At 36.8% G+C, this 72,089-nt stretch overlaps 1 protein-coding gene, 2 long non-coding RNA genes and 1 other non-coding gene across 4 annotated transcripts; all 4 read left to right on the forward strand.

The window, feature by feature from the left end:
- Positions 1 to 10,193: 10,193 nt before the first annotated feature.
- On the forward strand, positions 10,194 to 10,300 carry LOC129888138 (small nucleolar RNA R71). The gene has a single exon (XR_008766564.1). It is a non-coding gene; the product is annotated as a small nucleolar RNA R71 (small nucleolar RNA).
- A 1,666-nt stretch (positions 10,301 to 11,966) lies between these two features.
- Positions 11,967 to 14,302, forward strand: LOC129884196 (exopolygalacturonase-like). The gene is made up of 5 exons (XM_055958536.1): positions 11,967 to 12,131; positions 12,914 to 13,228; positions 13,352 to 13,641; positions 13,760 to 13,976; positions 14,066 to 14,302. The coding sequence occupies exons 1-5, from the start codon at positions 11,967 to 11,969 to the stop codon at positions 14,300 to 14,302; spliced, it is 1,224 nt and encodes a 407-aa protein (XP_055814511.1).
- Positions 14,303 to 26,078: 11,776 nt separating this feature from the next.
- On the forward strand, positions 26,079 to 27,072 carry LOC129884985 (uncharacterized). Its single transcript, XR_008766012.1, has 3 exons — positions 26,079 to 26,178; positions 26,276 to 26,393; positions 26,995 to 27,072. It is a non-coding gene; the product is annotated as an uncharacterized LOC129884985 (long non-coding RNA).
- Positions 27,073 to 33,515: 6,443 nt separating this feature from the next.
- Positions 33,516 to 34,509, forward strand: LOC129884986 (uncharacterized). Its single transcript, XR_008766013.1, has 3 exons — positions 33,516 to 33,615; positions 33,713 to 33,830; positions 34,432 to 34,509. It is a non-coding gene; the product is annotated as an uncharacterized LOC129884986 (long non-coding RNA).
- Positions 34,510 to 72,089: the final 37,580 nt, after the last annotated feature.

Here is a 72,089-nt window from a genome sequence, read left to right on the forward strand (position 1 = left end):
GCAACAACTCCCATTCACAAATATTGCAAGATACTAAATATAGCAAGGGCAAACTTCGTATCCTGAACAAATTCAAAATCACACATTCAATGAATTATTTTGATCCCATCCTAAAAATGATTCTCTAAGTGACTTTCTATCCTCCTGCTTAAGCTACCTCTGAAGCCACCAATGAACACCACTGCTCCAACTCTAAATGGAAAAAAATAATCCTTGAGAGCTACCAACACAATTTCAGAGACCCAACAATAGCCGTAACAAGGCACAATGAGAAATCACATTTTTGAAACTCCAAACTAGTCATAGCTAAGCACCCAATCCCTTAAAAGAGATGACTTCAAAAGACTGAACGAATGAACCACCACTTCGCATCCGAGAATAAGACTAAGGAAAAGGAAAGAGATAGTCAACTAGGATTGTCACAATACTACAAAAGTCTATACTACCTTTTTCACAAATCCATAGCCACAATTCTACTAACTACCACTAAACCAAAACACCAAGAATACCATAAAGAAACCAACTAGGGACGTAAAGGAGTGAACCTCAACTTAGCTTCCATTGTGCTGAAAATATTACTAAGGCATAGGAAAGAATCGACAAGCGAGATCTACCGCAACTTCTAAAAGGCTACACCTCTATTCACACACTTCCTCGACAACCAACATTTCAACTACAAATCAATTAATGCTAAGCAACGAAGATAGTCGTCTAAGCCATGAAACCCAGAATTGCAAAAGAGAAATATGAATCAAGGCAAAGATAACTATGCACAGCGGTAAGAAGAGCCATTCAACCACTAATATAATGAGATGGAATGCAACTAAGATGACCTTCTAATCCAACTAAATCAATAACTAACACAACTCCCAAAACTAACAAAGTTGGTCTAGCGACCTATCTAACAAGGATTGGCACAACAGATACAACAACTAGCAAGGCAGATAAAAAGGAACAACTAACTTGCCCGACCGCAAACTCATAACATGGAATCCAAGGCAAAGACATGGGGAGTTTCTCAACCATCACTTTTCCACATAGAAACTCGACCTAGTTGATCCACTACTAAAGGAAATAAATAATGACACTAAAAAATCAAATACATAAACCCAAATAAGGCTGGTACATAATCATAAGATGAATGGCAAGTCAAATAGGAACGGAAGGGTATGAAAACCCCAAACCATAAAATATAAATACTGAATGAAACATAGTGAATTCTCACAAATATAATTAGTACTTGGGTCCTCGTCCTCTGTCTGACTTATAAAAGCATGGAATGGATAATGACTGACCTCAAATTGAGTTCTACACTACCACTTGTTATACTTAGGGCATGGATGCTGGCTCGATGTGTTGTAGACCCATGAAACTGACCTGGCTGAACAAATTGCACCATGGTCCCATGCAGGGGACACAATCTAGATCGGTGCCCAAGTTATCGATAAATATGAAAAACTCCGACCACCCTACCCTGGGGAGTAATAGATATAGGCAATGTTTGAATGATCAACTCCTACTTGGGGTATTTCCTGGACCAGTACCCAAGCTCACCAAATTCAAATTTACCTTAATGGGAAAAAGCTCGATGATAAGAGCATAATGAACTGCTCTGGCTCCCCCAGACAACCCGTGATCCATCTCTAACACCCTATGGACACTCCTAGATGATTATATCGAGGTCTCAAGGTCCTAAACATGCCGGGCCTATCACCAAAGATGTATGATAATCAGATATTCTCTAACACAATAGCCATGCATGTCATGCCATACTCATAACATTTTTCATCAAAAGTGGATTGTTGAGAAGACCCTGCTACAATAGAAGGAGCCCCTTGACCTTAATGTCCAAAATGCAAAGACCGAGAACCCAAACCTGAACTCTTTCCACTACATGCACCATAACCTACCTTTGAACCTCCTAGAACGTAGGGTGTTACTTCCACAGACCTGATATATCGAGAAGGATGATGACCCTTAGTGAACTTACACCTATTTCAAAGAGGAACACTACCACCATTGCACTCTTAGTGAGTCCTCTTACCATTGTCTCTATAAGCATCAAGGCATACCTTCTCTACGACTCTGGCATAGCTAATAAACCTAGGGAAAGGTAGAACTAGCTGCTAACATATGCTCCAATGCTGAATGGAAAGGCAAAGACAGGCCTCTAAAAAAACTCTTGACCCATATCCTGATCTATTGGGGATGATGTAGGGTTATGACCGGCCTACTCAAAAAATCCCAAGGCATGCTCTGATACTGATGACGAACCCTATTAGGGAAACATCAACGCATTTCTATCCTAAGAACTATCTGCCGAAACTCTAGTTGAACATGTTAATACTCCAATTATGTCCATTGCAAACCTCATTCTATCCCTATAAAAGAGAATAGATTCTAAAGGATAAGATTTTAGATGTTATTCAAAGCAAAACACACGATAAGGAGACAATAAATAAAATAAGAATGCCCTATAGCCATCTCAAAGATAGGATACGGACATCTCCATATCGATCCTCGGTACTTTATTAGGCATTTCTCTTATACCAACGATGTCGTTCAACCTAAAGTTCTTATACCAACTTGTCATGACCCAATTTCTCAGGTCATGATAGTACCTACGCAAACCTACTAGTAGGTAACCCAAACCCATAGCCCAGAGCCAGAGGTAACGGGCTATCAATAAGAAGATAATAAAAAAAAGTAAGCAAATCAATAGTAAAAAGAAGAAGGAAAGGAACAACAGTAATACATCCACAAAGAACTATCCCCACGACCTGACATCAATCGATATTCGAGCATCTAATCAAAACTAAGAGTAGAAGGCTTATACAAATATAAAATAGATATAGACAGTCTTTGAAAGCAAGTAAAGACTAGTTCTACCCTATAATAGATGGAAGTTAGAAACTCTGAACGCCAGGAGCTCACCAAATCTCTGAATGCTAGCTTCTCCACACTAAGTCCAAATCACCAATAATAACTCGTACTATGATCTGTGAGGTGTTGAAGTGTAGTATAAGTACTAAACAAATGGTACTTAGTAAGCATAGGACGGCTGAGCTCCATAGATAAAGCAAGTATAGATAACATATAACAAGGTAGATACAAGACAAGTAACTAATCAGGAGCTAATAAAAGGTAGAACAGGAAATAAGAGCAAAGAGATAGGATACATATAGAAAAGAAAACATAGTTAAGAAACACACCTAAAGGCGCCAGCTAACAACCTATTTACAAATAGTAGGTACTATTGGAGTCAACTAATCCAAAAATGGAATACCGACTATCACCGCTAATCACATAATCACCTAAGGATCAATCCAAGTCAGCCTAGCAGGGAGTAACAACAAATTCAGACTAAGAACCCATGTTGAACAGCTACAATTACAATATAAGATAAGTATAATTACAATTAAACAATAACTGATCGGATGCCCATACCCCCATAAGGTACAACCCCTATAAAATTGGGGGACTAAACAACAAATAAGTATAGTGGTGATAGGTGATGTGAATAGATACAAGTTTGTAGTAATAACCAGTAACATCATCGATGGCTCTCAGAGATCATTATTAACCAAATATATAGACCCACTCCAACCCTCGTCTTGCTAGGTAGGACTTATATAGCTCTCTTATTCGGTACAATGGTACTCATGGTTAGAGGGGACCATAGGAGATGTATAAAGTCCATATACACTACACAGGCTCGAACCAAGTCTTACACATAACATACAATATCCCCATCGTGGTACCGTAGAGTGAGTAGCCAAGCCAATGTAGTAAAAGGGAGATATAATGTCGGATAGTCAAGTAAAGGCTAATGCATCCCAAATGCATCTGATGTAAAAAAAGTACGTCCTCGATGCTTCATATGTCTCTAAACTAGTCTGTAAGAGATCTTGGTGATACGACTCTTGTTAAAACCAGTTTAAAAGTAGTGAAACTGTGAGAATGCCTCCTAAAATATAGTAGAAAAATCCATGAGGGAACCATGATGGTACCATAAAACATATGAAAATGCTCAAGATATGCAAGCATGCCATCACCAGTATCCAACACAAGTCATATAATTCAAAATGTAACATCATGTCTTACCACACTATCAAGACAAAGGAAACTAATCTGGGATATAGTAGCTCCTCAAATACAACCTCGGTTCCAACAATATAATACAAGCCAACAAGGCATCACAAGTCTACCTCTAATAATAAAGTAAAGTAATAGAAAAATGGCTCTAAATCAAATAGGGGTAGAAATATCTCTAGAATTGATGCTTTTACCATAAATATGCCACTACAGATTACAATTGAGCATAACTAAGACAAATTTACGACTACAACGAGCAACTAAGGTCTCAGGCACTAGCATAAAGTACCCTATTTGAAACAAGCCCTACTGGAAGCTACGCATAGTTATAAGGGAAATAAAATACATGCTAAAGAATCTAAGGATCAAACCTAGCCTAAGGCCATCAATATCAATCCTAAAAAAAGATGATAGCGCTAAGCCAACACCCCAAAGAAGGAACATAGCCTAAAATAAGGATTTTATGAGACTGTTTAGTCTATGTCTCAACCGTGAACCAAGAAAATGGAACGAGAGGAGGCAAACCCTATTCTCGACAAGCACCAATATAAATCATGTGTAATAAATAATAAATAATATCTAATAAAACTTAGTCAAAATGGTAGATTGTAGTAGATCATGCGCGCTCCAAATATACAAATTGAAGGTTTCATCTCTAAATTATCTCCAATTGTCACCACGCTACCAAAATATTGATCACCTCGTCAATACGGATGCATTGGCACCAAAATTGCCTTAATCAGAGATGAATCCAAAATTGGATCTAAAATGGGATTATGGGACTCGCACTGGAAATCCCTAAATCAACTCCATAAAAAGGTTCATTTTTTCTTACTAAGCTTGTGCCCCAAAAATATGCACGATTCGATTCCCAAAAAGCAAAAAAATAGCCCATACAAATAAAACTCGATTAAAGCTAAAGAGGAGAGGGTTGGCAGCCCCTTTTAGAGATAAAATTACCTCAAATAACTAGTGTCCAACAACCCCTAAACCCTCTAATTCGTAGCTACAAACTTCCCAAACAGGTTGGACATTGAATCACCCAAACTAGAGTCTCTACCTCGAGATATCAAGGTTTGAATATTGGAGAGATAAGATGAATCATAACTTTTCCTATTTAAAAAGACTAGACAACTAGGCTGACCATTCTTCGCAAATGCTTGGACCAGGTTTGTGAATGTGAAAGCAACCTTGGCCATTCTTTGCGATTGCGAGAACCTATTTTGGGAATACAAAGGTCAGCTTGACCATTCATTATGATAGTGAGGACAAGGTTCGTGAATACAAAGAACCATCCATGATGCAACTTGTTGCATCAGCTGAACTTTAAGATTTTGGAAAAACTCTGATGAGGTGCTCAGGATTCATGCAGAACCCTGTGCGCATAAATGAACTATACTACCCCACTAAATTCATTGTTCTACACTCAATGTCAAATTCAAAAATTTCCATTTGAGTTCATCTTGATAAAAAGTGAGTCCCACACCTAAGCACCATTATAAGCTAAAATCCATAAGAGGGCTCGAAATGAGACTAGAAGCATCGAGACCCCAACGAAAGGTCATTCTAGACCAAACTTTGCATTTTGAGCTAATCATACTTACAAAATTTTTATCTGAACACATTTTTCAAAAATATTGACCAAAGTCAAACTTAGACCAAAGCTTAAATTCTAAAATGCTTAATGGTTCAAACTTGCACCGAATGCCTCGAGAAACAAAATAGCTATGCCACTAGTCTAAAATGACCGGAGTTGATAGAACCAGTAAAATTAAACTTTGAGGTCTTCTTAGAGTTTTATCCAAAGTCAACCGTTCAAACTTCAAGAGCTTCAAAACACGGAAACAGGCATAAAACCTAAATGAATGAGTAGGTGATCAAACTTTCAATCCCACCAAGTCATAAATAACTTGGGGTAGTTACAGGAAAGATTTAAAGGCTTAAAAGATTATAAAATGGAGGAAATGACCTGGAGATCATTATATTAAACTCTCAATAGAATATCATAAATAAACAAATCATAGTCTTTGAGAAGAAAGGTAAGAATCTAGTAATACCAAGTTCTTCATAAAATACATAAAACTATAAGAATCACTCCATAAAACATATCATGAACCTTATCCCAATTAAAGTCATAAGAGATACTTAATCAAAAACATCTAGATCATGATAAGCTTTTCATAGAAAATCACACTAAAATCAAAATAGCTAAATCATGGAAAACCTTCATGATGAGATTACTTTCCTTTTGAAGCAAATATTAATTTTCATAAAATTCATGTTAATACCTCCTCTAAAGCATCCTTAAAATTGTAGTTCATAAATTCATGATATATGCATAATTCTCAAACATAATTCATAATAATAAAATAGGCATAATGCATTAGTTCATATGAAATTCATCACAAATGTGTAATAAATATCAAATCATGCATAATAAGATCATTAAAATTAAATAAAAGCATAATTGATTGAACCCAATGCATGATCAAAACCTAGGGTTTAAGAAGAAATCATAAAGAGAAATTTGAAAATACTTTGGGACTCCATGGATGGAAAGTGTCCATGGATGAATTCTCACATACCTGATGGTTTAGCTATGATATTTAAAAGGATACTTGAGTCCTTGAACCCTATCTTGACTTGTAGAAGAAGACCTTTGGACAGTTCTTTGAGAGCATTTGGGATTTTTAGGTGAATGAGAAGGAATGGGAGAAATTTGGAGTGTTTGGGTGTTTATAGTTCGTGGAAAAAGACCAAAAATAACATGTCTTTGATATTAAAAGAGTATAAAATGTCCAAAATAACCCTAGAAATTAAATTTTGGAGGTGACCTATGGACCCCACCTGAGGGTCATCAATAGGATTCGTCGAAAATAATGCACAAAACTAAGTTTCTGAAGCTCCCTCTATGACCCACTCCTACAGACCATAGATGCCCCTACAGTTTATAGACCTCTCGTCCTTTATGGCCTTAAAACCCAACCCTCTAAACTTCACCCTACTAACCAGTAGGACCCATTTGTCCTGTACAACTTCAAAAATCCAACTTTCTGATTTTCTAACTATTCCTTCTACAGCCTGTAAGGACCCCTCATCCTGCCAAGTCTAAAAAACACTGTATTTGAACCCATCCTACCGCCTAGGGTCTATAGTTCCTTGTACGGACTGTAAGTGGGCTTCGTCCAAACTTTTGAACTTTTCAAAAAATTTCCAAATATTAGGCTCATTTACAGTTGTCTTCCTATAGTCTGTAGGTTGTCCTCATCTAATTTGGCGCCAGAACATTTCTGCAACTTTTCCCTTCAATATCACTTTCCAACTTCCGGGTATTACAGCGTGGTAGAATTTGGAGGCTCTTCAGAAAGGAAAAACTTTGAAATAGAGGTTTGGGTACCATTTCGTCCTTTAGGTAGGTTACGGTTTCTTATTTTAGACCTAACTTTGTTAGATTATATATATATATATATATATATATATTGAGTATTATTGATCGTTAGGGAGGTTTTAGGTATGAAATTTAGGTTGTATTAATCTTAGTAGCTCTTCTAGTCATTTTTGGGTAAATAGTTTAGTTTTTAGTCGTGAAACCTTAGTTTAGGTTGATCTTTAGCCTTGTTTGATGTTATAGGATCCTTAGAAGCTTCTAGGTGGTTTAAACGTAGAATTTCATGATTTGGACTGGTTTGGTATGATTATGTGTCTTTTTTAATTACTTTCTAATTTTTATCACTTTATTCTCGAGTTATGGGCTTGAGCCCTTGTACTTGGACTAGCTGGAATTCCAATTTAGTACTACTATTCTGCAATGGTGTTTACTCGATCATTTGTGTGATGGGTGATTGATTTGAGAATGGTTTGACAGTGTTTGGTATGATATCATGCGCATGACATTTGCAGTTTGCATGTTTGTATATTGAAATGAGAGAACAGATGTTTTTTAGACATTTAAATAGTTTTCCTATGATTTCTACTTATTTGAGCTCTGAGGGAGTGGGATTACTATTTCACTCAAGAGAACTTGCAATTTTTAAAAGGTAAAGGTACCATTTTTTGAGGTATTGTGTCTTGAAAAGATAACTACTTTAAACCTATTGGTTTCACATTTTAGGAGAATATTTGAATTTTTTGAAATTTTTGACTAAAGGAAAGCCTATTTTTACTGATAAGCTCGAGAAGATACTCTAGACCAGCCTGTAAATTGAATTTTAGGTTATATTTCTCGTACAGTCCATCTGTTGACAAGTCCAAGGCATTATTGCGGACCGATGGATGTTTTTTCTGGACTTCTAATTGTATGCATTGGCCACATTTGTATTACACCATCTTGTTTTATCTATGTGGCTCTGGTTGCCTTGTATTTGGGTGCTACCTGTTGTTAGCTTATTTTCACTATAGCTCTTTGAATTGTTAAATACCATAGTATTAACAATATTAAACTTCTATCTAGTTATCTATCAACCGTACTACTTCTTATTTATATATAGTATCTTTCTGAGCTCGGTTCACCTATGATGCCTACTGAGTACCCAGTGTTTTGGTATTCTTACTACACTTCGGCATCTTTTTCTAATACACCTCTTAGTAAAGTCACCCTGACTGAGTTTTAGATTTCTCATGGTCGTCGCAGTCTTGGATCACGGTGAGCTCTTGGCATTATGAATTTGTTGCCTTTCTTCTTTTGTATTCGTGTTAGTATTTTGTATTTTGTATATTGATTAGACATACTTGATGTATTAGCCTTTCTGTACTTAAACGCTCGTGTACTAGTGACATCAGGTCTAGGGTTGGATTGTTTTTATAGTTGTCTTACTTAGTCACTTTTGGGCCCTTTTTGTAATTTTGTATTATATTTACATATCCATGTTATGGGCTATATTCTATTTCTCTATTTCTGTTTCTGCATTTTCTCTTTCTAATTAATATTTGTCTTATGCTTTGGGTTTTGGCATACCTATGGGGGTTTTATAGTAGGTACCATCATTGTCCCATTTTGGATCATGGTACTAAGACATTTGGTGTTAATCGTGTGTTTGAGTCATTCAATTTATATTATAGTGTTGGTCCATTGCTAATTGTAATGTAATTTTGGAAACTAACATATGAGCAGCATTCTGATCTAATAGATAACATGGTTAATAATACTATTGAAAAGCTTTTGATGTCCTTATACTTATGACTACATCTGGCTTTCCAAATTTCCCAACAAATGAATAGAGGAAGGCAGTGTATTAGTACTAAGTGAACTTTATTATTTATTCTACTTACTTGCCAAACAATAAGAGTCTCTCTTATTATTTCTTGTCTATTTTTAATGCCATAAGGATTTGAGAAGAAAATTCAGACTACCTTTTTTATATCTTTTACATAATATTTGTGACTTGGAGTGATGGATGGGATGATTCTCAAGGTGATCAGATGATTGCAGGATGAGATTTTCAATTTTGAATGCTTGAAGTTTGATCAGAGTCTACTATCTAGGTTAACGAGTTTGAATTTTAGTTCTGACATTTTGTAAGGTTCGGAAGGTAATTTTGGTTTGATTGGATAGCTTGCTAGAATCCCGAGGGGTTCTGAAGTGATTTTGATCATTGGTTGGATTTTCAAAATTTTTATGGAAGTTAAGTGTTACCATGATTAATTTTCTATCAAGATGACTTTAGATTGGTGATTTGATAATTCAAATAAACTTGCAATGTGTTTTAGGGTCAATCTACATATTCAGTTTATTTTTATAGGTTCCTGAATGAATCCTTAGGCTTGATTCCGAGAGTTGGACCATTTTGGAGTTTGTTGGTCTCAGTTGTTAGAGTGCAACTGCCCTGATAAGTTATATCCACTTCTACAAAGTTGCTTTTAGGGTTAGGAGTTGTTTCTATCATAATTTGAGAAAGTTGAGAGATTTCACTTCTACAAGGACTTCTCTACATTCGTGTCAAAGCATTGGCAAGGGTGAGGTGTACTTGAGAAGTTGCAGGTGTGATGTGTTTCTGCTAATTCGGTGAAATTGGTTAGAATAAATAGCAGCAAAATCTAGCAATATCTTTATTTGTGATTCCGAACTCTCGTTGAATGTATGAATTAATACTTCATTTAACTAGTGATGATGAGGATTGTCTTTGAGGAGAGATTTGAATCTTTCTCATTCTTTGTATAGATTCTCCCCTTCTTGCTGCTTAAAACTCAATATTGTGTTTGTCAATCTTGCAGTCTTCCCAAATAGAAAGAAGTGAATTAGGAATTTTCTTGCAAGGTCGTCGTTCCAAAAAGTAATAGATTTAGATGGTTCAGCCTTCAACCACCTTTTTGCTTCCCTACGAAGGGAAAACAGAAATAGTGTGAGTTTAAAATCATCGGCTAAGACTCATGCTGTTATGTATGTGCATGCTACTGATTACCAGAAAGTTCTAAATATGTTGTTGTGGATCCTCATGCTGCAAACATGTGAACCATCTGCTTATGTGTAGTAGTTGCAATATATTCTGGTTATGCTCAAATCTACCTCTTGTTTTTAGTCTGTGGATGTTAGAAGCTAAGTGGCATTACTTATGAGTGGGACTGCCACATCGCATACTACTATAGGAGGTATTGTCATATTTATAGGATTAGTTCAATGTTGTTGCACATGATGGATTTGACTCATGTAAAACTATTAAAGAGTAGCTTTTTTCTTTCTCAGGATGTGAGTCGACTAATTCTTCATTCCATGCCAACATATTTGCAACTAGAACATATTCATGTATAAATAATGACTAAAATCAAGTTATTAACACCTGAAGAAAAAAAGTAAAATAACTAAACAAATTGCTAAGTTTTAAGTCCCATGCAACGGTGCTAAAAATTCATTTAGGATTTCAACAAACACGCAAGTGTACGTAGTCGTACAAGTAGCTCTAAAGAGACCATTATCGATTCCACATGGATTTGTGATTTACCATCAATTTAGCTATCCTAATATTGCATATTTATACAAGTATTTAGGTGATCAAAAAGAGTATGTTTGTTGATTATAACTATTTTAATTAAACTATTGAAAGCAAGTAATTTTTGTTGACATCACTGATTGAGAGAAGTTTTAGGGTTACAACTTTACTAAGCATTCATATATAGTATATGATTTTATTGACTTAGTTTATTTATCTAGTTATTGATTTATGGGGATAATAATATGATCATGGTCTTACGAGCCTCTAATCATGACCTCACAAATATATCATTGAGATCTTTTTGGGTGCTTTTTTTTCATTTTTTAGTCGAATGCATTAAATCACATTATTATCTAATTATCAAGAATATTATGAATATATATAAAAAGCAAGGTTATTAAACGGTTATTGTCCTCATAATAAAGTAAAATATGGGTATAAAATGACAAAATAGAAGTAAATATTAGCCCAAATCAACATGCATGCTTGTCATTGAGCGAGAAATTAATAAACATTAAAAATAATGAAGCTAAAAAGGTTGCACCTCACAAAAAGAGAAAATAAATTAGAGTTAGTATTAGTAGTATATTTAGGCACAAAGAGAAAAAAGAACAAGCAGTCGCGAATCAGGGGCATGCAATTTATTAAATTAAGAAAATATGTGAAAATGACAACACGTAAATATGAAAACTAAATTAAAGGAGCCAAGCAAAGAAGCAACAATGTCCTCAAAGTTTGACAAAACATTGATTTGTTAGAGCATTTATCGGAGGAATTTTTTTAATTTGTCAATAAAATGGCAAGGAAGAAGAATTCATGCAGAGAGAGGGAGAGCTCTTATACCTTCAAAAACATCCTGGGTAAGAGCTATAAAGTGCTTTAAATTGTTGATATATCTCAAGCTCTCTTTGGTTTTTAAAAAAAAGGGTTGAGGGGTTGCAAAAAATGGCCATGGCAATTAGTGGATCATCTTTGGCCCTCATTCTTGTGTTGTCAGCTGTGGTTACCTGCAAATGCAATGCACCTGCTCTTGTTCCTCTAGCTGATCAAACTATTTTTAATGTCTTCGATTTTGGTGCAAAACCTAACTCAGAAGTTATAAGCACACAGGTAATTAATTAACCCACCCACCTACCCCCCTTAATTTATTCAAATATTAAGTACAAATTAAAGGGAAATCTAAATGAAATTTTTGGGCATACAAAATATTTATAAATTCTATAAAAGGTTAATGCACAATATATATATATATATATATATATATATATATATATACATATATATATATATTGGTTAGGGACCTTATATTCAATAATCTTTGACCTATTTATATAGTTCTCAGTTCAATGTTCTTGTATTGATATCCTTGAATGAAATAATTAGGTCATCCATGTTAGACAATCCTGAAAAAGAAATAAAGTTAAAAGGAGAAAAAAAAGAACATCTATAGAAAATGTGTGTCATTTAAATATGAAGAATTGTCTTATTTATATAGTACTTCTCTTTTTCTCAATCGTAATTTTTATTGTGCAAAATGAAAAAAATAAAACAATTGTCTTCTTCCTAATTCTTTGGGAAGATTATTGAGACAATCGGCTGTCTTCTGCCAAATATTAGATATAAATGGCTTTAAAGGACGAATTCTTATAGTGTAGTTCGTGTTTATAACATGTTATAATTACGTCGTTGTCAGGTGGATTCTTCATTTGTGTGATGCACTCATGCATGTCAAATGGGAATTACAACATGTGTATGAACATAAATTAAGCAAGAATTTTTAAGTTAATGAATTATGATCATAATTCATTTTTTGCTTATTGGATTCTGAATAGATTATTTGCTTATATTGTTTTTCAGTATTGTGGTTATATTGATTGATTGTATGAAATCAGGCATTTATGAAGGCATGGCGTGCTGCTTGTGATTTCAATGGTAGAGCAAGAGTATTTGTTCCTCCAGGAGTATATACACTAGGAGAAATCATATTTGCAGGACCATGCAAAGGCACACATCCTATAATACTTCAAATTGCAGGAACCTTAAAGGCAGTGCCTGATGTTTCTGAATACTCAAACTTCGCTTGGATCTCATTCGAGTCTATTAATGGTGTTATTATTACTGGTGGAGGCACTCTAGATGCTCAAGGACAAGATGTTTGGCAGTTTAATGACTGTAAAACTAATCCTAATTGTGTCCACCTACCTGCCGTAAGTTAATCGTCTTAATCAATTACTCTTCTAATTTGGGATTTCATTTTGTCAGTTTCTTTTTTTATTTTATGGAGATTATAGATCAGTAATACTTTGTGATTCTATTTTTTTGTTTTCTAGACCTTGCACTTCAATGATATAAAGAACGGAAAAGTGATGAGGTTGAATTTGATAAATAGCATGGGATTTCATTTACATATTACCAATAGCTATTTGGTAAGGTTCCATGGACTTACAATCGATGCCCCTGGAGACAGCCCAAATACTGATGGAATACACATAAGCAAGTCCAACTCCATAAAACTTTCTAGGAGTGTCATTAGGACTGGCGATGATTGTGTTTCATTCGGACAAGGAACAAACAATGTCACAGTTAACAAAGTCACTTGTGGCCCTGGCCATGGTATTAGGTACATAATCTGACACTCCCTTTGGCACTAGAGAAAGTTTCACTCATTAAATTTACTGAACGTTCACTCGTATAATAATCTCACACTGTTATGTTGTTTGTGGTTATTGAAAATACAGTGTAGGTAGTCTTGGTAAGTTGGTTGGCGAATTAGAAGTTAGAGGACTCATTGTGAAGAATTGCACCATGAGAGGCACCACAAATGGTATCCGAATTAAAACTTATGCAAGAGAAAATCCCAATAGAGCATTCGGAATGATGTTCAGTGACATTGTTATGGAAAATGTTAAAAATCCAATCATCATAGACCAGAGTTATGGTGACAAATCAACTGAGGTTTGTACAATTAACTTCCCGTATGTTTTTCCTTTATATTAGCAACATTTGATGAGTAGTGATGATTCATCATGGATTGAATTTTGCAGTCATCATCGCAAGTCAAAATAAGTGATGTAATTTATCAGAACATAAGAGGAACAACAAGCAGTGAGATAGCAGTTCAACTGTTGTGCAGTTCACGATTTCCTTGTCAAAATGTTCGACTCACCAACATAAATTTGAAGCATATTTCCAATACACCAACTACTTCTCAATGTCAAAATGCAAATGTTGGCTATACAGGTATCCAAATTCCATCACCTTGCCATGGATTCTCTTCATAGTACCCTATGATCAATTTGCAATCAAAATGAAAATGTTGGCTATACAATGGAGAAAATGCACATGTCTAATCTGATCAATGTCACCGTCCAAAAGTAGCAAGAACTGAGAAAATACGATGTTGTAGATAAAAATAATAATGCCTCCCACAGTGCCAACACCTACAATTTTGTGATATCGATGGAAATCTTCTTCACAATAGGTGTGAATGTAATTTTCATTATTATAATTCCCTCTTCCTTTTCCCTGATCATCAAATGTAATAGAATTTGAAAAAGAAAAAATAAAAAGAGTTTCCCTCACATGTTATATATATTTGCGAGTCCACCCCAAATTCCCTAAAAATATTTATATTTGGTTTTTTATACCTTCTTTAAGTTTGAAGTATTTAGTTATAGTAGTTATGAGTTACAACATAGCTATCCCTTGGGGATATGTATAAGGGAAGATTTAATTTAGTTTGTACTTTCGTTTATTTTATTTGTCTTTTTATGATAGTTTGAGCACTCACATGAAATATAAGAGAGGAACAATTGGGTTATTAAAGATTTTCGAGATTTTTCAAATTTTAACTTAAATTTTTTAAAATGTTGAAACAATTTTGAAGAATCTTTTTCAACTTAGTTATTGTCAAACAATAATAAAGAGAGACATGGCACACATGATTTTTAGGTGTAAAAACATCCTGACTCGAAAGGGTATAATCTATAAAAGCCCACTCACCCACGGGGGATTTCAACCCAAATTTACTAAAACCAACAAACTAATTGACCGGATTATAAATATAACCCTTATTTCACCTACTTAGACTTTTACTAAGCACTCTATGCAGCACTTGACAAATTGTTTACGAATATTTTACAATTTTGCAAGCTCAAGTAAGCTCTTTTGACTCAATATCGCTACGGGAATGCTAGATTAAAGAAAGACATAAGAGAATTGCTTAAGAAGGCTTTTTGTATTGCTTGGAAGATTGATTGCTTTTGGTTCATGGTTCACAAATGAATGTCTCTCCTATTTATAGTACTCACTTTGGCTAATATGCAAATAATAAGTACTACATAAGTCCATACATATATACCATTATAGAAGTCCTTACATATTTAAAAATAAGTTCCTCTTTCTAGAATTCTCTACAAGCCTAGAGTATTCTAAGGTCTTCCAAGAACTCTTTTTAGATATTCTAGAGCCTTCTCCAAAACCACTCCATAAATCTAGAATCTTCATACTAAGACTAGCATACTTATGCTTCTTATATGAATAATTTTATGCCTAAGTGGTAGGATAAAGTAGCGGGTCATGACACTTTCCCGCACCTTATGATGTGATGACCATGGAACGCTACTGCTGCATCAACTCTCAAATTTGGTCTTTAAACTGCAACAATTCTTCGTATCATTCCCATGTGGATTCCTTCAAAAACTGTCCCTTCCAATATAGGAACATGGTGGTGGCTTGTTGTCCTTGTTTTTGCTTGGCTTGATAGTTAATAATAGCCTCAACTTCTCGATCGTGTGAGGTATTAATGGTAATTGGTGCCCATCTTGATTGATTCAGGCTAGGATCATCCTTGTCCTCATGGTATGTCTTGAGGATACTCGCATGAAAGATGGGATAAACCTTGAGATGAGGTGGTAACTCTAACTTTTATGAGGTTTTGCCTACCTTGGTCATAATCCTGAACAGGCCTTGATACCTTCGTACCAAATTCTGGTGCATGCCTTGTAGTGCCTTAAATTACCTCATATTGAAATTTACAAAGACCATGTCTCCAGCCTTGTAGTCTATGGGACGACGCTTACGGTTAGCAAATTTCTTTATTTTATTTGATGCCTTGTACTAGTAGGACTTAGCCGTGTCCAATTTCTCCTCAAAGCCCTTGGCCATATGATAAGCCCCCAAAATCCTACTCTCAAATGCAATCGTTATTCACTTCAACCTCCAAGTATTCCCTCAAGCTGATCATGAAGACACTGCAGGTATATGAACATACATCAGGTCAGCTTATTAAGAAAGACTAGAGTTAATGCATGATCTTTCTGAATACTGATCCAGACATCATTACAAGGGTCACTTCTACCACTAGTTTCAAATCAACTCATGACCCTATTACTTATCTGGGATGTCCCTTATATATTGGGGGTCAAAGGATCATTTAATTTTCTAGTATGGTGTCCAAAGTTATCTCTAGAATCAAAGGTTGGCAGACCAAAATATTGAGCTATGGGGGAAGAGCTACTCTTGTTAAATCAGTGTTGCAGTCCCTTCCAATTCATCTGTTGTCTGTTATCATCCCTACAGTTACTACCCTCAAACAAATTAAAGCTCTTATTGTAGATTTCTTCTAGGGATGGGATAAAGAGAAGAGAAAATACTACTGGGCATCTTGGGAGACTCTCAGCTATTCTGTTGAGGAAAGGGGTATTGGTATGAAAAACGTACAAGATGTGTGCCTAGCCTTGCAGTAAAAATAGTGGTGGATATTCAGGTCCGAGAAGACACTATGGGGAGAATTTGTAAAGTCTAAATACTGCCAAAGGGCATATCAAGTGATAAAAAAAAATAGGACACTGGTCAATCGCTTATGTGGAAGCACACTATGGAAAATAAAATCTATATTGAGCCTCATATACATTGGCATATCAACTCAGGTACCTGCAGCTTTTGGTGGGATGATTGACTGACTATTGGACCCCTAGATAATCACGATAACTATCTACCTAGACTCAATAATACTACAGTCTCTAAATACCTTATGAATGGGGAATGGAATATGCAGAAACTCAGACAATATGCCCCTCCTCAACTGGTGCAATAAATCCTTAGTACTGAAATAAATTATCAGCCTAACATAGTTGATCAAGCCTGCTAGAAGCTAACTTCACATGGTAATTTCACTTCCAATTCTGCTTAGGAACAAATTAGAAAGAAAAAAACTAAGACATTGAATGATGGTTGCACTTGGCACATTAACATCCCTTTCAAAGTGTCTTTTTTACTATGGAGATCTCTCAGGCAGAAACTTCCCACCAATGAAAAATTCGCCCAAATTGGAGTAGATCCAGTAGCATGTTCTTATTGTTATAGACCTAGTTTGTATAATTCTGACCACATATTTGCCTCTGGAAATTTTGCCAAGCATATTTAGCAACAATTTTCCAGCTCCCGGGGGATCCTGCAAGACACCTTCTTGAGAAGCATTCTGATGAATTGGTGGACTTCCAAATCCAATAATGATGTTTATAAGCTCATACTGCAGGCAACTCCTATTTTTGTTTGTTGGCATATATGGAAGAATAGATGTGCAAGTAAATATGGAGGAAAGAAATCTAGTGTTACTAGAGTTAAGTTCTCCATTATTAAGGATCTATACATGCTGATAAGCACAGCTTATCCTTACATTATGTGGCCAGAGGGCTGGAAAGAGCTGGTTATTATGGTAGAGAATTGCCAACATGACATAAGAGTGATCAAAGTTAAGTGGATCAGACCTACACCTTCTATAGTGAAGTTGAACATTGATGGGAGTGCATTAGACAACCCTGGGAAAATTGGAGCGGGGGGAATATTAAGAGACCACAATGGTAACTTAATATATGCCTTTGCAATCTCATTAGGACATGGCACCAATAATCAAGCGGAAGTGCAGGTAGCAACTATGGGCATCCTTTGGTGTCTCCAACATGGTTATAGTAGAGTGATATTGGAGGTGGACTCAGAACTATTGACTAAGTAGTTGAACCAAGGTATCAAACCTCCATGGAGCATTCATAAATACATGATAGAACTCCAGAATGTAGTCCAGCTTTTAGACCTCTTCCACTGCAAACATGTATTACGAGAAGCAAATTTTACTGCAGATACTTTATCTAAGCATAGCCATATGATTGATAATACTCAACACTTCTAGAATATGCAATAACTTCCACAAAAAACCAAGGGCTACATCAAATTGGACAAGATAGAGATGGCAAGCTTCAGGAGAATAAGATTAAAAGGGATAAAAAAATTCCTTAAACTCTTCTTATCCCTAATGTTCTAACTTATTATTCAAATTGGATGTCTCTAATTCATAGATATATCTACTTTGAAATCTTCATAGTTAGGACTTTTGTAAAGGGGGGAGTCTCCTTCATTTATTGCTTTTCTAGATTAATCATCTTACCACTAGAGGTAAGAACTAGAGTAGGTGTTTTTTTCTCTAATTTTGCTATGCAGGTACACTGCAGGCCTGCACCACAAGAGCCAATAATTGGATCCCTCTTCTTGTTTGCTTTATTTGTGCAAGTACACTAAAGTGCTGCAATACCTGATGACTAGCTATATAGAGGCCCTTGTTTCTTACTCATATGCAGGTACAAAGGTAGAGCTGTAGTTACACCCTCTATTTCAATCAACCTACAATAATCTACATCAACATCCAACAACAACAACTCTAGAGCTACAAAACTGCAGCAGCCAACATGAAGTCCATCAACTCACAACCCACAACCCACAGAGCTATAGCAACCTATACATTCTATGCATCATGCACTCACATTTCATGGACAAACTCGGTATAACAAGCCTAAGAAGGACAAAGATGAAAAGAACAATCTTGATCCATGGAAATTAGAAGTGTTGTATACTTGTTCTTCTTCATTTTAGTTATGTATAAAATGTAGCTAATTTGAATAGGACTAGTATAGGTTTCTTTCTTGTATTCACATGGAAGGGGAGAATCTCTCTTATTTATGTTTTTCTTAGTCGCATTGTATCAAGAGGAGTCCTCTCATAAGTTATATTGCTTTTCTAGTATTTAGGAAATACTCTATTGTATCGGGGATGAGTTAGCCGATCTTAGTAGGTTAGCCGACTTATGAATCAACTTAAGAATGGAGGTAAGGTTTATGTCCCCCTCCTTGTAATTTTCTATGATTCATGTATAATAAAGCTTGGGGTACGGCTCAACCCCTGGCTATGCACGAGAGGTGAGAACCTCGTGTAGGGTCTGTTCCTATAAAAAAAAATTAAAAATTCAATCGGTAGTGAATATGGAGTTTGTGGTTCCTTTCCTTTGCTAACTCAAATGGTGTCCGCTTGGTAGACTTGCTCCACGATAAGCTATAGGAGAATAAGGCTATGTCCAGTTATCTCGCCCAATCCTTTTAATGAAACTCACAACATACCTTAGGTAGCACTACAACATGGAATTAACTCACTTAGTGTGGTTGTTCATCTCTAGGTGGAAACTAGTGGAGAAATTCAGCTTCATGCCAAGTGTTTTTATCAAATCTCTCCAGAAGTTTCTTGTGAAGAGCAGGTCTCAATGGCTGATGATATGCCTTGGAAACCTCGAATGCTTTTCCAAATTTTTGAAGAATAACTTGGAAGCTTCCTTAGTGGTGCAACCTGCTATGGCGAGATAAAACTAGCATACTTAGAGAATTTGTCCATTATGAACATGATCGTCACATACCCATTGGATTTAGGCAAGCAAATTAGGAATTCCATAGTCACACTCATCCATGGATGTTATGTTCTAGATAATGGCTCCAACGGTCCTCCTGGTTGTCGTTGCTCCACCTTATTTTTATGGCACACAAGACAAGTCTGCACAGATCACTCTATGTCTTCCTTCATGTACATCCACTAGTAGATCGCCTCGATTAATACTCTCATTTGATGCTACCTCGAGTGTCTAGCTCATAATGTGTCATTACTCTTCTTCATGATTCGTCGCATAATGGTTCCAAACTTGGGCACATAGATCCTTCGTCCGGCGATGAGAAATAGTCCATTTTCTACATTGAAGTACCTTGTCTTTCCTTATGTGGCTAGCTCCATAAGTCATTTTTCTTTCGGATCATTTTTCATTCCATCCTTGATATTGCCTTGAATTTCATAGCAAAATATGGTGATGGAAGCAAGCTCAGACTTTCTACTCAATGCATCGGCCACAACATTTTCGTTGTGTGGTTTATACTCCACCTCATCATCAAATTTGGCTAAGAAGTCTTGCCACCTAGATTTCTTAGGCATGAGCTTCTTTTTGGACTAGAAGTAACTGGTGGCTACATTGTCGGTCTTGACCATGAACTTAGAGCAGAGTAAGTAATGTCTCCACGTGTGTAGGCAATGTACAATGGTCATCATCTCCTTCTTTTGTATGATATATCATCATTCTATCTCATTTATCTTGAGAATCTTGAATGCGGTGAGGCCTCAAGCATCAATACTCCTCAATACAATAGTACAAAGCATCTGTAGGTACCTTGAATATCGGAACAATCAGGCAGCGCTAGGATTAGATCCTCTGTTACGGCAACCTTGAGGTCTTCGAATGCATTCTGCAATATTCCAAATGCACGACTTATTCTTTTTCAACAATTCAGTTAGTGGAACAGGTTTGGTAGAGTAGCCACTTATGAACTTGTGATAATAGTTAGAAAGTCCAAAAAAGATCTAATGTCACACCCAGGAGGGTAACCTAGGCATGGCCAGCACTCAAAAACTACTGCTAGTCCCTAAGCAAACCACTTGGCCTATTCACACATTTATTCAATCAACATTCCATAAGCAGAAGACTTAAATCATTAAGAAAACAACTCCAGATAAGGCCAAAGGCCAATAATCTAGCTAAATCAAATCAATAAGACTAGTATGAACGAAACTAGCCAGAAGACAATACCAATAAACAACATCAACAATCTAGTCTATAAAGCATCTAACAACTGTCTAATTGTTCTAATAAAAGGTTCATGGCTACCTCGAATCAAAATATAGGGACTAGTATCAAAGCAAGAATGACCCATATGGATCCTCCTCATACATGGAAGGACTCACCAATCAGTTGGAAGGCAAACAAATCTTCAATGGTGCACTTGTTGATGATGTCTAAAACCTATCTCTACATTATTTCATGATGTAGGTCCAAATGGACGTCAGTACATAAAATGTATGAGTATGTAATATAGCATATTGAAACATATATCAAGGTAGAATCAAATCAGTTGAGAGATCTCAAATTGGGAAAGTGAACAACTCAATCAATATGTCCTAAGTATAAACAAGAATAAGAGTTAGATAGAGACCAATCATATACAATCCAATCCAATCAGAGTACTATCAAAACCTATATAAGAGTTTCTCTTATCCGACAATCATCACTTATAAGCCAGTGATAGTACAACAAGATGACGTTGTTTCCATATCTATTCAATACCTTGCCTAGGTAAGAATGTATCAACCAATCATGGATTCCAAAACCAATCGACTCCTATCATGTTAGGACAAGAAATTAGGAAATATCCTTAATGGTTCAATCCTCTCCGACGTTTGACAACCTTATTATTGGGTTCGAGTTATTACTTACTCTTACCCAATTTTGTGCTCGATACTCCTCCTAAGACTCAAAGATCATAAGACAATGAATCCAAATCAAACCAAATCAATAAGTCTCGAATGGACTCTTATCAGTTCATTAGTTCAATCAAATCAATCCTTTCAACCAATCATTCCCAATCATTTATTTTAGAGAAGTTTGGACAATCATTTATGACAATATTTAGTTGAGACCATTCACTTGGGTTCAATTATGAAAATATAAAGGACTATCAAGTTTATCAACATTATCATCATGCTCACATCTCAATCACAAACATGCATTCAGAAATTCAAGGCTCTAGACTCAATCCTTAATGATATACATTCAATATACATCAATACGCTATTAGGATTTATGAAACAGGTTGTTCAAATCATTTTTCAAGAAACTAGTTCATAGAAAAGCATCAATTTCTCAATAATCAATAAAATATAGTAAAGTTAAGAAAGAAAATTCTCAAAAAACACGATCATGGGGACTTAATCCATTCCCAATCAATATATCACATTCATGGTCACATGAAGGAACAAAGTCCATATTTTAGTTTAGCCTTATATGTTTTAGTTTAGCGTTACATACCAAGAACTCGAAAAATAATCTAAAGTTGAAAGATGGGAGTGAATGCTTGAACCCTAGCTTCTTTCTCGTCTCCAATCCTTGCTCTCCAATACTAAGTGTTAATAAGAGTATATATGTATAGGGTACTCATAAGGAACTCAAAATAGCCCCAAAACATCAAGGTTTTGAGTCGTTCTACGACTTATAGAAACTTTGACGGGTCATCAAGTAACTCTTAGATCCTTCTGAGGATTCTGGGATTGGGGTCTACCGATATCTTTCTATGAATCTTATACACTTCTACAGGTCATAATACCCTTTCGTCCTATAATTTTCCAAAACCATGAAATCTTGAGTCTCTGAATCTCTTCCACAAGTCGTATCTATGGATCGTAACACTTTCTAAGACTCATCCTATTGAATCATAAAAAAAGTACTGAGGCTTGAATTTTTTAGAAATCAGGCAATGACTCTACGACTCGTTTCTACGATTCGTCAACACCCTTATGAGTCGTAAGGTGAGTTGTAAATCCTCTTCACACTTAGCAAAGTTTTTCCTTTCTAGTACCAACCCTATGAGTCTATCCTAAATTCATAGAATCCTTTACGATTTATAGTTAGACACATAGCAACTAGCACAAACTACTTTCCTTAATCTTTGTCAACTTTTTGCAAGTATCTTGAACTTAGTTTATACTAAAATAACACGGGGTGTTACTATATCTTCCCTCTGGGATCATTCGTACTCAAATGAAGACCAAGCTAAGGATTTACTCATGGCACGAATATAATCAAAACTCAAATACTCAATCAATCAAACTATCACTTGGACTCAAGAACACTTATCATATACTCAAACTCAGAATGAACACCAACTCAAATATAAGAGAAAAAACTATTACCAATAATATCATCATTAAGAGACACAATTAGATAGGGGTATCTTTATTTCATATCATCTTCAACTTCCCACGTAGCCTCTTTAACAAATTGATTTTGCCATAGAACTTTGCCAGATGCTATTGCCTTGGTTCTCAATTTACGAACTTGACGATCAAGAATCTGAACTGGGATATCCTCATAAGTCAAAATCTCCTTCACCCCAATTCTCTCAATCAGAACAACAAGTGAGGGATCCCCCAAACACTTCTTAAGCATAGAGATGTAAAACACGGGGTAAATAGCTATAACTCTAATGGTAATTCCAATTCATAGACCACATTACTAACCCTCTTCACAATCTGATAAAGACCAATATAAAGGGGACTAAGATTCCCTTTCTTGCCAAACTCATCACAACCTTCATGGGAAAAACCTTTAAGTATACCCAATCATGCACTTTGAACTCCCAATCTCTTCTCCTAACATTAATGTAAGATTTCTGTCAACTCTGAGTAGTCCTCAACCTCTCTTGGATGATCTCCACTTTTTCCATAGTCTGGTGAACTAAGTTTGTTCCAATCAACTCATCTTCACAAACTTCAAACCATTCAATTGTTGATCTACATCTCCTCCTATATAGAGCCATTTGAATACTCGAATGGAAGTTGTTATTGATTGAAAACTCAATAAGAGGTAATTGCTCATCCCAATTACCTTTGAAGTTGATAATACAAGCCCTCAACATATCCTCCATAGTCTGAATTGTACATTCTATTTGGCCGTCTGTTTGCAGATGGAAAATAGTTCTAAGGTTCACTTTTGAACCCAAACCTCTTTGAAATGACTTCCAAAACTGAGCAGTGAATTGAACTACTCTATCTTATATGATAGACAAGGGGACTCCATGAAGTCTGATAATCTCTCAAAGGTGCAATATGGCATAGTGCTTTGTGGTATGAGTAGTCTTAACGGGTAAGAAGTAAGCTGACTTGGTCATCCTATTTACAATCACCCAAATAGAGTCATGTTGTCTGCAGGATCGCGACAACCGAGTTATGAAGTCCATATTGATCATCTCCCACTTTTATTATGGAATCTCAATATTTTGAGCCACTCCACAAGGCCTTTGATGCTTAACCTTGACTTGTTAGCAATTCGGGCACTTGGACAAAAACTCTGCCATATTTCTTTTCATTCCACTCCACCAATATACTTCTCTCAAGTCGTGGTACATTTTTTTACAACCTAGATAGATGGAATACCTAGGGATATGGGCCTTTACCATAATTCTTTCTTGAATGACATCAAAACATGGAATACACAATCTCTCTTAATACCTCAACACACCATCTCCCTTTTTGTAAAAGCCATTATCTTCAACTTGTGGACTTCATCTTTCAATTGGAGAAGAATAGGATTTTGATCTTGCTTCTCTTTCACCTCTGCAACTAAATATAATTCAACGCTATCCCAAATGTGTAAGCCTATACACCTCTTTAGCCAACTCCTTCTTTCCCTCTTTCACATGGACAGTGCTCCCTATAGATAACTTGCTAAGAGCATCAGCAATAACATTATCTTTACCTGAGTGATAGAGAATGCTCAAATCATAGTCCTTGAGTAGCTCAAGCCATCTTTCCTGCCTCAGGTTCAACTTTTTCTAAGTAGGCTTTTGTGGTTTTTGAATATATCAACATGCACTCCATAGAGATAGTGACGCCAAATCTTAAGAGCGAACACTACGGCTGCCAACTCAAGGTCATGAGTTAGGTAGTTCTTCTTATGAATCTTAAGTTTTCTGGAAGCATACGCAATAACCTTTACCTTTTACATCAATACATAACCCAAACCAACTCTAAACACATCATAATAGATTATAAAATCTTGTGTTACCTCAGGTAGGGACAAAAATAAGGCAGCAATCAATCTCATTTTCGGTTCTTGAAACCTCTTCTCACAAGAATATGACAAATGGAATTTAGCATTCTTCTGAGTCAGCTTAGGTAGTGGAGAGGATATAGATGAAAATGTTACACCCCACCCTTTTTAAACTCGGAATGTCCCTTAAGTTACTTAGAAGTTAGCATGTGAGCCACTTAAGTTACGACACTATCAAACGTCTCTAAGGAAGGGAGAATGTGATACCCCATACTAGAGAAGGTTGGAGATGAAATCATAAGAGTCCGAAAGGAATTGGAGGTCAAGTAATGAGTCGTAGGACTCGATTTACCTATGTAAGCTACTAAGTTAAAAGTCATATGCACTTGAGCTACTTAAGCATATATCAAACTTACGTAGCACGGATTACATAGGTACATAAAATAAGACGAGATTACGAGCCCACGAGGAAGGAAAAAAAAAAAAGACGACACGTGGTAGCCAATGAAGAAGCGACACATGGCAGCACCTCAAGCAAGCAGGTGACCCACCTGCTTGGGGGGTGGTGGACCCCACTGCCACGTGGCAGCCCATAGTTGGCAGCATGATACGGTGGCCCAATAGGGGCTGGACACGTGTCACCTCTTGGGGTTGACACGTGTTACACCCTAAAGCCACATATATATGTTGATATATATCATATACTTCAGTTATCCATCAAAACATCAGCCAACTTAGAGAGAAAAAAACGTGAGGGAGAGAAATAGAGAGGCAGCCATGGTTCTTGAAGTTTAAAGGTTTGTTTTCCAATTTTCTTCCGTGAATTAATTATATACGGTGTACCTTAAGTATGTGGATATGTATATATGTATTTTAAGACCTTCATGGAAGTAAAACTCCAGCTTTTCAATTGGAATTTGGAAGAGAAAATAAGAGAAAGTCGAAGGAGAAAATGTTAAGAATTAATTAACCAACCCGTTTTTGAAAGGGACAGTGGTTAGTAATAATCGTATAACTTCTTGTGTACAGATTCGTTTCAAGTGATTTAATATGTTTTGGAAAGGTATTTCGTGGTTCTATAACTTTCATTCAGACTCCAAAATCCATTTCCACTTGTATCAGCTTGAAAAGTGGTGATTAAGTGTAGAGGAGGTACTGCTCAAATTTGGTTTTGGAAATCCTACACGGACAGCTGTGAGTATTTTGGTCATATCTTTTTGTAAAAAATTGATGTAGGGATGATTCGAAATTGTTTGCGACCCTAATACACATGTCTATAACTTTCATGAAGGACGTAAATCCTGTTTCCCTCCATTACCCCTTCGAAACGAAGCGACAAGGTAAAACAGTAAGCTGTCCAGATTTCACATTTTGGATAGTTTTGGCGAGTTTGACAAGTTTAACGTAAGGTAAGATTTCTTCTTTAAATTTGAGCTTTATGTGTTCTGATGGAGCATGTTACACTCCCTATTGGTGGCTGGAAATATGAAAATGGCTTAGAAATACTTGGCGTTCGGAATAAACTAATTTGTAGTCGTTATAGTTGAATTGTTGTCGAAACAAAGTATTGTTCTTGTGAGTTGCTCTGCAGGGGTGTGGCTTGTTGTTGCAGGGCCTGAATATGTACTAATGTGGGTTAGGGTGCTTCTATTCGAAGCCACATGACCCCTCGTTACGTATAATTAAAGGCGTCACAAAATAAAGGCTAGACGCCCTATTGAGATATCGTATTTTTTTTATAAGTTGTTTGGAGTGTATGTTGTATATTGTTGGTATGAATTGCTGCAGGTTGTTGTTGTTGGTTGGCTGTAGGTCTTAGGGACCTAATTGGAAATTTTGATGGGGCATATTATAGGGGAGGTGCTGCCCAATTTTCGTTAACGCCTTAACAAACTAAAGGACTAGTCGAGGAAACGACTAAGGAAATAGATTCCATTAACATTAAGGCATAATCGAAGATGCTGGAAAGTTTAGAGTAGTTGATATTCGTATTACTTTCATATTGAATAGGTTCGGAAGACGACGAGACGAGCAGGATAAAGGGTAACTCCCAAAAGGTATGTAAAGCTTTCTCTTGGCATGTTTTGGTATAAATTCGTACAACTATCTTTCTTTCCTTTTGGCAAGTTTTAGCCTTAAGTGAAGTGTGTGTGGAATGTGGGGATAATTCCATTCCCAAAACTCCAAGTATGCCTCATAACCCATATCCACTGCTTAGTATTGGAATTTCTGAAAGAATTGAGTATTGCCTAGTAAGGCTTTTATGTGTTAAACACTAGTATGTGGAAAGCTATTTCTCATTTCCTATGATACGTATTTGATATGAAAGTGAGATTATGATGCCATAATGATTCACCGAGCCCCATGATGGGCCGGGTATGAAATATGTGTATGCAGATCCCATAAAGGAAAGTACAGACCATATATAGTTTATTCCCTTTCTTCTTCTAGCATGTCTTAGTTGTAGGTTAAACATGATATGAGTTCCGGCGTAACTCCATTCTTAGCATCTCTTATTTACGTCTGAATATCGAACTTTTATAATAATCGAACTATTTCCCTGGAAACTTTTATATGTTAAAAAGGTAACAAATGTACAGGCTCCAAGTCTTACAGACTATATGTTAACAAATGTTTCTGGTTCCATAAACGATTTGGCTTTACTTTAGTACATGTCTAGGAGCCCCGAGATTATAATTGAGACAGCCCATAATGGCATTTAGAGGACACTCGAGATGACTACACCGCTACTCGGGTTCTCAAATAAAAGCTTAACTTTCTTATTCTGTCGAGTCTCTGATAATGATTTAAATTGCATATAGTTACTCACTACTCTACTCGTGTATATTGTAACACTTCTTTCCCTGAGTCCCGGGCCAGGATATGTTCTCGTGCACAGTTCACTGCATTATTCACTGAGTCCCTCAATAGAGGGCCAGGATACGTGTATAAATATATGATGATGTGTTGTAATAAGGTGGTGATGGCACTGGGGCCATGATGGTTTTACAGAGATGATTTTACAGAGATGATTCACCGGACCCCCGAAAGGGCCGGCTATATGATATGACTCGAACATGCATGTTTTTGTAATTCATAAAGTACAGGTACAGGTTTCTGAATTGATATCTTATCCCCTGATTCTCTATCTCAGATATGTTTCCAGTTGTTTTATATTATGTTTTACATACTCAGTACACATATCGTATTGACCCCCTTTCTCGGGGGGCTGCGTTCATGCCCGCAGGTACAGATACAGATTTTGGGAGTCCGTCAGCTTAGGATTCCATGCAGCTCAGCTGGAAGAGGCTCCATTGTATCGGAGCCTAGTTTTGATACTGTCCACGGATGTATAGAAATTGTTTTATCCATTCAGGGGTACGGCGGGGGCCCTGTCCCGCCATATGTTGTCATTTATATGTTTAGAGGTCTGCAGACATGTATATGTGGGTTGTGTATGTCAGTTTGATTAAGCTGGGTCTACATGATATATGATATATGTTATTATGTTATGGCAGCCTTGTTGGCTTGCCTACCCTGTCATGTTGTGATACAAACGAAAAGGGCTATAGTTTATGAAAATGTTATCGCCAGTGGGGCTCTGTTACATGATATTGTCTTATTTACGATTCAATGTGACCTCAACTAATAGATATATGTACGGGGGGTCCAGGTCGGACCCCAGTCGCGGCCTACGGGGTTGGGTCGTGACAAAAGTGGTATCAGAGCAGTTCGTCCTCGGAGTGTCTGCAGACCGTGTCTAATAGAGTCTTGGTTATCGATGTGTTGCGCGCCACATCTATAAACAGGAAGCTATAGGACATTTAGGATGTTACCTTTCTTCTACATCTGAGATCGTGCTTTAGATCTGAGTCATAGAAAAAAAATTCCTTATACTAACCTTGGATCTTAACAGAAGGATGACACCAACAGAAGAAAGTAATTAATGACATGGAAAGTTACAAAGCACGCAGGTAAGTAAAGTGAAGGCACGGAAGATATCCGTTTGGTAAGGTAGTGAAGTATTATTTAAAATGTAAAGCTGAAACCTGAAGGGAAAGCAGTCAGGAAGTGCAATAGTTGCAGTTTGAAGTTGGACATATGAGGTAAGTCTAATATTTTTATATTATTGTTGACTTTGAAAGCCCTGTGTTGCTGCGAAAAAAAAAATGACATTGAAAGCCCTGTGCGGCTGTGATATGACATGTAAATATATATGCTGGCCCTGTGAGGCATTGTTGGTATTTTCTGCATGCAGGTTTTGGGATAAGTAAGAAATGTAGAGGAAATTCTACCGAAATTTTCCCAGAACAAGAAAAAGGAAGTAAAGCATAGATTTTTGAGATGCCCGAGAAATTGATACCAAGTACCCCTACTGTGTTCAACTAAAGCTGTAAGAGGTACCCTTTAGGTGGTCGATAAGGGGCACCCTTTTCACTCGAAGAATTTTATTTCGGAGAAACAAAGGCTTATTTAAGTAGTAAAGTTCAGATTACGGTATCTCCAGCCATATTTGTATTGTAGGAATATACACAGAGGGCTCAGAATAAAGGATAAGATGTCCCGCGAATGAGTTTCACTTTTTTTTTTTAAAATAAATAAAATACCAAGCCCTCAACTCCTAATTCTAAACTAGATGAGTGTTCATAACTCGAAGATAAACTCAGAAGGAGACCAGGTAGGTCAAGTACAAAAAAAAAGGGTACTGTGATGTTTTAGAGGTTCTAATTTCTTCCAACAATGGTTGGAAAATGATGTACGACAATAATTTATAATTTGCCACCGACTAATTAGGGAAAGAACTTCTAATAGAAGTACCACAAAGAGATGTCAGGAACTGAATACGGATACGAATTAAAAAGGGGATATATAAGTATGAATTAAATAGTGTGATACCAGTATGCAAGGATAAAGTGAGACCGCTAATAAGGCGCCATTGGTAGCGGCTAACTAAGTTAAAAGACCTGCATTGAGAACGCAGTAAGAGCATGGGGCTTAAGATATAAAAAAATGACGCGTGTACACAACGTCGCCCCAAAAATAGTGGAACCCTTAAGGGACGAGGATGGAAAACTTAAGGAACAAATGACGTAACTTTTATTCGTCCCAAGAAACAAAGGATATAGGTTGGGACAAAACCACTACTTCAAGAAAACCTAGAATAGTTATCGTCAGAATACTAGCACTACCTAATAGGGATTGGAACAACTACAGGTGCTAAGTAATTCTTGGAAAAAGAAAAAGTAGAAGGTGGCCTTGGACGAGTTGTTCCCTAGGTCACATTGTTCAAGTACTGATTAGTAGATAAGACATTATGTTAGATATGGAAAGGTTCTATCGCTTCGTAATTTAATCAAGGCTCCGTACACGGATAGTCAAATTATAAACATGCAGATAAATAAAGACATGATGCGGTACCAAATAGATTGGTGAAAGGAATTGGACAAAAATTTAGACTGGACATAGAGACTTAGAACAAAGTACAAATAGAGGAAAGTGCGGGTATCCCCTAAAGGGGGGAAGTTAATGAGAAAATGGCAAAGGTAGGAGGAGGCAGTTGATATAGCAATAAATGTGAGATAGACGTCTAAACTTTGATAAGATATCCTGCTGAACCAAGTTAGAAAGGTCTGGAAGCCACCAGTAATTGAACGGAAGCCAGAATGCTACATAAGGCAGCGTCCAAAAGCCAAAATGTTGGTTATAGAGTTGGTCGCAAATGATGTTGCGATATATGTATAACCAAGGACAAAGGAATAGAAAGCCTCCTATGGTAGAAAATGAGAAGAACACAAAGTGAATAAAGGATAGGAGAGCTTATATGTCAAATTCCTTTAAAGCTATGCCAGCTAATAATAGCCAAAACTCAAAATGGCTCCAAAGGTCACTATATGAAAGAACTTTAGCACTACTCAGTAGCCCACCCTAATGAATGGGTGCGTACAGAAAGGGGGGAATACAATAGGGGAAGTTAAACCAAACTGACCAAAAAGGGACATGGTCATAGCGGAACTAAAGGTCTACGCCGATACTGGTCGCAAGATAACAAAGGAAGGACAGGGCAAAACATAAAGACTCGCGAGACAACACTGAGATAAATCTTGGGCTAAATTGAGTGTCCGCACATCATAGAAAGGATTACAGTGAAATGATACACGAAGACTTCCCAGGAAGGTCACCCATCCCAATATTATCTCGCCCTAGCATGCTTAACTTCAAAATTCTGATGGAACTTAATGCGTTAGTGCTGGTATGATCACGCGAGATGGAAGAATCTGAACTAGCAACGGAGAAACGATATGAGATGATGTACCCAGAGTATTATAAGATACGTTAAGGCAATTCTAACAAGAACTTAAGCAACACAAGGAGGATTAGCTAATTGCTAAATGACAACACACTTGAATGCCACAGTTCTTCAACATAGAACCAGTTAACGAGTGGAAAACCACAGAATAACAATATAGGCCAATTAAAGTTCTGAAAAGAGTCGAGAAAGACTATACGAGGCTAACGGTTACCAAATTATCCACGTCATTACGCACCCATTTTATACTCGGTAAGAGTAGGGTGCTATATGAGTTGTTGTGATTAGGCTAATGAATCAGCCCATTTGCATCCAATCAAGAGCACCTATGCTGCTGAAATTAGAGGGAGTTATAGAACATGGAGAATGGTAAGGTTCCGTGAGGTTTCCTTATCCAATATCCCAGATAAAGGGACTTCAATTATAATTAACGTCTTGAGATCAGTCCAAGAAGAGGTCAGGAGCACAGACAGGTCTTAGTACCGCATTTCTCCCTCGAGATACTAAACAGACTGAGCGCACTATTAGACGCTAGAAGATATGTCACAAGCCGGGAGACTAACTTTGAAGGTAGTCGGAATAATTATCCCTCACTTATCAAGTTGACTACAATAATAATTACTACTCCAGTATTCCAATGGCCCCGACATGATTAAGCAAACTATTGACTAAAAGCCAGAATCGGGAGGAATGATATACAGATAATCGACGTCGACATGCAGAGTTCAAGTTGATGATTGGATGTTCATAATGGGGTCACCTAGAAAAGGAACTTGACCCAGAATATGTTAGACTGTATCAGGTTGCACGTAAGGTGGGCAACGCGGCTGGTAAGTTGAGCTTACCACTTGATTTGGAGACCATACGCCCAGCCTATCAGATATAGATATTTCGCGAATGTACTAGCGATCCACCCATAGTATGTCTCATAAATGAAGTCCATGAGATGGAAGAGTAATCCTATGAGGAGAAACTTATTGCCATCTTGGATTGGCAAATTAGAAGGTTGCGAACTGAGGACGTGCCTTCCATCAAGATACTGTGGCAAAACCAAAACCAGAAAAGGGATGACCTGGGAAATTGAAGAGGATATAAAACACAAGTATTTGCACCTATTCCCAATATTTACAGGTAACCCCGATTCCTGAAACACGTATATGAAATATTGGTATGGAAGTACGTGTTAAGAAAATAGCAATGAATCTCCCTACGATTTGTATAAGGTGCTAAGAGAAGTTTTAGCTAACATTCGGGGACGAATGTTCTAAAGGGGGGAAGGATGTTACACCCCACCCTTTTTAAACTCGGAATGTCCCTTAAGTTACTTAGAAGTTAGCATGTGAGCCACTTAAGTTACGACACTATCAAACGTCTCTAAGGAAGGGAGAATGTGATACCCCATACTAGAGAAGGTTGGAGATGAAATCATAAGAGTCCGAAAGGAATTGGAGGTCAAGTAATGAGTCGTAGGACTCGATTTACCTATGTAAGCTACTAAGTTAAAAGTCATATGCACTTGAGCTACTTAAGCATATATCAAACTTACGTAGCACGGATTACATAGGTACATAAAATAAGACGAGATTACGAGCCCACGAGGAAGGAAAAAAAAAAAAGACGACACGTGGTAGCCAATGAAGAAGCGACACATGGCAGCACCTCAAGCAAGCAGGTGACCCACCTGCTTGGGGGGTGGTGGACCCCACTGCCACGTGGCAGCCCATAGTTGGCAGCATGATACGGTGGCCCAATAGGGGCTGGACACGTGTCACCTCTTGGGGTTGACACGTGTTACACCCTAAAGCCACATATATATGTTGATATATATCATATACTTCAGTTATCCATCAAAACATCAGCCAACTTAGAGAGAAAAAAACGTGAGGGAGAGAAATAGAGAGGCAGCCATGGTTCTTGAAGTTTAAAGGTTTGTTTTCCAATTTTCTTCCGTGAATTAATTATATACGGTGTACCTTAAGTATGTGGATATGTATATATGTATTTTAAGACCTTCATGGAAGTAAAACTCCAGCTTTTCAATTGGAATTTGGAAGAGAAAATAAGAGAAAGTCGAAGGAGAAAATGTTAAGAATTAATTAACCAACCCGTTTTTGAAAGGGACAGTGGTTAGTAATAATCGTATAACTTCTTGTGTACAGATTCGTTTCAAGTGATTTAATATGTTTTGGAAAGGTATTTCGTGGTTCTATAACTTTCATTCAGACTCCAAAATCCATTTCCACTTGTATCAGCTTGAAAAGTGGTGATTAAGTGTAGAGGAGGTACTGCTCAAATTTGGTTTTGGAAATCCTACACGGACAGCTGTGAGTATTTTGGTCATATCTTTTTGTAAAAAATTGATGTAGGGATGATTCGAAATTGTTTGCGACCCTAATACACATGTCTATAACTTTCATGAAGGACGTAAATCCTGTTTCCCTCCATTACCCCTTCGAAACGAAGCGACAAGGTAAAACAGTAAGCTGTCCAGATTTCACATTTTGGATAGTTTTGGCGAGTTTGACAAGTTTAACGTAAGGTAAGGTTTCTTCTTTAAATTTGAGCTTTATGTGTTCTGATGGAGCATGTTACACTCCCTATTGGTGGCTGGAAATATGAAAATGGCTTAGAAATACTTGGCGTTCGGAATAAACTAATTTGTAGTCGTTATAGTTGAATTGTTGTCGAAACAAAGTATTGTTCTTGTGAGTTGCTCTGCAGGGGTGTGGCTTGTTGTTGCAGGGCCTGAATATGTACTAATGTGGGTTAGGGTGCTTCTATTCGAAGCCACATGACCCCTCGTTACGTATAATTAAAGGCGTCACAAAATAAAGGCTAGACGCCCTATTGAGATATCGTATTTTTTTTATAAGTTGTTTGGAGTGTATGTTGTATATTGTTGGTATGAATTGCTGCAGGTTGTTGTTGTTGGTTGGCTGTAGGTCTTAGGGACCTAATTGGAAATTTTGATGGGGCATATTATAGGGGAGGTGCTGCCCAATTTTCGTTAACGCCTTAACAAACTAAAGGACTAGTCGAGGAAACGACTAAGGAAATAGATTCCATTAACATTAAGGCATAATCGAAGATGCTGGAAAGTTTAGAGTAGTTGATATTCGTATTACTTTCATATTGAATAGGTTCGGAAGACGACGAGACGAGCAGGATAAAGGGTAACTCCCAAAAGGTATGTAAAGCTTTCTCTTGGCATGTTTTGGTATAAATTCGTACAACTATCTTTCTTTCCTTTTGGCAAGTTTTAGCCTTAAGTGAAGTGTGTGTGGAATGTGGGGATAATTCCATTCCCAAAACTCCAAGTATGCCTCATAACCCATATCCACTGCTTAGTATTGGAATTTCTGAAAGAATTGAGTATTGCCTAGTAAGGCTTTTATGTGTTAAACACTAGTATGTGGAAAGCTATTTCTCATTTCCTATGATACGTATTTGATACGAAAGTGAGATTATGATGCCATAATGATTCACCGAGCCCCATGATGGGCCGGGTATGAAATATGTGTATGCAGATCCCATAAAGGAAAGTACAGACCATATATAGTTTATTCCCTTTCTTCTTCTAGCATGTCTTAGTTGTAGGTTAAACATGATATGAGTTCCGGCGTAACTCCATTCTTAGCATCTCTTATTTACGTCTGAATATAGAACTTTTATAATAATCGAACTATTTCCCTGGAAACTTTTATATGTTAAAAAGGTAACAAATGTACAGGCTCCAAGTCTTACAGACTATATGTTAACAAATGTTTCTGGTTCCATAAACGATTTGGCTTTACTTTAGTACATGTCTAGGAGCCCCGAGATTATAATTGAGACAGCCCATAATGGCATTTAGAGGACACTCGAGATGACTACACCGCTACTCGGGTTCTCAAATAAAAGCTTAACTTTCTTATTCTGTCGAGTCTCTGATAATGATTTAAATTGCATATAGTTACTCACTACTCTACTCGTGTATATTGTAACACTTCTTTCCCTGAGTCCCGGGCCAGGATATGTTCTCGTGCACAGTTCACTGCATTATTCACTGAGTCCCTCAATAGAGGGCCAGGATACGTGTATAAATATATGATGATGTGTTGTAATAAGGTGGTGATGGCACTGGGGCCATGATGGTTTTACAGAGATGATTTTACAGAGATGATTCACCGGACCCCCGAAAGGGCCGGCTATATGATATGACTCGAACATGCATGTTTTTGTAATTCATAAAGTACAGGTACAGGTTTCTGAATTGATATCTTATCCCCTGATTCTCTATCTCAGATATGTTTCCAGTTGTTTTATATTATGTTTTACATACTCAGTACACATATCGTATTGACCCCCTTTCTCGGGGGGCTGCGTTCATGCCCGCAGGTACAGATACAGATTTTGGGAGTCCGTCAGCTTAGGATTCCATGCAGCTCAGCTGGAAGAGGCTCCATTGTATCGGAGCCTAGTTTTTGATACTGTCCACGGATGTATAGAAATTGTTTTATCCATTCAGGGGTACGGCGGGGGCCCTGTCCCGCCATATGTTGTCATTTATATGTTTAGAGGTCTGCAGACATGTATATGTGGGTTGTGTATGTCAGTTTGATTAAGCTGGGTCTACATGATATATGATATATGTTATTATGTTATGGCAGCCTTGTTGGCTTGCCTGCCCTGTCATGTTGTGATACAAACGAAAAGGGCTACAGTTTATGAAAATGTTATCGCCAGTGGGGCTCTGTTACATGATATTGTCTTATTTACGATTCAATGTGACCTCAACTAATAGATATATGTACGGGGGGTCCAGGTCGGACCCCAGTCGCGGCCTACGGGGTTGGGTCGTGACAGAAAACCCCTCAACAAATCTATGGTAGTAGCCAGCCAATCCCAAGAACCTTCTTATGTCAGTCGAGGATGTGGGCCTTGGCTAGTTCTTAACCTTTTCAATCTTCTATGATTCAACTCGGATACCCTCACCAGATATGACATGGCCTAAAAATACCCTAGAAGCAAGCCAAAATTCGCACTTAGAAAACTTAGCATACAACTCCCTATCTTTGAGTGTTTGAAGAATTATGAGATTATTAGCATTATCCTCATCATCCCTCGAATAAATCAGTATGTTATCTATAAGTATAATCACAAACATGTCTAAATACTATTTGAACACTTGGTTCATCAAATCCATAGATGCTGCAAGAGCGTTAGTTAGACCAAAAGGCATAATAAAAAACTTGAAGTTACCATATCAGGTTTGGAAGGTGGTCTTTTGGATATCACATATTCTTACTTTCAATTAATGATAGCCTGATCTGAGATTTATCTTGGAGAAACAGGTGCAATTCTAAAGTTGGTCAAACAAATCATCTATCTTGGGAAGGGGATACTTGTTCTTTATGGTTACCTTATTCAGTTAATGATAGTCAATGTACATTATCAATGACCCATATTTCTTTCACCCGAATAGGACAAGAGCTCTCCAAGGTGAGACACTCGGCCTAATGAATCCCTTATCTAGGCGATCTTTCAGTTTTTCTTTCAGTTCTTTCAACTTAGCAGGATCCATTCTATATGGCAGAATAGAGATAGGCTCCATATCTAGAAGGACATCAATCCCAAAGTCTATCTCCCTATCAAGAGGGATTACAGGTAGATTCTCAGGAAATTAGGAAACTCATTAAAGATCGAGACAGACTCAAGGGATGGAGATTCCATACTATCATCTTTCACTCGTATGATATGATAAATACACCCTTTCGAGATTAAATTTCTGGCCCTAAGGTAGGGAATAAATTTACCCTTAGGCATAATAAGACTACCCTTCCATTCTAAGATAAAATTATTTGGGAATTTAAACTTAACAATCCGAGTCCTAGAATCAATAGAGGCATAACAGGCATACAACCAGTCCATACAAAGAATCACATCAAAATCAACCATGTCTAACTTAACTAAGTAAATCATAGTAACCTTGTGATATATCGACACAGTACAATCTCTATAGAGACTCTTAGCTAAGATAAATTCACCAACAGGGGTAGACACACTGAAAGGATCATAAAGACACTCATGGATTCTATCAAACTTATTAGCCATATAAGGGGTTACAAATGATAAGGTGGCACCCAGGTCAAGCAAACCATAACAATCAAAAGAAAAGACTTAAAGCATACTAGTGACCATATTTGGTGAGTTCTCCTAATCTTGGTGGCTACTTATGGAATATAGACGATTTCAACCTTCACCCATACCTGAAGTGGTACCTCACTGATTACCTCGAGCTGGTGCTGTCATAGTAGAAGACTAGGCTTTATTGCCCCACATTGGACATTCCCTCTGAAAATGTCCCACTTGACCACATTTATAACAACCATTCCTTCCCTCTCTGCACTCTCTCAAATGAATCTTACCATATTTGCACAAGGTGGCTTCCCGTTTGAACCTTGAGCCACACTAGCTTGGGATTTGGGAACCCTGGGCACTGGAAGTCTAGTGACTCTATACCTACTGATCATACCTGTTATGCAGTGCAGGTGTACTTACCACTGACGGAGCATAAATAAAAGACCTCTTCTAAAAGAAGGACTTATTTCCCTTACTCTGTCTCTACTTATTTTCATTTTCATGCCCAGCTGATTTTGCCTTCTTGCTTAAGTGCTCTTCCTTTTGTTTTCTCTTATAATCCTCTACCTTCTTAGCCTACACCATCAACCTAAAAATATCCATGTCAAAAATCATCAATGATGTTTTTCACTCCTTCTTCTTATGTCTTCCTAATCCAGAGACAAACTTCCTCATCCTAGACCACATATATGGGACCATTTCCAGAGCATATCTAGACAGATGGATAAACATAAGGATTTACTCCTTCAAAGTTAGACCTTCTTGTTTTAGATTCATAAATTCTTCCATCTTTGCTTCCCTCAACTTGCGGGAAAGAAGTGATCCGGGAATGCTTTCTCAAACTCGTCCAAAATAGCAGGCTCTACATCCTTACCTCTACCTTCTTCCCACTGGTTATACCACATGTTCTCCGCATCTTTGAACTGATAAGAAACCAACCCAGCCCCCACAATTTCAATAGCATGCATTGCTTTCAATATCTTTCACATCTCATCTGTAACGTTTCTCAAAATGCTAATAAATGCCTTAAGAATACTTAGGAATAGGACGCTCATGGAATGCATTGTCCTTATTCTCTTTGGTAAATCTGAGTCCAAAATATCGATCAGCAGGTCAAAATCTATGGGGAAATAGTCTCGGTGGATTTTTAGGACTCATGTATTGAAAGATGAATTTTGTCAAAAATTATACTAAACAGTGAGGTGCACGGCAGCTCCACGTCACCCACTTGTTCTTGTTCATTGTAATTTTTCTCCGAGTCAAAAGTTAGTCAAAATCTCATTTGCTAAAAAAAGTGGCCTATCTGAGAGCAACCCCGCATCGTGGACTTGGAGAAGTTTTTCGTCCTAATTCAGTTTTTAAGTAAGGGAACTTTAGACTTTTTTCTATTTATTAGTTAATGAATATGGATGTTTTAGGGCCTAATTCTACTCCATAAACTACCCTAAACTCTTAATTTCATTCATTCTTCTATAATTCACCTACTCAAATATTTCTCTCTCACTTTCTCTACAAAAGGCACTCAAGGACTTTATTGAAGACTTCCAAGAAATTCACTCAAGCTCTCCATCAAAACTCTTAAATTCTTCCAAATTCTTTTGTCTTCTCACTCAAGGTATATGGGGATTGATTCATGGGCTCTTTTCACCCATGAAGTCCCAAAGATTTCTCAAATTTTCATTCAATTTACTATTGATTATGAATCCTATTTTGATGAATTGCATTGGGCTGATTTGATTTCATTTTAAAATATTATTAATGATTTTTATATGCATGTTTTCATATGAATTATATGATATCAAGTTTATTTATAGATGCCCATGCATAAAGCTATAATTGCAAGCTATGATTATGAATTTAAGATTAGTTTATGAGCTGATCATGAGTTAAATGATTTTTAATAAAAGTTTTATATGATTTGAAGTTGAGATTTAATATTCTAAAGTTAAAGTTATGATGATGATCATAGTTAAGATCAAAAGATGTTTAAAGATGGTGATAAGGACAATTCTCACCGAAGTTATGGATTCTTATGAATCACTCAATAGATGAGCTATTCCTAATATGTTTTAAAGATGAATTGATAGGCAGTTACTATCTTTTCCTACTATGTTATGATCATGTTTAAGAGTTTCCGTTGGGATATTGACTAAGCATCGAGAGGGAAACTATGTGGGGTTCATTTCAGTAACGTAATTAGTTCACCAAGGGAATACTAGTAGCAACCTAAAGTCTTAAACTACGTTGCCCATGTAGGTTGCCTTTATGGCCTAGCTAGTGGATCCACATATAGCACAGTTGAATTGAGTTACTTTTAGAGTGTTCTCTGGCAAGGTAGCCTCCCCTATTTTGATGCAAGAGTCATCGGATTTTATGTACTAGCTCGCTTGGTCTTAGTTGATGATTAAAGGTCCTATCCCACATAGGTTCAAGTTAAAGCTATAATATGTCAAATTATGAGTTGAAAGTTGAAGTTCTTATGATATGCATTGACCAAGAGTTTCTTATAATTTAAATTACTTTTAAAATATACTCATGTTTATTATGATTTTCTCATGCATCCTATGACATATTGATCACGTTCTTTACTTGTTCATGCATACCTCACATATTTAGTACATTCAAACATATTAACGCATATTTGGCCTATATTAGCTCATAATGTAGGGACGGACGATACTCAAGATTACCTCACTCATAGCTAGAGATTTGCTTTAGATTTCAAAGAAGTTGGTGAGTTCTTATTCTACCGAGGACAAGACTTTTATTCATGTTACTATTGTTTACACTTTCTAGTACTGTTAGGGTTAGCTAAGAGCTTATATTAAGCCTCCGTCAAAGACTAGACTAGATGCATGTTTAGATAATGTTATGGTGTAGTCTGGTTAACGTTTATAGAGTTGATATCCCTTAGTTCCATTCCCTATAATGTTATGATGCAGTCTAGTTAACGTTTATAGAGTTGATCTCCCTTAGTCCCATTCCCCACTTAATGATTACTTCCGCTTATGTTTATGTTGTTCTTCACCTTATGTATGTGATATATGCTAAGATGGCTTATGGTTGGGGTCCCTCACATCACGATCATCGTATTACGACTAGACCCTGGGTCAAGTCATGACAAACTTAATATCACAACACAAGGTTTAGAAGACTCCTTAGGAGTCTAACATGCCTCATCAAGTACAGTCTTATTCACTGATATGAAGTGTGCCACATCCATTTATAGGAGGCTACGAAATATTATAGGAAAAAGTCTCACTTCTTTCATGATCTATGTAGTGCGGTAGAGTGGTTAAGTCTTTTCTCTCTAATTCTTGTTCTTTATAATTTTTAGAATATGCCTCCACAAAGATACCCCATTAGAAGAAAAATGGTTGAAGAGGAGAAACAAGCTCTAAATGACCCTATGGATGATCAAGTTTCCAATGCCGAGTTCCAAGCAGCCTTTTAAGTACTTCTTCAAGCCATTACGGATCAAGTAAATTGTGAGGTGGTTGCTCCCATGAATCCAAATGATATTATGGAGGCAACAAGAGTTCAAGATTTTATGAGGATGAATCCTCTAGATTTTGGGGGTTCTAAAGTTAATGAGGATCCCCATGAGTTTGTCGATAGCATCCATAAGATTATTGAGATCATGGGAATTAGCCCGGTTGAAAGGGAGGAGTTGGTTATGTACCAATTGAGGGGTGTTTCTCAAATTTGGTTTGATCAATGAAAAATTTAAAGGCCTAGAGCGGCAGAGCCCGTGACTTGGAATGAGTTCAAAGAGGTATTTCTTGATCGCTTCTTCCCATTAGAGTTAAGAGAGGCCAAAGTGCAAGAGTTTATCAACCTTAAGCAAGGTGGCATGAGTATGAGGGAGTATGCCCTCAAGTTTGCTCAACTGTCAAAATATGCTCCATTCATGGTTGCTGACTTAAGAGCTAGTATAACCAAGTCCGTATCGGGTGTGTCGGACATGGTTGCAACAGAATATAAAATAGTGATATTGATTTAGGAGATGGATATATCTAGACTAATAACTTATGTGGAGCAAGTATAAAGTGAGAATCTAAAGGTGAAGAATAGAGAGTCTAAGAGGCCAAGGACCAGTAATAGTGAATTCTCTCATGCTAAGTCCAGAAATAGTAGACGTCCTTATTTTTGCCAAAAGTGCTCCGGAGAAGGGTCCTCTAATATTACTACTCCAAGGTTTGACAAAGATAGGGTGACCAACCCTAAACCCTAAGGAGGTGCTCCTATAGGCCAAGTTACTCCCGCATGTAATAAATGTGGTAGGAACCACAAAGGTTAATGTCTAGCCAAGTCGAATGTGTGTTATCGATGTGGTAAGCTAATTCATCATGCTAGGAAATGCAAGGTCAAAGATGGTTGCCCTCAAGGCCAAGTTTCTCAAGGTGGACAAGGGCAATCAAAAGGTGGTCAATGCAATAATAGGTTCTATTCCCTCCATGCTAGGCAAGAGATGGAGGAGATGCTTGATGTTGTTACCGGTATGTTACGAGTCTTTCACTATGATGTTTATGCTTTGCTTGATACGGGTGCAAATTTATCTTTTGTTTCCCCTTATGTGGCCATGAGATTTGATGTTAGTCCTGAGATATTTCTAGAACCTTTCTCCATTTATAGTCCCATTAGTGAGTCGACTGTGGCTAAACGAGTCTATAGAAGTTTTCCGATTATGATTTTCCATAAAGTTACCCTATGTGACCTAGTGGAGCTTCACATGACCTATTTTTATGTTACCCTTTGAATGAATTGTCTATATTCATATTATGCTTCTATTGATTGTAGAACCCTACTGGTTAAGTTTCAATTCCGTAATAAGCCATCCATAAAATGGAAGGGTAGTAACTCTGTGTTTAAAGGTCAATTCATTTTGTATATTAAAGATCGGAAGATAATTTCCAAAGGTTGTTTTTATCATCTTGTGAGGGTCAGGGATGAGAATTTTAAAGCCCCTATCCTAGAGTCGGTCCCCATTGTAAATGAGTTTGCGAATGTGTTTCCCGATGATTTACCCAGTGTTCTTCCCAAAAGGGATATTGATTTTGGTATAGACTTTCTTCCGGATATCCAACCTATTTCTATCCTTCCTTACCGGATGACTCCGACGGAGTTAAAGGATTAAAAGATCAATTAAAGGACTTGTTAGACAAGGGGTTCATTAGTCCAAGTATTTCAACATGAGGTGCTCTCATATTATTTGTTAGACAAAAAGATGGTTCACTACGTATGTGCATTGATTATCTATAATTGAACAAGGTAACCATAAAGAATAAGTATCCAATTCCTATAATAGATGACTTGTTTGATCAATCGCAAGAGGCAAGTTACTTCTCTAAGATAGACCTTCATTCCGGTTATCACCAATTAAGGGTGAGGGAGTGTGACATTCCCAAAATGGAATTTTGGACAAGGTATCGCTATTATAAATTTCTAGTCATGTCATTTAGTTTGACCAATGCTCATGTGGCTTTCATGGTCCTAATGAACAAGGTGTTCAAATAATACCTAGATATGTTTATGATTGTATTTATTAATGACAGTTTGGTTTACTCTCGGAATGAGGAGGAGCATGCAAGTCACTTGAGGATTATGTTTCAAACTCTAAGAGATAAAAAACTATTTGCAAAGTTCAAAAAATGTGAGTTTTGGTTAAGGGAGTTGGCCTTCCTTGGTCACATTTTGTCCGATGAAGAGATTATGGTTGATCATAAGAAAACTGAAATAGTTAAGAATTGGCCTAGATCATTATCTCCTTCGGATATTAGGAGTTTCTTGAGCCTAGCCAGATACTATAGGAGATTTGTGAAAGGGTTTTCCTCGATCTCATCACCTTTGACCAAGTTGACTCAAAAAAAGGTAAAGTTTCAATAGTCGGAAGAAGGTGAAAAGAGTTTCCACAAATTAAAGAATCGTCTCACTACCGCTTTTTATCTTGAACTTGCTGGAAAAGTCCTATGGTTTTGTGGTGTATTGTGATGCCTCAAGAGTTTGTCTTGGTTGTGTATTGATGCATGGTAAGGTAATATCCTATGTTTCTAGTCAATTTAAGGTTCATGAACAAAACTAACCAACCCATGATCTTGAACTAGCGGTGGTTGTGTTTTTCTTGAAGATTTGGAAAACTATCTTTGGTGTCCAAGTAGATGTGTTCACCGATCATAAAAGTTTACAATATGTGTTTAAGTAGGAAGATTTGAACCTTCGGCAAAGGAGATGGGTTGAGTTGTTGAAGAATTATGATATGAGTATGTTGTATCATCCGAGCCAGGCAAATATAATTGTCGATGCACTAAGTAGGTTGTACATGAGTAGTGTGGCACATGTTGAAAAAGATAACAAAGAATTGATTAAAGATGTTCATAGGTTGGCACCTTTAGTTTGTGTTTGGTTGATTCCAATGATGGAGGTATTCTTGTTCATAATGGTTAGGAATCATCTCTTGTAGCGGATGTCAAGGCCAAGAAAGACCAAGATCCAATGTTGGTTGAGTTAAAGAAGACGGTTGCCCAAAAAGCCATTGAGGCTTCCTCCCAAGAGAGAGATGGTGTGATAAGTTACCAAGGCCATTTATGTGTACCTAACGTTGATGGGTTGCGACAGCTGACATTAAATAAGGCCCATACTTCCCAATACTTGATTTATCAGGGTTCCACTAAGATGTATCATGATTTGAGAGAAGTGTATTGGTGGAATGGCATGAAGAAGGACATAGCGGAGTTTGTATCTATATTTCCAAATTTCCAACAAGTTAAAGCTGAGAATCAAAGATCGGGAGGTCTAGCCTGAGATATTGAAATTCCTACTTGGAAATGGAAAGATGTAAATATGGATTTTGTAACAGGTTTGCCTCATACTAAGAAGCAATATGATTTTATTTGGATTGTTATAGATCGGATGACCAAGTCTGCTCATTTTCTACCGGTTAAGACTTCCAATGGTTCCGAAGATTATGCTAATTTGTATGTACATGAGTTAGTAAGAATTCATGATATGCCCTTGTCCATTATATCGGATCGAGGTACACAATTCACTTCACACTTTTAGAGGTCGTTTCTTGGTACAAAGGTTACATTAAGTACCACTTTTCACCCTCAAATCGATGGTCAAGATGAAAAAATGATCCAAACTTTAGAGGATATGCTAAGGGTGTATGTTTTTTATTTCAAAGGAAGTTGGGATGAACAATTTTCATTGATTGAGTTTGCCTATAATAATAGTTATCACTCTAGCATCCAAATAGCTCTTTTTGAAGCATTGTATGAGAGGAGATGTAGGTCTCCAGGTGGGATGGTTTAAATTTGCTAAGATAGTCTTCATTGGTCCAGATTTGGTTATCGATGCTATGGAGAATGTAAGACTCATAAGGGAGAGGTTGAAGATGGCTCAAAGTCATCAAAAGTCCTATTCTGATGTTAGGAAAAGAGAGCTTGAATTTGAAGTGGATGATTAGGTCTATTTGAAGGTTTCACCCATGAAGGGTGTAATGTGTTTGGGCAAGAAACAGGAAATTGAGTCCAAGATACGTTGGACTTTACAAGGTATTGAGATGTGTTGGCAAAGTGGCTTATGAGTTAGATTTTCCATTTGAGTTAGCTATGGTTCACCTGGTGTTTCATGTGTTTATGTTGATGAAGTTTGTGGGTGAGCCAAACTCCTTTGTGCCCTTTAAAGATGTTAGTATTGAGGAGTATCTAACTTACGAAGAAGTTCCGATGGAAATCTAAGACCATTAAGTTAAGAAGTTAATAAACAAAGAAGTTGTGTCCTTCAAAGTGTTATGGAGGAATCAACAAGTAGAAAGTTCTTCTTTGGAGGCGAAGGAGGATATGATGAAATGATACCCATACCTCTTTCCCTCTACTCAAGCCTAAAGTAGTAAGTTGTTCTTATTCAAGTTAGTTGAAATCTTAAGTATTCAGTTCCTCCTATGTCATTCATATGCAGGCATGTTCATGAAAAAGTTGATTTCAAAGTTATGATTTTAAGTTAAGTTGAAGTTTACATGTTCTATGCATTTTCAAAGTGTCCTCATGTACATGTTGGGTTGCTAGTCCTCTTTCCCATGTTATTCTTATATTAGTTGAATCTCATTCAAGGACGAATGTTCCCAAGGGGGAGATATTGTAACATTCCTCAAAATGCTCATAAGTGTCTTAAGAATACCTTGGGAATAGGCCGCTCGCATAACGCATTATCCTTATTTTTTTTGGAAAATCTGAGTCTAGAATGTTGATCAGGGGGTCAAATTGTATGGAAAAATAGTTTCGATGGATTTTTAGGTCTCGTGTAACGAAAGATGAATTTTGTCAAAAATTGCACAAAAAGGTGAGGTGCACGGCAGCTCTACGTCATCCACTTGTTCCCGTTCAGTGTAATTTTTCCCCGAGTCAAAATCTGGTCAAATTCTCATTCGCTAAAAAAAATGGCCTATCTAGGAACAGCTCTTTGTCATGGAAATGGAGAAGTATTTCATCCGAATTCAGTTTTTAAGTAAGGTCACTTTAGACTTTATCCTAGTTGTTAGTTAATGAATCTAGACATTTTTAGGGTCTAATTTTACTCTATAAACTACCCTAAACCCTTAATTCCATTCATTCTTCTACAATCACCTACTCAAATATTTCTCTCTCTCTCTACCAGATGCTCTCAAAGACTTCATTGAAGACTTCCAAGAAATTCACTCAAGCTCTCCATCAAAATTCTCAAATTCTTCCAAATTCTTTTGTCTTCTCACTCAAGGTATGTGGGAATTGATTCATGGTCTCTTTTCACCCATTAAGTCCCAAAGATTTCTCAAGTTTTTATTCAATTTACAATTGATTATGAACCCTAATTTTGATAAACTGCATTAGGCTAATTTGATTTCATTTTTAAATATTATCAATGATCTTTATATGCATGTTGTCACATTAATTGCATTATTTCATGTTGATTCATAGATACCCATGCATAAAGCTATATTTTCAAGCTATGATTATGAATATTAGATGAGTTTATGAGTTGATCATGATTTAAATGTTTTTCAATGAAAGTTTTATATGAGTTAAAGTTGAGAATTATGATTCTAAAGTTAAAGTTATGATGATGATCAGAATTAAGATCAAGAGATGTTTATAGATGGTGATAGGGATAATCCTCACCGAAGTTATGGATTCTTATGAATCACTCAATAGATGAGCTATTCCTAATATGTTTTAAAGATGGATTGATAGGCGGCTACTATGTTTACCTACTATGTTATGATCATGTTTATGAGTTTAGGTGGGGTTCGGTCCGGTAACGCAGTTAGTTAACCTAGGGAATCCTATTAGCAACCTAAAGTCCCAAACTACGTTTCCCACATAGATTGCCTTCATGTTCTAGCTAGTGGATCCACATATAGCATAGTTGAGTTGAGTTAAGTTACTTTTGGAGTGTGCCCGGCCAAGGTAGCCTCCCTTATTTCAATTCAGGAGTCATCATCCTGTCTCAATGCAGGAGTCATCGAATTCCATGTAATAGCTCGTATGGTCTAATTTATTTGTTAAAGTTCCTATCCCACACAAGTTCAAGTTAAAGCTATGAGATGTCAGGTTATGAGTTGAAAGTTGAAGTTCTTATGATATGCATTGACCAAGAGTTTCTTATGATTTAAATTTCTTTTAAACTATAATCATATTTATTATGATTGGTCATGTATCCTATGGCATATTGATTACGTTCTTTACTTGTTAATACATACCTCACATACTTAGTACATTCAAACATACTAAGGCATATTTTGCCTACATTGTTTCATAATGTAGGGATAGCTTTAGATTCCAAAGAAGTTGGTGAGTCTTCATTGTACTGAGGTAAATACTTTTATTCATGTTATTATTTTTACACTTTCTTTTACTATTAGGGTGAGCTAGGAGCTTGTACTAAGCCTCCATCAAAGACTAGACTAGAGGTATGTTTAGACGATTTTATGGTATAGTCCGGTTAGACGTTTATAGAGTTGATCTCACTTAGTCCCATTCCCCACTTAATGATTATTTCCCTCGTGTTTACATTGTTCTTTACCTTATGTATATTATGTATGCTAAGATGTCTTATGGTTGTTGTCTCTCGCATCTCAATCGTCGTGCTATGAGTAGGCCCTCAGTCGGGGTCGTGACATCATCAATGAAGTTTTGGGGGTCCTCCTCAGCCTTAGTACCCATGAAAATTAGTGAGTTCATTCTCAAGAAGTCTATAATCCTCATGGAAAAAGACAACTCTTGAGAATTAGATGTAGGAGCTGGTGTACTCTTGTTGCCTCTCTGGCTAGCTACTAGCTTAGTAAGCATGGCGATAACACCTCTGAATTCAACTTCTGAAGTAGGAGTTGGCTGAGTAGTAGGTTCTTGGGGTGCCTCAGTAGACCTTGTAGGTTAGCCCCTAGTTCTCACTCCAGATAGTGGGGGAATTCTGTAGGACCTCAGTATTGATGGCATTCCTTTGGCTAGCGATGCATTTAGGAGGCATTATCTATAAACATGTAATGCATAAATTAGGAAGGAACTTTTAGAGTTAAACTCTTTAGAACGAACTCAGAGTGTGAAGAACTAAAATAATTTCCTAATGTCCTATAGCCTCCTGATTATAAATGTGGTGTATGACACTCCAAGGAAGACTCCACTAGACATGACTTCATACACCCTAGGACTCTTGAACTTTGTGCTCTGATAGCAAGTTTGTCATGCCCCGGGAGGGTACCCTAGGCGTGGCTGACACTCAGAGACTACTTTTAGACCCTATGCGAACCACTTCGCCTATTTACACATTCATTTAATCAACATTTTATCAGTGAGAGACTTAAATCATTAAGAAAAAAACTCCAGATAAGGCCAAAGGACAATAATCTAGCTAAATCAAATCAACACTAGTATGAATGAAACTAGCCAAAAGACAATACCGATCAACAACATCTACAATCTAGTATATGAAGCCTCTAACGAATGTCAAATTGTTCTCAATGACAGGTTCATGGCTACTTGAATCAAAATAGAGGGACTAGTCTCAAAGCAACAATGAAACATATGGATTCTCCGGATGCAGGGAAGGACTCAACAATAAGTTGGGAAGCAAGCAGATCTTTAATTGTGCGCTTGTTGATGATCTGTAAAACTTGTCTCTATGTCATAAAATGATACAAGTCCAAATGGACGTCAGTACAAAGAATGTACGATTATGTAATATATCAAAATGAAACATAAATCAAGGTAGAATCAAATTAGTTCAAAGATCTCAAATCAAGAAGGTGAATAACTCAATGAAGATGTCCTAAGTTTAAACAAGAATAAGAGTTAGACATAGACCAACCATATACAACTCAATCCAATGAGAGTACTATCAAGACCTATATAAGAGTTTTTCTTATCCGACAACCATCACTTATGAGTAAGTGATAGTACAATAAGCTGATATTGTTTCGATATCCATTCAATACCTTGACAGGGTAAGAACGAATTAACAAATCATGGATCCAAAACCGATCGAGTTCTATCATGTCAGATAATAAATTAGGAAACATCCGAGTTAACAGTTCAATCCTCTCCTACATTTGGCGATGTAGTTATTGGGTTTGAGTTATTACTTACTCTTACCCAACTTGGTTCTTGATACTTCTCGCAAGACTCAAAGATCATAAAACAATCCATCCAAATCAAACCAATTCAATAAGTCTCAAATGGACTCTTATCAGTTCATCTGTTCTATCAAATTAATCCTTTCAACCAATAAATTTCCCAATCATTCCCAATCATTTATTTTAGAGAATTTTTGACAATCATTTATGACAATATTCAGCTGAGACCATTCACTTGGGTTCAACACTATCATCATGCTCACATCCCAATCACAATCATGCATTCACAAATTCAAGATTCTAGAATCAATTCTTAAGTATATACATTCGATATCCTTCAATATGCTATTAGGGTTTATGAAATAGGGAGTTCAAATCATTTGTTCAAAAAACTAGTTCGTAGAAAAGCATCAATTTCTCAATAATTAGTAAAATATGTTAAATTTGAGAAAGAAATTCTCAATAAACACAATCATGGGGACTCAATCCATTCACAATCAATCTATCACAATCATGGGCATATAGAGGAACAAAGTCCACGTTTTAGTTTAACCTTACATACCTTGACCTCGAAGAACAATCGAAAGTTGAAAGATGGGAGTGAACTCTTGAACCCTAGCTTCTTTTTCTTCTCCAATCCTTGTTCTCTAATACTAAGTGTTAACGAGAATATATGTGTATAGGGTACTGATAAGGGACTCAAAATAGTCCCAAAATGTTGAGGTTTTAATTTGGTAAGGGTAGGAAAAGACTAGAATACCCTTCATAAAATCAACTCTAGTCATTTATGAGTCGTTCTATGACTCATAGAAACTTTAACGGGTCGTCAAGTCCACTCATAGATCCTTCTGAGGATTTTGGGATTGGGGTCTATGGATCTCTTTCTACGAATCATATAGACTTCTATGGGTCGTAAGACCCTTTCATCCTACAACTATTCCAACACCTTGAAATCCTAAGTCTCTAAATCTATTCCACGAGTCATTTCTATAAATCATAACACTTCTTATGACTCATCCTATTGAATAGTAATGTAAGTGACATTTCTTATGACTCATCCTGTTGAATAGTAATGTAAGTGCTGAGGCTTGTATTTTTTATAAATCAGGCAATAACTCTACAACTTATTTCTATAAGTTGTCAACATCCTTACAAGTCATAAGGTGACTCGTAAAACCTCTTCACACTTAGCAAATTTTTCACTTTGCAATACCAACCCTATGAGTCTATCTTACGATCCGTAGATACCTCTACAAGTCATAGGTTGACTCATAGAAACTCGCACAGTCCACTTTCCTTAGTCTTTCTCAACTTTTCGCAAGGTTCTTGAAATCAGTCTAGGCTAAAATAACATAGGGTGTTTCATCTAAGATCGATCACCTTCATGGGGGTCTCCTATATTCAATACCACTTACCATAGCATCGTCCATCTGCAACTGGCCTTGGCTAATGACATATCTCAAGTAGTTTACACTGTGTTAGGCAAACTCACACTTATCTTGTTTGATGAAAAGCTCGTTCTCCCATAGCACTTGGAAAACTTTCTTTAAATTCTCAACATGCTCCTCTATGGTATTGTTATACATGACATAGTATACGACTACGAACTGATCTAAGTAGGGGTGAAAGATCTTTTTCATCAGTGTGAAAATTATGGCAGGTGCGTTGGTCAAGCTGAAGGACATCACTAATAACTCATAAGCTTTTTATCCTTTCACACTTATTGTCTTCGGTTCATCTTATTCTATTATACACACTTGGTAGTAACCCTTTCTAAGATCTACTTTGGTGAAGTACTTGGCCTACCCAAGTCTGTCGAACAAGTTGGCGATGAGTGGGATGGGATACTTGTTTTGTATTGTCACCTTATTGAGTGTTCGCTAGTCTATTCATAGGCATAAAGACCCATCTTTCATCTTTTGAAACAAGAACGGTGCTCCATATGTGCTTTGTACGGGCGAATATGACCAATTTTGAGCAACTCATTCAATTTCTTCCTCAGCTTCTCTAACCCAGATGGAGTCATGCGGTATAGAGAGCATGCAGGAAACTTGTGGCCAGGTTCCATCTCAATCTTGTGATCCACCTCGTCCCTCGTAGGTAACTATCTTGGCAACTCCTTGGGCATCAAGTCCTTTCTCCCTTCAACAAACCTATCTATGTATTGTGGCAACATCTCTTTAGCATAATTGTCTTCACCCAAACTCGCAATGGTGGCTTTAAATGTGGATCTCCCTTCTTTTGGCCCTTCACAAGTTGCATGGATGACAATTAGGCTTTTCCTTCAGTCTTTGGCACCTTATCTAGGGGAACCATACATGATCTCTCTTGCTCCATGACCCAGAGTCATTAAAAGTAGGGGCAGATTCTCGTGTGGCACCTCTCGAAGAACTCTTGCCCATGAATTATGTCAAAGATATCTAAAAGGGCAACTGTGAAGTTGGTCTTACCTTGCCACTTGTTGTAATTACCAAAATCTAGGTGTGATGGCACTAAATCTTAACCAACCAAGATGAGTTAACCTAAAACTCAATAGAAAGTAATTGTGCAAGAAATAAGATAATACGATACATAATTTAAGAAAAAATAGATAAATATACTCAAAATCCCTAAAGACTGATTGTCACGTGTACAAGCCACTAATGAAATACTAAAGATAAGAAATGAATTATAGTCATAATGTCTTCTTCTCAAGAACATGACTAAAACATAGATAGAGTAAGAGGTGTCCACCAAAAGTGTCACACCACGAGAGGGTACCCTAGGCGTGGCCGGCACTTGAAAACCAATGTTGGCCCCATGCGAAGCACTTGGCTCATTCACTCATTCAAACTAATCAGTGGAAGACTCGACTAAAAAAGAAGGTCAACCCATACTGGGCATTTATCAATCCTCATCAATAAGTAAATAATAAATTCAAATACTCAAAGTATGTAGTAACTCTACATCATAAACTTAGTAATAAAAATATGGTTTTAAAATAGACTCTATAAGGAAACATCTAACTCGACTCATATTCTGTCTGTGAAGCCTCTAAATCAATAATAGGAAGGTGCCAAGACAAGTCCAGGGCTACCTCAGCGACCTAAAAAGAATGACAATGAAAGAATAAAATGAAGTCCTCTAAATGCAAGGACATTTCTCCAAAAGTTGAACTGGATCTAGTCTTCAACGACGTGCCTGTTGAGGACCTCTATCACCTATATCTGCATCATAAAATGATGTAGACCAAACGGTCTCAGTACATGGAATGTACGAGTATGAAAAATGGATGGAAGGAACATAATCAACAATACTCAATCTCATGCAACTCAACTCAAAGGACTCACTATAAAATGACTCAGCACAATAATTCGAAGTAAAATAATAGCACGATTGGAATGACATGCATTAAGCTATACAATTCATGTATGAAAATATAATGTTTTACCCTTGAGGAGTTTCTCTAATCGACAATCATCACTTATGAGGTAGTAATTATACAATGGTTAAAATTGTCGTTGCCACAACCGTCCAATACTTTGCCTGGGTAAAGGACGCTCAACCTCATGGATCTAATATAAATGTCCTCTTTTGGGACAAGAGAATCCTACGCTGGCTATGTAGTTTATGGGATTTGAATTACCTCTACTCTTAAATAAATTGGTGCTCAATACTCCTCCCAGAATACTCTATTAAGCTCATATACATTAGGTGAGAAAATTACTCAATTAGCTCATTTAGTCTCCTTTGGACTTAGTTCAAAACTTAACTCATCTCAACTCAAGAATGCATTTAAAACATAATATGATTAGTATTGTAATAATGTTCAATCTTGATACATCTCAACTCAACTCAACTCTAAATAATTATTGTTATGTAATAATGTTCAATCTCGATTATGCTCAAAATACTCATGATAAAATTAAAGAATTGGGAGACTTCTAGACTAAACTCATACTCAACTTTTTCTAAGTATAGATGATAAGTAACCATTCTAAAAATCAATTAGTGCATAACATGATTAGTATGACACATTCATAAATAATTCTCTACAAACTCCACCCATGTATACAATAAAAATGAAATATCAATTAGGGTTCATGAGTGCAAACATGAATCCATACTGATAACACGAAATTCAAGAAACTCCATAAGGGATATTATAATATATACAAGAACACAATGGAATTTATATACAAAACTCAATAGGAATAATACATAAGCCAAGAACTCAAGTCATGAAACCTTGAAACTCAAGTCAACATGATGAACTAAAGATGTGAGGCACGTGGACAAACTCAATCCACGTTATGAATAGCCTTACATACCTGGAAATCAAAGGAACGATTGAAACTTGAAGACTTTACTTGAAACCTTGAACCCTAGCACTTTCTCCTCTACAATCTTTGTTCTCAAATATTCTAAGTGTTTTTAGGGCATAAGCGATAGGTTATTGATAAGGGACTTAAAGTAGTCCCAAAACATCAGGGGTTTGGTTTGGGAAGGGTGGGAAAAGACTAATTTATCCTTCATTAAAATCGGCTCAGGTCGCCTAAAATTTGGTTCTAAGAGTCGTAGGGTCTTCTACAAGTCGTAAAAGGCTACTCATAGAATTGGATGGAAAGAGGCTTGAGGTCTATGACTCAAGTCTACGAGTAGTATAAAGAGTTATAGGTCATAGGACCTATTTGTCCTACAACTTCTCAGAAAACCTGTAAACCTGAATCTCTGAAGTTTCTATACAGGTCGTTTCTATGACTCATTATGTTGAATTGTAGACAAAGTACTAAGGCCTAAAATATTTAGGAACTAGACAACAACTCTACTATATTTTTCTACAAGTCTTCGACATCTTACGGGTCATAAGGTTGAGTCATAGGAGTGGCCTTCAACTTGAAATTTCTCTGTGTTTGAGGGACCTACAAGTCATCCCTACGACTCGCATAACTCTCTATGACTCATAAATGATACTCATGGCCCACTTGGTCGGTATTTTTTCTCAAAATTTTCTAATGTCCTCAAACTTGGTCTAGGCTAGATTAACATAGGGTTTTACAAAAAGGATGCAATAGGTACCTCAACACTCAAACAAAATCCTCGGATGTGGTAGAAATACTAGAAGTCATGCATGTCCGGGATCACAATCTACAAAAATATAAAAGCAAGGAGTGAGTACCAAACAACACAGTACTTAGCAACTAGACTACTAATACTTAGCAAAGCTAAATAGAATACAAGTACACTTGTCATCCCAACTGATGCTTCTCAACTACAACCTACATTGAAATTAGCCAACCTAACAATCGTAAACATATAGCACACAATTCACGAATACTCATTAACCATGTCACCAAATGAATCATACCTAGTCAAGTACATCAAATACAGGGTGAACAAGGGGTAACACAAATCCACAACTATCATAAAGGTGCAATGCAATAAGATAATACATGTCTGTCCTATTGGTACATATCCGCTGAATCTCAATCCGAAATACATGGAGAACATTTCTTTCTATGTAACCTGCCATAGAGTGTGTGGCCCATCCCCTCACATATGTATATATCCTGCCAAGAGCATCCTGACCGTTCTATCTCTTAATACCTGCCATGGAGCGTGTGGCCCATCCTCTATTTCTTATCATTTCCATTCTCATCACAGTGTATTAGAACCAATGTAAAAATAAGCAATGTTCACACAAATACAAGAATATGACATTTTCAATAACAACACGCAAGTTATACCAAATCACACAACATATCAAGGTCAATATCACATAGATCACAATGATATAAATCACTAAATTCCTCCTTTTATTACCTATTTTCATCGTTATTAAGATCAATCACAATGATTAGACAACCCAAACTAATTTCCATTACTCCCAAATACACATAACACGAAACATGTGATTTTTGAAGCTTAAATGATGCTTTAGAAGTACACTTGCCTCAAAACAATCACAATCTACTCTGAAACTTGGGCCTTCCCTTTACGTCAGCTCTCCGAATCAAAAAAACCTATCCAATCAATGATTCGTGATAAGAATCCAGAACTAACAACATCAATTACACAAAATTTGGACAAATGTGTTAAAAGGGCTAAAACTCTGATTCCCAAAACAAGGTTAAAATATGGGATTTCTTACATGAAGATGTCCATCAAGGTAATTGAAATTAATTAGAGAAAATCATTTTAAAATAGATCCAAAAACAGTCCATAATCACCAATTTATGAAAACTTTGGGTTATTGAGAAATTTCCAAACTTTGAAGTTAAAAATTAAGAATTCGAAGTTGAAATCAAAATTTAATCGATGGGTATTGAAGATTCTCGGTTAAAAACCCTTACCCAATCAACAAGACCTGAAAATCCACTTTAAAATCATTTATCCCGAGCTCTTGGATCCCAAAACTGGTGAAATAGGGTTAAAACCCCAACAAGACCCACTCAGGTGTCACTAAAGCGACAAAGGGTCGCTTTTGCGACCCTGGTTTGCTTAAGAGAATGAATATTAATTAGCCCTTATCGTGATCGCAGCAGGCCATTCATTAAAAGGAAGGTCGTTTTTGTGACCCTCTCTTCCCAAAAGCGAAGGCACCAGAACACAACAGCCAAAATCATTCCACTTCTCAAACTTCCAAATGGACCCTCGGGATCTATTCGGAACTGTATGCATAGAAACCATACATATTACCCTACTAAATTCGACATTATGGGATCAATAGAATCATCAAAATTTGAATTTGAGGTCTCCTTGACCTGGAATCTGTTTAATCACAACTAAACTAGTTTAGGACTTAAAAAGACCAAAGCACGCTCGAAGCTCCCCAAAAATACACTAAAGCTCTTCCTTGGCTAAAATCACCTCCTGAAATCAATGGAAGAATCAAATATCTAATTTGAGTATCCGAACTTTGATTATTGACCATAGTCAAATGTTAGTCTAAAATAACTTAAACTACCAACTTGAGACCTCAAATCCACAAAACAACTCCGAATTCAGAAACAATGACTCCCCTAAACAAAATTACACATTACAAAGATGATGGAATTAACGGAATTCTATTCTGAGACTCGAGCTCCTGCTGGTCCCAAATACCACTTTTGAATAGCTTACGCTTTCAAAACCCAAAAACTTCTAAAGATCTAAACCTTTCAAAGAATTTCCAAAACTAACTCTACACGCTGATAAAATATGATGGGGCAACTATTGGAAAGGATAAAACAGTCATTTTGGTGAAGAATTCAAAAATGACCTCCAAGGTTAATACATCATCCACCACTAAAAACTATATTGGTCCTAGAATATAAAGTACACGAAAGTACCTGAAACCTCAAAAAACTAGGGATATCAGGCACACATGTCATACGCTGCCTCCTAAGTAGACTTTCCAACTAAATGGTTCCTCTACAGAACCTTCACTAAAGTTATCTCCTTGGTGCTAAGATTACAGACCTATCTATCCAGAATAGATATAGATTCAAATGTCAAATCTGTACCAACTCTATGAAATCAAGGGAAATCATATGGGACTCATCCGAAACATACTTCGAAAGCATGGAAACATAGAGGATAGGATGTAGCGCCGATAAGCTAGGTGGCAAGGCCAATCTATAAGCTAACTCTTCGACTTGTGCTAAAATCTCAAATAGACCAATGAACCGAGAGTTGAGCATGCCTTTCTTCCCGACTGCATCACGCCCTTCATGGGAGACACTCGGAGCCAAACATGATCACACTCTATAAACTCTGAGGGTCAAACTCTCAATCTACAAAACTCTTCTATCTGCTCTAGGCTGTTAAGAATCTACCCTGAATCATACAAACCTGCTCCATGGCAACTCTAAAAAAGTCTATTTCTAAGGTGTCCATCTCAGCCAAATCAAACCAACTAATAGGAGATCTACATAGCCTACCATACAATGGGGCCATCTAAATAATTGAGTGATAGATGTTGTGGTATGCAAACTCCATTAAGGGTAAATGTTGATCCCACCTAGCACTAAAATCAATAAAACATGCTCGAAGCATGTCTTCTGACACTTGAATCGTCTGCTTGGACTAGACATCGATCTTTGGATGAAAAGTCATACTCATATCTAGTAAGTACCCAAACCATATTGTAATTCCCTCCAAAATTGTGAAGTAAACAATGAACCCCGATTAAAGAAAATAGATATAGGCACCCCATGAAGCTAAACAATCTAATTGATCTATAACTGGCTAACTTCTATGCCGTATACTTCACCCGAACTAGGATAAAATGGGCAGACTTGGTCAGTCTATCAACAACTACCCAAATAGAATCATAACCACCTATGGTGGTAGGTAAATGCATAACAAAGTCTATGGTGATCCTCATATATTTCTAAGTAGGAATGGACATCCTCGAATTAGAGTGTGATAGCACTCATCTTAACCCATCAAGATGAGTCAGCCTGAAACTGAATAGAAAGTAAATGCGGAAAAAATAAGACAATACTATACATAATTTAAGAAAAAAATGAATAAATATACATAAAACCCCTTAAGACTAGTTGTCATGTGTATAAGCCACTAATGAAACACAGAATATAAGAAAATAAATATAGTCATAATGTATTCAACGCAACAATAAGATTAAAGCATAGATAGAATAAGAGTTGTCTGCCAGAAGGATGCGTCAGTACCTCAACACTCAAACAGAAGCCTCAGATGTGGTAGAAATTCTAGAAGTCACGCGGGTCTAGGCTCACAACCTACACAAGTACAGAAGCAATGAATGAGTACCAAATAACACGGTACTCAGCAAGTGGACTACTAATACTAAGCCAAGCTAAATAGAATACAAGTACTCCTGTCATCCCAACCGAACCTCCTCAACTACAACCTCTATAAAAATCAGCCCAATCTAACAATTCATAAAACATATAGAAAACACATCACAAATACTCATCAACCACGTTATCAAATGAATCATATCAATTCAAGTGTAAATGAGAATGTTCTCCTTTATTTGTTTACTACTGTTGCTAATAAATCAAATGGTATTTTATGGCTTGATCAATGGTGCTATCAACTATGGTATGTCTTTTCTTGTAAAAGATATTATCATTTTTTTCTCAATTGAATATTCTATATGCAATATGAAATCATAGTATCCCAAGACAACCAATTGTTGTAAGATTTTCCATGGAAACTTTCTCAAAAGCTCGTTCAACTGCCAATACTATTTATGAAGTTAATGTCTATTATTTGAACAAAGGTGCTCGCTCCTCTCCAAAAAATGAAAGGAAGAGAACAAGATAAGTTAATATCCTTATTATGAATCCATAGAAGTGACAAGAAAGATTAAGGTTCTGGACCTATTCTATGGAGGGAATGGCTAGTTGGAAGCCTTTTATGGTGGAGCAGGCAGAGGAAAGTTTTGATCTTGTATGGGGTTTGAAAAACCCAAATCCACTTAAAGTCTTCGGCCTCCCTTATATTATGACACTTGCTGGTATCAATAACTTGTATATTGAGTAAAATTAGCTCAATATGAAATCAATAACTTGTATACCTTTATTTGATAGTACCCAATTGAAGCTCAAAGTCGTCTTTTAGGGCTCAAAAAACATCCCCCCTCTTAAATATTGCAGATTCGGTTTGTAGTTGCTATTTTTATAACTAGAAATAGGAGCTGTAACTGGTGTTTCACGTGTTCAGCATGTGCTTGGAGATTACTCTGAAACTCTTTGGCAAGATTTTTATAACTTTTTGTACATAACTCAAATTAATGAACAATTTAAACAACTAGAAACTAGACTCAAAAGACTTCAATTTAATATATACTGCATACCATAATTGTTTTATAGGTTGAGAGTTATGCTTATTTAATTTAAAGTTTAGACTTGTGGACATTCATTAGAAACTTTAATCTGTAGGGTAGTTTCTAACTTAATTTAGCCCTAGGGCTTTCCTTAGACCCTAAATCATCTTCAATACACCTTGTATACTTATGATTAATTCCACATGCTATTTGTCATATCACTAGCCCTCATTTGCCCACAAATTAACTTATTTAGCATGCGTTGAAACTCTTAATATCATTTAATCCTTTCAAATCATCATGTATCTTACTTATATTAATAATAATAAAATGTCTCTTACTTGTGAGTGTTATGGTGTAAATTTTATTTAGCATAAATGAGAAAGATTACTAGATTTCAATAACTGTCTTTTTGGTAAATTCGTTGTCCAAGTAAAACCATCACATAAAAAATGTAGATTTGTTGAGTAAGTGATGTTTTAATAATGATAAATAAAATGTACTAAAACTAATTTTGGACTTATAAGACATTGTTGGAATTAATGCATCCACAAGGATATTATCCTTATGCTTAGTCTTTCAATATTATTTCTTAATTTTTCAAGATATTTTTTTGGAATTTGGAAATCCATTATTTCTTAGATTCTCCATTAATCACCCAGTTCATACTACATTGAGGCCTCATTTATTTTCATGAAAATTTAGACGTTTGAATCTGAATGCACATCTAAATGATTAAAATGTTGTCTCTAAATTCGAATACTAAATGATTAAGACTATTTATTTTTCAACTTATGAATATACATAATTTATTTATATGTACATAAGAAATACACAATTCAAATAAAAATTAATTAAATATTAAAAAATAAATTATTAACTAATTAAAAAATAAAATACTTATGCTTGCTAGTGATGGTGGAGAAAGTTTGTAATAGTAGTGGTGATGGTAATAGTTGTTGTCAATGACTTGTAATAATGGTGGCAATAATTGTGATGGTGAAAGTGATTGGTGTTATGGTGACTGTCTTCATGACGGTAATTAGTAGTGGTATTGGTGATTGTAATGATGAAATTGATTGATTTTAATAGTTGGTGTTGTTGATGATGGTTGATAATGTGTCATGACCCGGCCTAGGGTCAAGCTATAACACAGTGATTAAAATTTTGAAGGACCTCAACCAAGCTTCTTAGCATAACATTCATGAGCATACATAAGGTAAATGAGCAATAAAGCTAAGCCAAGATACAGAGGCAAAATCTCAAAGAGAACATAAGTCTCGAAATGATAAAGCGACAACATAGACTCTCACTATCTAACATGTCTCTAATAACTCGATGGGGGCATAGGAAAACCTCTTTGATCACCCATATAGACAACATAAGAGAAATGAAGTAACAACTATCAAAAATGAAGTAAGTGTCATGTCCTCTAACTGTGAGGACTCACCAACAATAAGCTACTAGCAAGCACTAGCCACGAAACAAAGGAGGATGGGCATTATCGTCGAACCCTATATTATAATACAAACTAGGCAAAAACTATGCATTAGTATATGAAATGCAGTAAGTATGTGAGATGATGTATGAACAATAAGCATAGGACATAATCAATATGTATCATGAGATGCAAGACCAATATCTTTAAAACATAAATAAAGTCAAGAAAACATTTAAAATATTTATCTCATTGGTTAATGCATCAAAATCTAATAACTATCATAAGAACTCATAAATCAATTAAAACTGGTACGGGATAGACCTTTAACCGACCTATAAGACCATGCAAGCTAATAGATAGAATCCAATGACTTCTGTATCGAGACAGGGGAGGCTACCTTGCTAGGGCATACTCCAATAGAAACTCATCTGACTAGGCTATGTGGATCCACTAGCTTTCCTATATAGGCATCTGTAAACCTATGCGGAAAATGTAGTTATGGGATAATGGGATCTTACTACGGGTCTCTTTCATTAACTATGGGAGAGAATGTCTATCCCAAGGTCCACTTAGTACTTAGTCAATATCCCAATGAAAACTCTCATAAAACATGATCATAAACATCATAGAGAAAGATAATAATAGATATCAATCCATCTTGATAGAATAACATAAGAATAACTCATCTAGCTTCATCATAGAAAATCATTGGATTAGCTCATCTACTATATAACTCAGGCAATGTGGGTGTAGACCTTCCATCATTACATATCTTTACTCATGAAAATAGCTTTAAGGTCTAACTTGCCCTATCATTAACTTGCTTGAAACATAATAGAATCATCTTTCATAAACTTCTTTGCATAAAGCATATTTAAACTTATTCATAAACTTTCATAAAATATAACTTGAAAATCATAATCATAACTCATAAATCATACTTGAAACTAACATATAGCATGGGTCATTGAAATTCAACTTAAAATCATGCAATATGATGTGAATTATGCATAATTAGGCTAATAGCATTGATACATAACATAATCATGAAGACTCAATGAACATCATGAAATTAGGGCTTTTAATTGAAGAAATCATAAGAGAACTGAGAAGAAATTCTTTGGGGTTCCATGGGTGAAAGGTACCTATGGATGAAGCCCATACATCTTGACTTTTATGATCCCTAAATTGAAGAGAATGGAAGCTTGACCTTGAAGAATTCCTTTGAATTGCTTGAGGGAGAAGAAGACTCTTGAGAGAAAACTTAAGAGAGAAGGTTTTTGTGATTTAGGGAATTATGGTGAGAATAGGAGGGTTAGGGGAACATAGGTTAGTTAATGGGTAAGAATATAGTCCCGAAAACCGTACACATTTATTAATGAAATATAGAAAAAAGATCAAACTAACCCCAACTTAACGCTGAATCTAGAACTTAGGACAGATCCTCACCACGGCCCGTGAAGGTCAATACGGACCGTATTGGGGGTTGTGCTGATGGCCTTAGCTTATGGGAATTGGGTCTTGTAAAGGGTTGTCCACTACGAAACCCACCACTGTTAGTGAAAGGAAATACGGCCCATGGTGGTTGGGTCATAGTCCCAGGCTTATTAATAATTTATGAGGATCTCTAGAGAGGATCACTGAGGGAACCATAGTTCGTGGTGCTCACCATGATCCATGGTGCTCACCATGGCCCGTAGTCCCTTTACCAGAGGGACTGAGACTCTGAAATCCTCTACAGCTACACACCATAAACTGTGGTGAAGAGTACGACCTATGATGTCCTTCATGGTCATCACTTGGTGCCAAAAGCTGCACTTTTCTAGAAATTCATCTTTAGAACCTCATTTTATGACTTTCCAACTTTTGGGGTCTTACAATATCTCCCCCTTGGGAACATTCATCCTTGAATGTGACTCAAGCTAGTATGAATGGAATAGGAAAGGAACATAGCATCCCAAAATAAATGCAAAACATCTCGAAAATATGTAAAACATGAAATCTTTAATCTCAAACTCAAACATGACTTTAAAACTCATTTTTTGAACATGAATGCATATGAAACCATTAGAATAACTGAAACACGTGATTTGGGTTGATTGGATCATGATGAACTAAATACCTCAACTAGACATGGAAGGAAATATATGAGGATATCGGAATATTATATCGTATTTGGCTTCCAATGTAGTACCCTTAACCTCTTGGTTCCTCCATAAACCTTTAACTGAAGCTCTTTCTTTGTTTCTCAACTTTCTAACTTGTCGGTCCAAGATCTCAATTGGAACCTTCTCATATGAAAGACTCTCTTTAGACTCAATGCTATCAAAGGGGAAAATGGAGCTAGGATTACCAATGAACTTTCTCAATAAGAACACATGGAACACTGGATGCATGAATGCCAACTCGGAAGGCAACTCCAACTCATAAGCCACCTTACCAATCTACCTCAAAATTTGATATAACCCAACATAGCGGGGACTTAGCTTTCCTTTCTTACCAAAATGAATCATACCCTTCATGGGTGAAATTTTCAAGTAAACCCAATCATTAACCTCAAATTCAAGTTCTTTTTTTCTCACATCCGAATAGGACTATTGTCGGCTTTGGTCCATTTTCAACCTTTTTCTAATGAGTCTAACCTTCTCTATAGCCTCAAATACCAACTCGGGTCCTATCAAAGCAACTTTACCAACCTCAAACTAATTGATAGGGGATCTACACCTCCTATCATACAAAGCCTTAAATGGAGCCATCTCAATGCTAGAGTGATAACTGTTATTGTAGAAGAACTTTATCAATGGCAAATAATCATCCCAATTTCCTTTAAAATCAATAATACATACTCTCATAATGTACTCTAGTTCTGAATGGTATGCTCGTCTTGTACATCTATCTGAGGGTGAAAAGTTGTACTAAGCTTTACATGAGTACCAAGACCCTTTGGGAAATACCTCCAAAACTATGATGTAAACTAAGTACCTTGATCTAAAATAATAGACAATGGAAAACCGTGAAGTTTAACCAACTCTTGAATGTACAATCTAGCATAATCCTTGGCTAAATATGAAGTCTTGACCAGAATAAAATGAGCCAACTTAGTCAATTGGTCAATAATCACCCATATAAAGTCATCTTATCTACGAGTATGAGGAAAACCAATAATAAAGTCCATATTCAAGGCTTTCCACTTCCAAGTAGGAATCTTAATGTCTTGAGCCAAACCTCCCAGCCTTTTATGCTCAACCTTCACTTGTTGACAATTAGGACACTTAGCCATGAATTCTGCAATATTCCTTTTCATTCCATTCCACCAATACACTTACCTTAAATCTTGATACATCTTTGTGGAATCGGGATGTATAGAATACCATGAACTATAAGTTTTGGACAATATTATATCTTTAAAACCATCAACAATTAAAACACACAATAGACCTTGATATCTCAAAATACCATCTCACCCTTGGGAGAAAGCCTCGATGGCTTTGTCGGCAACTGATTTCTTCAATTCAACCAAAGCGGGATCACTATCATGATTTGTCTTTACATCCGCCACAAGAGATAATTAAGAACCATTTTGCATAATAACACCACCATCCTTGGAATCAACCAATGAAACTCTCAAACAGGCTAATCTATGCACATCCCGACACTGGCTCTTTCTTTTCATCCTCAATATAGGCAGCATTGTTCATAGACAATCTTCTAAGCACATTGGCAACTATATTTACCTTACCTGGATGGTAAAGCACAATCGTATCATAGTCTTTCAACAACTCAAGCCATCTCTTTTATTTAAGGTTCAAGTCCTTTTGAGTGAACACATATTGCAATTTTTTATGGTCGGTGAAAACATGCACATGAACACCATAGAGATAGTATCTCTACAACTTTAAGGTAAATACCACTGCCACCAACTCCAAGTCGTGAGTTGGTTAATTTTTCTCATGTGCCTTGAGTTGCCTTGAAGTATAAGCTATCACTTTGCTATTTTTCATTAGAACACAACTAAGACCAACTCGTGAAGCATCACAATACAAAAGTGACCCATTAGAACTGTTATACCCCGCACCGTTGTAAATTGGAGCATATTTTTTTCCTAAAAGATTGCAATGTGATTCATGTTATCTATAAAGTTCAACATGAGTATTGATGGTTGGAAATAGGTCTAGAAGGATTTGGAGAGAGTTGGAGGCCAAATAAGGAGTCTTGGTACTCAACCTACTTGCGTAAGCTACAAACTTGGACATCTTATGTAAGTAAGCTACTGGAGTGCATGTTGGTCTTACGTAGCAAGGATTACATAGGTTCTTAAAGTGAGATGAGATTACAAACCCACATAAGGAAAATAAGGAGATGGCGCACCTACTTGAAGCAAGTAGGTAACGCACCTACTTGGGGTGGGTCCCACGCAGCCACGTAGCAGCCATGGATTAGAAGCATAGATGAGGTGGCGCCCTAGGGGGATGCCATATGTCACACCCAAAAAATGATATATATGCTTAGTCTTATGACTAAGCTTTTATTTTCAGCCCTTGACACTTAGAAAAAAAATGGAGAAAACCTAGAGAGAAAGGAAGAAGAGCTACGGCCAAGCTCCTCCAAGGTGAGTTCCCCAATTTCTCTCCGTGAATTGATTATTTAAGGTATTCTATGGTGATATAACGGTGTTTAATAGCCTAAAATATCTATTTGGGGCAGCAAAAACGTGACCCAAACAACCCACCAATTTTCAGCACGTTAAGGAGCTTTCGAAGTCAATTTTTAGCAAGGTAAGGCTTGATTCTCTTGTCCCGCATTTGGGTAAGTATTTAAGAATGTTATGGATGTGTAAATATGATTTGGAGATGTGAAAATATGTATGTCACTGCTGAAGGAGGCTGCAAGTCATGTAGGGACTGTTTTGGTGTATTCTAGTTGGCTTAAAGTTTAACTAGTATTGTCGTTAGCGTGGTGTTGTATTTGGAGGTGATTTATCTACATTGCAAGGATGGAACATGACTAAAAATTACTGTATATGCTTCTTGTTGCATTCACCTGACACCCCAGTTCTTGTGGTTAAAGGTTTTACAAAATAGAGATTAAAAACCCTATTTTGGTATCGCAATTTTAAGCGAATATTTTGGAGTTGGTGTTGTGTAATGTTGAAGTGGTTTACTTGTATATATACTGCTGGTTGTTGTTGTTCATTGGATGCTAAGGTTTGGGGTTTAAATTGAAATTTCTAATAAGGCAAGTTATAGAGGAGATGCTGCCCAAATTTCATTAACGTCTAACGAACTAATAGACTAGTCGAGACTCATCAAGAAAGGCGAATAAGGAAATGGTTCCTATGGGTACTTGAATGCAAATGTAGGAACTGGAGAGTCGAAAGCTATTAATATGAGTATTATTTTTGTGTTAAATAGGTTCAGAGGACGACGACGCGAATGTGGTTATGAGTGACCTATAAGAGGTATGTAAAGTTATTCTTCTTTCTTTTGGCATGTCTTAGATATAAGTTATGAATGGTTTTTATATGAAATATGGGGATAATTCCATTCGTAAAGCTCCCAGTATAGTTCATAGTTCTTATCCACTTCATAATGGTAGAACTCCTGTAATAGTTGAGCTATTGCCTTTTTAAGGCTTTTATATGATAAAAGGTAAAATATGTAGAGCCTATTGCTCCTTTCTTTTGGGATGTCTTAAATATAAATGAAATGAGATATGATATGAGTGTAGAGGTAGTTCTAGTTGTAGGCTCCGAGTATAACTCGTGACTTGTGTTCACTTTTAAATGTTAAAGTTCTTGAAGTTATTGAACTACTACCCTCTAGTCTCCTATATGATGAATAGTATTTGAACGTATAGGCTCCTACTCCTAAAGACTCTGCGATGACGAACGTCTCTTATTCTACAAGCTCCTTAGCCTTGTCTGGATATACGTCTAATATTCCTGAGACCCCAGTAGATATGACCCCTAACGATATTTTATAGGGTACTTGAGATAATTATTGCTCTGGTCTTCAAGTGACGGTTCACTTAGCAGTTTCATTGAGTCTCAGATAATGAGTTAAATTGCATATAGTTCCTCACTACTCTACTCGTGCATACTGTTAATACATCCTTCACTGAGTCCCATAAAGGGTTGGGTACAACCGAGTCCCATGAAGGGCCGGGCATGATAAATGATAAATTCACCGCATCCCATGAAGGGTCGGGCATCATAAACGATGAATTCACTGTGTCCCATGAAGGGCCGGGCATGATATATGGTAAATGATAAATTCACTGCATTCCATGAAGGGTCGGGCATGATAAATAATAAAATGTTGATTCACCGCATCCCATGAAGGGTCGGGCATGATATATAAAGAAATGATTATTCATCGCATCCCATGAAGGGCCGGGCATGATACACGATGAAATAACAGTTTCATCTAGTCCCTCACTAAAGGGTCGGATACAGTATATAGGCATGCATATGGAAACATAGTGATACATTTATAACCCCAAGTCCCATAGAGGGACGAGTACGGTATGTGAGGAATATATACATGCCCTCATTTCACACGGTGCAGGTATAGTGATTCATTAACTGTTACATTTGTTGCCTACATCCCTATTTCAGTTGAAATCTCATTTATGCTATGTTGTGCATTATATACTCAGTACATGTATCGTACTGACCCCCTTTATTTGGGGGGGCTGTGTTTCATGCCCGCAGGTACAGATGTTCATTTTGAAGGATCAACCAGCGTAGGATTTCCACTCAGCTATGTTGGAAGTGCTCCACTGGTCCGGAGCCTAACTTTTGACGTTGGTCATTTGCTGTATATATTTGTTTATTCAGGGGTACGGCGGGGTCCCTATCCTGCCATATAATACAGTTTATACTTTTAGAGGTCTTTAAACATGTGTATGTGGGTCATCGATTAACACAATAATGAACATATCTAATTATTGCCTGAACACCTTGTTCATCAAATTAAAAAAAAAGTTGATGGGGCATTCGTTAGTCAAAAAAATATTACCAGGAATTCAAAGTGACCTTACCGAGTTCTAAAAGTCATCTTCGGAATGTGACATTCCCTTACTCAGAGTTGATGTGTAACATCTCCTAAAAACGTTGTATACGATGTTTCAATTCTCGCCTAAAAATGATACAGCCTCTATATTTTGGGCATAACTTTTAATAGGATTGTCCAAATTGGGTGATTCAAATTTCTGAGTAACCAAAAGATCATTACCTAAAACCTTTGGGAAGACCATATTTTAAGTTTCGAAGGTTAAGTAGGTCAAATAAATTAATTTGTGTAAGGTAGGATGTTGTGATGGAAAGGAGTGTTTATAGAAGAAAAATCATATCTCACTGTAGGTTTATCCAAATTGGTTGATTCTTGAATGATATGAAACTAGACTTCTATATCTACAATTCTTATGAATACACCAAATCCTAATAAGGAATTTATCTTATTCAAACGCAGCTCCGAAAAAGAGTATTCTATTAAAAAGAACTCATATCACCTACTATGGAAAGATCTAGATACATTTGACATCACTCATGAAATAAATTATCCTCCATTTAACATCATCCATGACATCAATATATTCCATTAAATTTTCAAATTTTTCTTTATAATTATTTTATTTATTGTTAGGTCCCTCTTTCCCACCTATAAATACCCACCTTATTTCCTCATTTTATTCATCAAGCTTTCTCAAAGCAAATCTTCTCTCTATACACTTATTTACACATTCTCAAATATAGTTTTAGTTCTTAGTAGTGAATAAATACTATTCTGGTGATTCATATACTCCGGGTAGTACACAAAACGTTACGGCGAGGAGAGAAGCTAGGACTCAAGAGTGTTCATTAAATCTTTCGGTATCGACTAAAGCTTCGGATTCCAGGTATGTAAGGCTTTTATGAGAGTATTCCTTCCACTCTCATGTCTAAATTATTTTGATTATATGATAAATTATATTTATTTTCTTTAAGCTCTACTCTAAGTTATGTGTGTGTTTATCCATGGGTTCTTCCACCCATGTAGTCCAAAAACTCTTTCAATTAAATATCTTGATTTCAAGTAATATTTTCTTATGGTAAATTCTTAGTTTTACTTAATAGTATGAATCATGGTTAAACTAATAATTATTGATCTATTTTGATGCGACATAATTTCATATTATAAATTGATGATTTGCAAGTAATTCCTCTATTTATCTATTTAAAGGTTCTTGAAATTCATGATGAATTGTTTAAAGAATGATTTTTAATTAATGGATTTCAAAGTATTTATGTATATTTATTTACATACATATTTGCAAGTTGAAGTAATTTGAACCCACCTAGTTTTACTATATTTTTAATAAAGTTTGACTTGAAAACTTTGACTCCAAATAAAAGTTTATGAAAGCAATATCTATGATCAAAAAGGGAGTCTTATGAAATGAAAGAATGATGAAATGATATGAATGATGGATTCTTTATGCAATAAGGATAATTCTTGCATATTTGAATTATCAAATATTTTAATGAGCTATTCTACCGAATATGATGTTTGAATTCTCAAGTTATATGCTATGAATATTTTGAAGTATTAAACTATTCTGTGGGATTGACTTAGCACCGAATGAGGCATTGAGGTGGGATTCGATAAGGGAATCCTAGTAGCAACCCCTTGTCTCATTAACTATGTGCCAACATAGGAGCCCTTGTAGGCTTAGGCTAATGGATCCATAAATAGCCCTTAAAGTTAAAGTTAAAGAAATGAATGAAGTTGACGGAGTTCTACCTGGCAAGTAGTCTCCCCGGCCAACGTAGGGGGTTATGTTGGATTCCATGTAATAGCTCCCATTGTCTTAAATATCGATTATGGTTAATTTCCCACAAAATGAATGTTTTAAAGGATACATATATGATTTATTATGCATACATTAAATTATGTTTCATATTACATAAATGTTTTAATGTTTCCTCAATGTTCATTCATCCTTACATACTTAGTACATTCAAAGTACTAACGCATACTCTTTTGCCTACATGATATCACCATGTAGGGACTAGTGCTCCTCCTCGTTCTTCTCCACGTGGCTAGTTGATATTCCATTGAAGACTACTTTTGGTGAGTTCCCATGTTCCGGGAACAATACTCCTTTATCTTTCTAGCTTATGATATGTTAAGATATTTTACTATGGCATTTCTTCTATTATGATTGAGGGTGAGCTAGGGACTTGTCTTAGCCCCGTTAAATCTAATAGTTAGAGGTATTGTTGGACATATATAAGTTGAATATTTACTATTATGATTTCCTCTTGCTTATTTATCATCATTATCTATGAAAGGCTAAATGAATGCTAAGAGGATTGATTGAGTTACTTTCGGGTTCTTCATTCGCCATGTCACGTCTAGGCCCTAGGCTTGGGTCATGACAAACTTGGTATCAGAGCCTGAGGTTTTGAATGATCCCTGGAGTCCAACATACCGCGTCGAATAGGGTCTTGTTCATGGTTGTGAAGCGCGCCACAATTATGAATAAGAGACTATGAGCCGTTTAGGAAAAATTTCACTTCTTTCAAATTCATGTCGTGCCTTAGAGTTTTCTAAGCTTTCCTTTAACTAACGACCCATTTCATCTTCTCTAGATAATGACTCATAGAAGAGTACCTCGAAGAGCAAGAGTTGATGATGAGGACCAAACTCCTCCGGTTCCCAATGTCCAACATCATGAGGATGGGGTAACCCATACTGAGTTTCGCAGTGTTATTACTTTGTTAGCTTAAGTCGTAGCCAACCAAGGGAATCTAGGTGTTCTTCCTCCCCAAATGCAAAATCCAGCCTCTAGGATTTGGGATTTCCAAAGGATGAATCTACCCGAGTTTGATGGTTCTAAACTAGATGAGGACCCTATGGAGTTCATTAATGAGGTGTACCAGATTGTGGCTATCATGGGTGTGCCACCAAATGAGAAGGCCGAGCTAGTGGCCTATTAACTCAAAGGTGTGACTCGAGTGTGGTACGAATAATGGGTTATTGAGAGGGATGAAGAAATAGGGTCGATAGGATGGGAAGAGTTCAAAGGTGCCTTCCTAGACCGCTTCTTCCCATTGGAGCATAGGGAGGCCAAAATCCAAGAGTTCATCAACCTCCATCAAAGGAGTATGAGCGTGAGAGAGTATGCTCTCAAATTCACTAAGTTGTCAAAGTATGCTCCCTTCATGGTCTCCAGCCCAAGAGCTAGGATGAGCAAGTTTATTTCCGGTGTCTCAAGCTTGGTGTCCAAGAAGTGCAAAATGGCCATATTGGTCAAGGAGATGGACATCTCTCGGTTAATGACTTACGCAGAATAAATTGAAGAAGAGAAGCTTAGAGAGAGATCAAGGGGGTTCAAAAAGGCTACAGTGGATGGTGGAGGGTTTAACCCTTAAAGGTCCGATCATGGTAACAATGGCAAAGGCCAAGGTGGGCAATGATTTATGGGATAAGGTTCCACCAATAATCCTCCTCCAAAGTTCAACAAGGACAAGAGTGGTAAACCAATCATTCCAAGAGAGAATGTTGCTACTCAAACTTTCCCCGCTTGTAAGAAATGTGGAAGGACTCACAAAGGGGAATGCTTAGCCGGCTCCAATGCATGCTTTAAGTGTGGAAAGCTGGGCCACCATGCTAAGGATTGTAGAGATGGTGGTGGTAGGACTCAAGGACAAATTGCTCATGGTCAACAAGTCCAAGGAGATGTCCAACGCACCAACCGCTTTTACACCTTGCATGGGAGACAAGAGGTTGAGGATGCACCCAATGTCATTACTGGTATGTTAAAGGTCTTTTCTTTTGATGTGTATGCACTATTAGATCCGGGTGCAAATTTATCTTTTGTTACTCAATTCCTTGCTAATAGATTTAATGTTTTACCTAAAATGTTATTAGATCCTTATTTGGTATCTACCCCTGTTGGTGAGTCAGTTATTGCTAGAAAGGTCTATAGGGGTTGTCGTGTGTCTATCTTGCATAAAGTTATTCCTTGTGATCTCATTGAGCTTGACATGATAGATTTCGATGTCATTCTTGGGATGGATTGGTTACATGCATCTTATGCTTCCATAGATTGTAGGAATCGTCGAGTCAAGTTCTAATTTCCAAATGAGCCTGTTATTAAATGGAAGGGTTGTGATTCGATGGTGAATGGTCAGTTTATTTCTTATCTTAAGGCCCGCAAAATGATTTCTAAGGATATATTTACCATATTATGAGGGTTAGGGATGTCAACTCCAAAAGTCCTCTTCTTGAGTCAGTTCTTATATTCAAAGAATTCTCCGATGTCTTTCCTGAAGACCTTCTCGGGTCTCTCCAAAAAGGAAAGTTAATTTTGGTATCGATCTCTTCCCCAATACCCAACCTATCTCTATTCCTCCTTACCGTATGGCCTCGACAGAATTGAAAGAGTTGAAGGAACAATTAAAGGACTTATTAGAGAAGGGGTTCATAAGACCAAGTATTTCTCCATGGGGTGCTCCTGTTCTATTTGTGAGAAAGAAGGATGGGTCACTTCGAATGTGCATAGACTATCGGCAATTAAATAAAATGACCATTAAGAACAAGTACCCACTCCCTAGAATAGATGACTTATTTGATCAATTGCAAGGGGCAAGTCACTTCTCCAAGATCGACCTTCGGTCCGGCTATCACCAACTACTGGTGAAGGAGTGTGACATTCCCAAAACAGCCTTCCGAACAAGGTATGGTCACTATGAGTTTGTGGTGATGAGTTTTGGGTTGACAAATGCACCGACGGTGTTAATGGACTTGTTGAATAGGGTGTTCAAATCTTACCTTGATACTTTTGTGGTGGTTTTCATTGATGATATTTT

The sequence above is a fragment of the Solanum dulcamara genome, chromosome 4, assembly GCF_947179165.1.
Source record: "Solanum dulcamara chromosome 4, daSolDulc1.2, whole genome shotgun sequence".
In the NCBI taxonomy this organism is placed as follows: Eukaryota; Viridiplantae; Streptophyta; class Magnoliopsida; order Solanales; family Solanaceae; genus Solanum; species Solanum dulcamara.

Coding starts and splice junctions, on each gene's coding strand:
- LOC129884196 (XM_055958536.1), top strand. CDS start 11,967: ATGGCCATGGCAATTAGTGGATCATCTTTGGCCCTCATTCTTGTGTTG. Junction 13,229..13,351: donor ATTGTGTCCACCTACCTGCC/GTAAGTTAATCG, acceptor TTTGTTTTCTAG/ACCTTGCACTTCAATGATAT. Junction 13,977..14,065: donor ATGGTGACAAATCAACTGAG/GTTTGTACAATT, acceptor TGAATTTTGCAG/TCATCATCGCAAGTCAAAAT.